Here is a 72089-nt window from a genome sequence, read left to right on the forward strand (position 1 = left end):
TAAAGATACCATCTCCAAGTAAGGTCACCCTCTGAGGTACTGGGGGTAGGACTTGGACGTATGAATTTGGGGTGGGATACAATACAACCCATAACATGTGTCTTCATCAGAACTGAAAAAGAATGAAATAGCATAAAACAGAATAGGAAACATTAGAGGTGATCATCTCCATACGCATGTGTGTGGGTCCTGGATTGCCATGTGAAATGTCACAGTTCAAATTTCTAAACTGAGAATTTGGACTTTGGGCTGAGGGAAAGTTCGGAGGAGGATTTCAGAGCTGTTTCCACTCCCACTCGGAAGTGGGGACGATGAGGCTGAGCGACTCTGCCTTGCTCCCTGCCGCTCGAGGGCCGTCAGCTCTGCGTACATAAGGTGGGCTCGGAGTTATCTTGCTAGTTCACGGCTGCAGGTCTGCTTCGGCTGTGTCTGTGCCTTCCTGATCCGTGCTGGGGGGGTTCGTATACCTCCTGCCTTTCTATTCCTGTGTGTCGTGCCCGCTCGCCCTTATTAGATTTCATTCCATTGGTGCAGGAATCTTCTTGTGGTGTGTGTGTGTGTGTGTGTGTGTGTGTACGTTGCTTTTACTCTTACTTAAAATTCCATTTGTGGAACTAATTTATTCTAAACCTAACATTAAACTGAGTTATATGATATGAACTATATCTTATCTTTGTTAAGGGAAAATATTGGTTATAAAAATCAGCTGTGTGGAAGCATACCATATTTCAAGCAACTGTGGCGTGAGTCATCTAAAAACATAAATCACATCACCCTCTTCCTGGCTTCTCTAGCAGGTGCTGCAGGTGAAATTTCCAGTGATAGCTCTCCGCTTACTGACGGAGGAGGTAGGGCTGGTCTTGGCCGTGTGCATTTTATGGCTGAATAATGTTTCACTTCACTCCGAATTTAATCCCATTTGTGACTTGGCATCTGTAGTCATCTGGGTGACTGTATTTTTTATGCATTTGAATCAATTGACAGGAAAATATGTCTTTTTATATAACTGGCAGTTTCTCCTAACTATAGAAAGGAGCACCCATTGTGGGTACTGCTTTGCTAACCAAGCTTTGGAAGCAAAGGTCAGGATGAAGTGATGTAAATAGATAGCTTCGAGTAGGTTGCTTCCATCATGCAGGATGGAGAAATCTCTTCCTCTGGGGTTAAAAAAAATATGCAATACGTCATGATCAGTGCAGTGTATAAACGTGGTACTTGGGGACGCTCTTCCGCAGGTGAACTCTTCGGGGCCTGAACGAGGTACATTATGTGATGCATCAATTAAGTATGGAGATTAAGGCAATGCAAATCTGTTATAGAGCTGTTATTTTATGTTTCATCTTCCTTCCTGTTAATTGAATCTTGATTGAGAGTCAAAAAGAATATTGGGAAAGTCTATCTTGAATCACCATTATAATAAGCTCTTTAGGAGAAACCAATAGGTATTTTCCCTGAGTAATAGGTTTAAATGGAACTCCTTTGTCAGCAAGTCTGAATCTAGGGCACAGCTTCACTTTTTAAACTATACAGATGTAATAAAAGTGAGAAACAGGAACAGCATTTTAACCGGTTGATGGAAGAGGTGGGCATTGCCAATAAGCTACTTAGAAAGTACCTCATATAAAGAGTGCGGATAAAGATGACCACATTTACTGGGCCACCTCTAGCGTCTGCAAAGTCTGAGATCTGGCCAGGCTGGTGTAGAGAAGGCCGTCCTCCTCTAGCCCACACCTCCACCCTAAACAGATAGGAACCCAGTACTGGGCCAATAAGAAAAAGAATTCAGAGTTCAAGCCCTTTGCTTTCACAGCACGGGTCACGTTGCCGGCTGCCCACGAGTCACTCCACACACAGTCCAGGTTCGAGTGCAGGATGAGTGGTGCTGGGGAAGCTGCTGCACTCACAGCCACCGAGCCCTGAAGCATTGGAGCGGTCACCGGGCAGCTCCACCCCGCCACTAAGTAAGCCTTTCACCTACCTCTTCTTGATCCATTCACATATTTATCATGGCAGCTGTCTTGAGCTCCCTCCCTTCTCATATGACCAACTCTTCCTCGAATCTTTCCATTAAATGGATGTTTCTGGCTTACCTGAAAGAAGTTTCCTTCTCTGTTTTCCTACCCTAAATGTCTGTTTTGCCTCCTTCAACCCCAGTCTTGCCTCCTTCAACCGCAAAGAAAGGCTTACCTTTCCATCTATTCTCATCCTCTTGGATATTGCTTAGCAATCATCTCCTCCTTCTTTAGAATCTTCAGTCTCTTCCATTGCATTTTCTTCCTTCTGGCTTTCTGTAAAAATGCACAGGAACATCTGGTCTAGGGGAAAATGCCCAAACACATACTCAAAAGTGAAGGGGCCCAGCTTCGGTTACGTTCTATCTTATCTGCAAGTTTCTCTCTTGAAGAGAGAGAACCAGAGGTCCTCTTCTCAGTGAACTCGCACCCATACTCCTAATTGACCGGCCACTGGCGTGGTACTTATCAGTTAGCCTCTGCCATGCATTGCTAGTTACCTTTTTATATAAAATGAACCAAGTTATCAGTAGGCTCCTGTAAGAAGTGCTATACCTCTCAGCATCTAGCTGATTTAAGATCAAAACTATATTCTATGTCCTTAAAGTCAAGGGGTAAATTGATGTTCTGGATTATCTAAACAAAAACTCTAAGTCATCTAAATAAGTCTTATTTATCTAAATAAAAAATTACTTGGAACTAGAAAGTATTATGCTGAGCGAAATAAGTCAGTCAGAGAAATACAAATACCTTATGATTTCATTCATACGTGGAATTTAAGAAACAGAACAAACTAGCATAGGGGAAGAAAAAGAGAGAGTGAGAGAGAGGCAAACCAAGAAAAAAACTGTTAACTATAAAGAACAAACAGATGGTTACCAGAGGGGAGGTGGGTGAGGGGCATGGGTGAAATAGGTGATGGGGATTAAGGAGGACACTTGTGGTGGCGAGCACTGGGTGATGTACGGAAGGGCTGAATCACTAAATTCTACATCTGAAACTAATATTACACCGTATGTTAACTTACTGGAGTTTAAATAAAAATTTAAGGGGTGCCAGCAATGTCCACAATAGCTAAATCGTGGAAGGAGCCGAGATGCCCTTCAACAGATGACTGGATTAAGAAGTTGTGGTCCATATATACAATGGAATATTACTCAGCAATCAGAAAGAACGAGTTCTCAACATTTGCTACAACATGGACGGCACTGGAGGAGATAATGTTAAGTGAAATAAGTCAAGCAGAGAAAGACAACTATCATATGATTTCTCTCATCTATGGAACATAAGAACTAGAATGATCAGTAGGGGAAGAAAGGGATAAAGAAAGGGGGGGTAATCAGAAGGGGGAATGAAACATGAGAGACTATGGACTATGAGAAACAAACTGAGGGCTACAGAGGGGAGGGGGGTGGGGGAATGGGATAGACCAGTGATGGGTAGTAAGGAGGGCACATATTGCGTGGTGCACTGGGTGTTATACACAACTAATGAATCATCGAGCCTTACATCGAAAACCGGGGATGTACTGTATGGTGACTAACATAATATAATAAAAAATCATTATAAAAAAAAAAATTTAAGGGGTGCCAGGCTGTCTCAGTCAGTAGAGCATGTGACTCTTGATCTCGGGGTCATGAATTCAAGCCCCACTTTGGGCATGGAGCCTCCTTAAAAAAATACTTCTTTAAAAAAACAAAAAAAAAATTACTCTTATTGAAAATATTAGGGTAATTCAAGCAGAAGTAGATTTGTGATGTAGTGTCCAAAAAACAATCCCAGGGACGCTCCCAGGGATCTTTTTAGGAAAGAGTCTCAGGGTCCCTTCTCAGACCAGGAAAATTCTTATTGCCCCTTTCCCATTACTGCAGACCCCAGAAACTAAGTTTACTTGTCTCTGTTCTTAGCAGCTGACACACCCATCCAATTTCTTCACATCAGAATCCATCAAAGGTTGATAGGGGCACAGTCTACTTCTGGTTGTTGAAGTTCTCAGTATACAAAAAAGGAAAATTACAGACCAATATCCCTGATGAACATGGATGCAAAAATTCTCACCAAAATACTAGCCAATAGGATCCAACAGTACATTAAAAGGATTATTCACCATGACCAAGTGGGATTTATTCCTGGGCTGCAAGGTTGGTTCAACATCCACAAATCAATCAATGTGATACACCACATTAATAAAAGAAAGGACAAGAACCATGTGATCCTCTCCATAGATGCAGAAAAAGCATTTGCCCAAGTACAGCATCCTTTCTTGATTAAAACTCTGCACAGTGTAGGGATCGAGGGAACATACCTCAATATCATAAAAGCCATCTATGAAAAGCCCACAGTGAATATCATTCTCAACAGGGAGAAACTGAGAGCTTTTCCGCTAAGGTCAGGAACACGGCAGGCATGTCCACTATCACCACTGCTGTTCAACATAGTACTAGAAGTCCTAGCCTCAGCAGTCAGGCAACAAAAAGAAATAAAAGGCATCTGAATTGGCAAAGAAGAAGTCAAAATCTCACTCTTTGCAGATGTGGAAAACCCGAAAGACTCCACCCCAAAATTGCTAGAACTCAGACAGGAATTCAGTGAAGTGGCAGGATATGAAGTTCTTGGTATAGTAATGGATAAATGAACTCCAAAATAGGATTATGAAAATTCTGGTCTATTTACCTTTAACAATTTAGCACTTTTAACATATGCATTTTTATTATTCACAAGGTAGTCATAAAATTTATTAAAAATATTGATGTAGATGCTACGAAGGCTACGTGGTTGGGTAACGGGACACAGGATCAAAATTGAAAGGTGATTATCTTTCTCTTTCCATTGGTCAGTGTATATGATTGTGATTGTGTACATTTTCTCCTTTGAAAGTAACTTACAAAGTCTAAACGTGAGGCGCTTTGTGTGTGCAAGCTGTAGGCCAAACAGCGTCCCTCCACCGCATGCCTGCTTTCTCCAGTGCACACACACAGACACAAGGACACACACACCAGGTAATAAGCTCTCCCCAAGACCTGCTCAAGAGTGGCAGGAAGTCTCCCAGGTATCATCCTTGCTTGCTGTCTCTAAATACAAGCACACAGAACCCCTGGGCTTTGAGGGGGGAAAAGAAAAACAAACGTGCTTAAGTTACTGACTTTGAGAAATTTTACAACAGTTTTTTTTTTAAGATTTTATGGATTTATTTGAGAGAGAGGGAGAAAGCATGAGCAGGGAGGAGAAGGGAGAGGGAGTTGCAGACTCCCCACGAGCCCAGAACCCAATGCAAGGTTCGGTCCCAGGACCCTGAGATCATGACCCCAGCACCCTGAGATCATGACCTGAGGTGATGTCATATGCTTAGCAACTGAGCCAGCCAGGTGCCCCTACAAAGGTTTTATATTCCTATTTCCTGTGCATATCTGCTGACTCCCTGGGCTGATGTGGCACCTGGGAGCTCTGTGATTACTTTCCCCATCTCCATGATTCTTAAGCCAAAGCTTATTGGAGCCAGTCCCTTAGTCTTATTCCATCTTTTATAAAGACCCCTTGCTGCAGCACACCCCTTTCCCCAGTCCTTAGATGTTCAATGTAGCCAAGGAGCACTACACCCTGTTCCCATCATTAAAGCTTACTCTTAGGTAAGGATCTGCTAAATTCATTGTAACCGGACTTAGATGTTTGCTAAGGCGTATTGCTCAGCCTTTCCAGGGACTTTCAATTTTCACCAAAGACAAAGCCGTACTTTTAAAGAGGAATAATTGATAAAACACTGTAGTGCTATATAGAGTATAAACTACTCCTGTTGACTCTTCAGAGATTTAAGGTTCTGACCTGATATTCTGCTATAAGGCATTTTCAGTTTTGATTTAGAGATTTACACATGACTGGCTAGTTGATAACCGGGGTCTCACTTCTTGCCCTGTGCCTTTAAAGTGTAGAAATAATGAAAGGGGGAAAATTCATCCACTTGCTCTGTAGACTAGCCTACAAGTTATATTTATCTATACAAGGATGAACATGGTATTCAAGCGTTCTTTTGCAGAATACCTAATCCTTCAGGGGGAAAAAATATACTGTATAACGTTCCTGCTCAGAATTTTAATGAAAAACTTTATGACAATTTAGTGTACTATTGGCTTACATTTTTGTAATTTTACAAGAAAATTTCCGTTTCCACATATCCATTAAATATCTGATTCATTTTCTTGGCTCAAGATAATGCCTTACACCTGTGTCACCAGCAAACCAGTGTCTGCATTGGACAAATATAAGACTAATTGTGATTAAGCAATTAAGCATTTTTAATTTCCTTTTACTATTCTTCGGATATAGCGTATTTCTGAAGAATCAGGAGCCGAATGGAGTACCTTGATAGTGCAGAACTTTAAAGCAAAGCATATGGACTTGGGTTATCCATCATTAACTGGCAGAGATTCTGTTGTACAGAGCCTTGTGACAACATCTCAATTTTCTTGCTCTAGTGAATGTCCTAATGAGCACATTTACAGTGTGAGTTATGGAGAAGAGTGAAAAACTTTAAATCTTTATAGCATTTTTATGTTCTGTCTTCCTTTTTTGTAATCAGATCTTGATTCAGAGGTGGAATTAACACCCAGTAGGACGTCAAAATTTCTTGGCTTGAATGCTCTGCATACCTTTTCTTTGTCTCTAGAGCAGTCAAGGACTGATTTATGGACTCTCTGATTCTGAAATAGTAGAAAGTATCTGAAATGCATATCTGTTGTTTCTACAAGCCAATCACATCTCGTTTACATATGAAACATAAGGCAAACCAGAAGGAAAAATAAGTAAATTGGTGCCTTTTTTTTCATGCTGTGGTACTACGTTTTACTTTATTCTTCCTTTTATAAGACAGTCATTCCTATGCCCTTGTCTTCAGGCATCTATTCCTTTAGCTACTGGCAGTTTGTCATTTCCCTCCCAGCAAATTTCCTCAGGTGAAGACTATAGTGACTTCTGTTACACAAACAGAGTGTTTTCCTCTGGGTACTTTCACAGAATCTCTCCGCTTTTTAAAACAATAGGTTTATTGAGGTATGTTTCATATGCCATAAAATTCATCCACATAAAGCATAAGTTCAGAGGTTTTCAGTATATTCACAGATCTGGGCAACCATTACAGCAATCTCATTAAGAGCAGTTTCAATATCCCGCAAAGAACCCCCATACCCACCAGCAGTCATTCCCCACTTCTGCTTCCCCACCCCATCCCAGCCCCAAGGAACCACTAATCTATTTTCTGTCTCTATGGATTTACCTGTTCTGCACATTTCACATCAATGGAATCCTGGAATATGCGGTCTTTTGTGACTGGCTTCTTCGCTGAGCATAGCGTTTTCAAGGTTCGTCCATGTCGTAGCACGTGCCAGTACTTCGTTCTGTTTTATTGCCCAATAATATTCCATCACATACACGTGCTACACTTTATTTATCCGTCAATTAGTTGATGAACATGTGGGTTGCTTATACTTTTTGGCCACCGTGAATAATGCTACTGTGCACATTAGCATAAAAATTTTTGAATAGACATATGTTTTAATCTGTTGGTTTTTTTTTTTTTTTGTTAAGGAAGACGAAAACCAGACCGCGTGCTAGAACCTAAGATTCCAATTTCTAATAAAACACTCTTTGTACCCACTATATTCTGGAAATTTTAGAAATACAAGTTATTTATAAAACTTCAATACCACACCTTGCTTCTACTTCTGGACTTGATTTGCATCCAAAATGTGGAAACATATTGTGAATCTTTTCTCAAAATATTTTAAACATCTTCGCGTGTGCTCATCATCACTTCATAGGTGATAGGTGGTGATGCCATCCTTCTAGTAAGTCTTCGAGGTCTGTTGCCTGTAATATAATTTTTTAAAATAATAAATCATTGTGAATTCTGTGGAGAGTTCTTACGGCATGAGCCACCCTGTCATGGGTCTTAGAATGCTGGGCAAGTAAATGCTGTGCAGACCAACGTGGCTGTAATACATCAGCGTAATGTAAACAGTGTTGGGTTAAAAGTGAGTGCCTAAATGAGCTGTGATCGCAAGTGTGCTGCACTGCTCCAAGTACAGAAATTGCAACCAGCCAGTGGGTAGCAGCCTCCCAGAAAGGCAGCCCTCTGGAAGCCAAACCACAGCAGCTGGTTAACAGTATTTTCATTTGCCTCCTTCTCTGGAGTCTGCTGGGGTTCCTCACTGGTTTCCTAGTCCCAGCCCTGCAGTCCGCTTCGTATCAGCCTTTAGATTGCTCTTTTGCAAACACCTGGCTGTTGGTTGATTATTCGACCCACAGAATATGAGCTTCGAAAGGCACCATAGAAATGACCTAAATCAACTCTCTCCTTTACCCTTTGATATTTTGAAGCTGAGAAAAAGTAGATCTGCCAAGATTAAATAACCCGTACTATTCTGGGACCCCTAAATCCTAATCCAGGCTAATCCTAACCAAAGAGAGGCCCCAAACCTGGGAATTGTGGCTGTGACTATAAGACATGACATTTGTTCCTAAGTGGTCTGAACAATTTTATTTGTCTTTGGCTTAGACTCCTGAAGTGGGATTCTCAAATGTGGCTTAGGAACCCTGAATGTCTCTGTTCTTATTCCTGTGAGGTTTAGCGTCCTAAACTACTGATTTTTCCATGTGCTTTAAATCTAACTCTTCCATGGGGTTGGGGGAGGTGCTTCTGGTTCCTTCCTTGGCCTGATCCTGTGTCATTTGCCTCCATTCTGGGTTTTGTTTCTTTTCCCAGCTGATTGAGGTCTGGGCAGTTAAGTCCTGCCAAAGCGGGTCCAAGGAATAGTAGGTAAATACTAATGGAAAGAATACAGATATTTGGCACAATTAGAGGGAAATTTGAGGAAAACTCATATTTTCAGGAAGAACCAAAAGTTTCCACCCCATGAAGCAATGCCCTTTCCTCACCTCTCCGTCTATGTCAAGGGCACCTAATAAATGCTAAAATGTATTTTCATATCATCTCCTCCCTTGCCAATATCACATTCGTTTCTTGATTTCTTGACTACATGCTTTCTTTCTACTTACAATGCTCCGCTCTAGAACCAGAATTTTCGTTCTCATTCTTTTTATGCAAATCTTGCTTTCATTTAAGACCCACTATAAGTGACTGGCCCTTTTTCACAAAGCTTTCTCTTCTAAGCACCACCCTTTAGGAACATTGTATACTTCTGTATTCCTCCAACATTTAGTTTACACTTTTAAATCACAAGCTCTACTAAATATTGCTTAATTATCTCCAGACATTTCATATATTGTATGTACTCAGTTTCGCCAAGGACAATGGACTGCCATGGGCAAGATCTATGCTTTCTGTATCTGTTAAATTTCCCCCATAGTATTGGGCACAGGGACAGGAGTTGGTAAATATTAAATATTTTCATTTAAACTAATTCATAAACTGGATTTCAAGACTAATTTTATTTATATCCACTTTATGTGGGAGCACGCATATTTTCATTATCAGTTACCTTGCAAGATGAGGATCAAAAAAAGAAATGCACGGAAGGCAGTATTGATTGGCGTTAGGCTCTGACTGTGTGCCAGGTACTGTGAGGGGTACTGGGCATGCAAAGAGGAATAAAGCATGGTTCTGCTCTCAAGAAATATAGAGTCCAGTAGGGAGACAACTATGTAAGCAAATAGGTTCAATAATGAAGTAATAGGACATTCTAGGCACAGGACAACATAAACCAAGGTGTGGAGAAAGAGCTGAGCATAATATGTTTGTGTCTACGTGGTTAAGATCGTTAGTAGCTTAAAGGAAAGAGTGGGCCATATGGCAGCAATTGAAAGTTTAACAATAGATTGAAATAACATACCAGTGCTGCCGAATAGAACTTTCAGCAATGGTGGAAATATTCTATAAATGAGTTGTCCAATATGGCAGCCACTAGTCACATGTGGTTACTGAGCCCTGAAATGTGGTTGTGTGACTGAGGAACTACATTTTAATTTTCATTTTATTTGTAATTAATTTAAATAGTCACATGTGGCTAGTGGTTACCATATTGCACAGCCCAGGTCTAGATAGCCAAGCTAGATGCAATGGAATTTTCTGGGTTATATGCAGAATTTTATCATTTATTCCATCTGTCTCTGTGCTCCAGACTGATGAGTCCAGGAGATGATAAAATGTGCTGCAGTAAATGGCTTTGAGTTTTCACATCTCCTTTCAAAGCTTCAATTTCTTCATCATTAAAAATGATAGTAATGATATACTTCTCATGGGTTTGGGGGAGGATTAAATGAAATATATGTGAGAACGCTTTGTAAACTTAATATGTATGAAAATACTTTCTAAACTATCTCAAGTTCTAGGGGTGCCTCAGTGGCTCAGTCAGTTAAGGGTCGGCCTTCAGCTCAAATCATGATCCCAGGGTCCTGGGATCAAGCCCCACATCTGGCTCCCTGCTCAGCAGAGCGCCTGCTTCTCCCTCTCCCTCTGCTGCTCCCCCTACTTGTGCTCTTTCTCCCTCTCTCTGTCAAATAAATAAATAAAATCTTTTTAAAAAATAATTAAAAAATAAACCGTCTCAAGTTCTAAAACAGTGATTTTCATTGGGGGCATTTGGCAAATCTGTGGGTGCTTTTCCTTTGCCAGATTGGTTAAGGGCAATGTGCTGTTAACAGGCAGGGCCCAGGGAGATGAGATGTCTTATAACACATGGAACATTCATGCAAAAGTAAAAACGTAAATTCTTCTAATGAACACTTATGTAGGTAAAAAATCTACTTCTTATTATCGGGCCCAGAATTTATTCTGTTTTATATATAAACAGGAAGCATTTCTATATGTTTTCAATAAACACTGATTTATCCAAGAAGGTAACTTCCACGTAAACTAAAAGAAAGACATACTTTGTATCATTCGAGAGTTAGTCACCATATCTGAAAATCAACATACAAATGTCAGTGCCACTAATAATATTTGAAACTCCTTAATCAGCCTGTATTTGCAATGATTGCACTTATTGTGATTCTATGTAGAGATATGTCTGATTATTTCATTGTCTTCAGTGTAGATAGTCCCTGTGAATTTACATATAGAATTATATATTATACCATTATAAATAGTTTTCCTTTTATTTCTCCTTTGTGTTATAGTTCAAGCTCTATACTGATTTTTTTTTGGAAATTATGTGGGTAGGTAGATTATATTATCTATTAATATGATTTCAGAGTAGTAAAAGAAGCATTACCAAATATTCATTCTATGGCACTGGTAGCACTAGTTTTAATAGGGTTGAGAGCCATTGTTTTAAACCAATGCGGTCCTTGTTCTCATTGTTTGCTATAATCTCTTAACTTGTCAGAGGACTTTACATTTCTATGAAAAACACAAATTGTCCCTTCTTTTTTTTTTTTTTTTTTTTAAAGATTTTTTTTTTTATTTATTTATTCGACAGAGATAGAGACAGCCAGTGAGAGAGGGAACACAAGCAGGGGGAGTGGGAGAGAAAGAAGCAGGCTCATAGCAGAAGAGCCTGATGTGGGGCTCGATCCCATAACGCCGGGATCACGCCCTGAGCCGAAGGCAGACGCTTAACCGCTGTGCCACCCAGGCGCCCCACAAATTGTCCCTTCTTAAAGTACACTAACGCTCTCCTTCCTAAGGTGGGGCAACATTCCTGAGCTGGAAGTACCTGGATAGCTGACCTAAATGGCTTAGGAGGGGCACAGATCTCTCTTGAATAGTCTGTCCAAATGTGGACAGTGGATTCGTACTTTCCAGGAGCAATTCTTAGACCATGCTAGAACATTTAAACAAAGGCTTACTAATAATCTAGAGAAAATTGAAGTGCAAATTTGAATATCATAAAACTAGATAAACTAGTTTATACAACACACTCATCGTTAATTTGGGGTTCCTCCTTCCTAGATCAAGTTTTGTTTCCAGGGACTGCTTATCTTTAACCTCTACCTTAAAAACACCTTGGAGAGTTGGAAATTCAAACCAAAACAAGGGACATTGAGTGAGGTAAACATTTCCTCTTTTCTAATTATCTAAGGCCTTCCTTAAGCATTTCCTTCCTTCCTTCTTCCTTCCTTCCTGCTCTTCCATCTATAATTAAGGTCAGGAACGTTCACTTCTGTTGAGGAAACTTCACCCCTACAGACACAAGGGCAACACTCACTGCAAGATCAGCTCTACAAGACAATCCTGGGGAAGATAATGCATTGGTTCCAGCATCTCTTCAAGAGTGCCAGTTTTTTATAAAAAGTAACAAACTTACCTCAGATCACGGGTAGGAGGGTGTAGGGCATGAACCAGAACTTGAGAGAGCTGCTGAATTCCAGGCTGATAAATAGTACATTCATTTTAATGGGCAGACTATCACTTCTGGTTGGTTGATAGCTATGCTGTGCTGATGTAAAATTAGTTTAGTACCACTTGGATTTGCTCATTACTCCATGATACCCAAGAGTCATGAAGTATCCCAAGTAATTGGAGATTTTCTTGGTGACCAAGGGGATAACCTACATCCTTGGCAATTTTGCAGGGTAAGATGGCCAGGATGACTGATTTGTTTTGAAGACTGCTTGGTCTTTGAATGGCTTTTTATTTTTATTTTTTTAAAGATTTTATTTATTTATTCAACAGAGATAGAGACAGCCAGCGAGAGAGGGAACACAAGCAGGGGGAGCGGGAGAGGAAGAAGCAGGCTCATAGTGGAAGAGCCTGATGTGGGGCTCGATCCCATAACGCCGGGATCACGCCCTGAGCTGAAGGCAGACGCTTAACCGCTGTGCCACCCAGGCGCCCCTGAATGGCTTTTTAAAGCTACAATCTACACCATCTGTGAAGTAGATCCATGATCAGGGAATGAAGATATGAAGCTGAGGTGTGTGTATGCTGAAAGAAATCAAAGTTAAAAAGTAACTAAAAGACTTAACACGTCTCTAAAAATAAAGTCTATTAATTTTTAAAATAACTAAAATAAAAATTATTTTGAAACTTAAATACTTGCCTTGTGTCTAAACCAAGACCTAATATTATTTTCAGGAATTAAATTTGTATTCGAATAATTTTTAAAAATTCAAGAAGCTTCCAAACTCTTTTTAATGTTTTTCTTATCTAAGATAATGTTAATTGTGGGGTTTTTTCTGTGATGAATATGACAATATTTGTTTATCAATTTACAATATTCAGACTGCTTTCATATGCATTTATTTTTACTTTTTTAAATGTTTCTTATGTTATGTTAGTCACCATACAGTACATCATTAGTTTTTGATGTAGTGTTCCATGATTCATTGTTTGCATATAACACCAAGTGTTCCATGCAACACATGTCCTCCTTAATACCCGTCACCGGGCTAGCTCATCCCCCCTCCCCCTACCCTCTGAAAACCTCATATGAAATTTTTTTCAGTTGAGGGACGCCTGGGTGGCTCAGTTGGTTAAGTGTCTGCCTTTGGCTCAGGTCATGATCCCAGGGTCCTGGGATCCAGTCCTGCATTGGGCTCTCAGCTCAGGGAGGAGCCTGCTTCTCCCTCTGCCTGCTGCTGCTCCCCCTGCTTGTTGTGCTCTCTTTCTCTCTCTCTTTCTGACAAATAAATAAAATCTTTAAAAAAATTTTTTCAGTTGTCAGAGGGACAGTTTAATGTAGTGGTTAAAAGTATAGATTTGAGGGGCGCCTGGGTGGCTCAGTTGTTAAGTGTCTGCCTTGGGCTCAGGGCGTGATCCCAGGGTTCCCCTCCTCCACTGGGAGCCTGCTTCTTCCTCTCCCACTCCCCCTGCTTGTGTTCCCTTTCTCACCGGCTGTCTCTCTCTCTCTCTCTCTGTCGAATGAATTAATAAAATCTTAAAAAAAAAAAAAGAAGTATAGATTTTAGAGCCAGACTACCTGGGGTTTAAACTCCATCTTCCCCAATTAGTAGCTGTGTGATCTTAAATGAGTTACTTAACTTTTCTTGCTTTAATTTTCATCATCTTTTCCCATCCTTATAATGGGGGCAACCATAATACCTAATTCAGAGATTCAGAGTTGCTGTTGAATTTATACTATAAAGTACGTAGAATTATAGACATGCAGTGTTAGCTACTGTTATTATTACCATGTCATAAAATTCTAAGAACTAGTGACAAAGTGTCTGAGGATCTGAAGGGGTTAATGGTGAGTGGAAAAGTCAAGCATTGGAGTGCATTGCCTCCATGCAAGATTACCTTTTTGTAGGACTCAGGCCTTCTAAGATTTGTTCAGGGCCCTTTTCACCTCACAGAAGACAAAGTCTGGGAGATTTCAGTGCTGAGCTTCACCTGCTTCAGTAAGTGAATAAAGCAGGTTATTACAATGGGCTTAACGGTACAATATTATACACTCAGTGTGATCTCAACCATTAAGACAAAGCATAGCATAAAACCTGGAGGAACGATAGCAAGCACAGATGCCAACTATCAGGAGCATTTGCCCCTGAACGTGGGATTATGGGCCACTCTTTGTGTTTCTATAATTGTCTTTCCTTACCAAGTGTTCTGTATTGAGCATAGCATTGTTTCGATAATCAGGGGGAAAAAAGTAGAAACGAAAATGATTCCAATCAAAATAGAAATTTGTTTTAGCACCCTAGAGTCAAATAAAGGAGCATCAAGAAGGGTAGGTGAGGAAGAAAGATTTAAAATCTAAAATATTCATTTTAGAGAGCTTTTGCTATTTGAGAAAGCAAGAACTGTCAGACCCACACTTCATTTTATGAACTGGGCATTTCAGATAAAATTAAATAAATGTGAATCCACGAACACTGCAGTGAAACAAAGGCAGCCGCCTCGTCGAGATAATAAATCCTGCGCGGCACTTGCACCACCCGGGAGGCTGGTCAGCCCGTGACCTAACGAAACGCTAAGAAGTTTTTTTTCCACAAGAGGGCGGTAACTGCTAAGGGTTTGTTCCAAAGGGCCTGCTGCAGGAGCCAGGCACTTGCAAACCAAGCAGCGACGCCAATGAAATAACTTTTTCTCAACGAAGAATAAGGAGCCGCACGTGTGAGGCCCCGGAAAGACCCATTCTGACACTCGCACGCATACCCGAGTCAGGAGCAACAACTCTAAGCAGGACATAAAGAGGAACTAATTTACAGACTCGTTTCAAATTCCTACATTATGTTCGGTGGACGTTATTTATACAGGTGTTAAGTTTTTCATGGCCGTTCACATCAGACACTGTATAATCTGGTGGATCGAAGCGAGCTAGCATTTTATTCCGTAAGGAAATTGTAATAACCCACAGACATTCCTTCGAGCACAGGATTTCCACGCTGGAGCCAGTTTTCCCGAATATACTCGCAAGCAAGCGGGTTCCCTGGAAGCAAATGGGTCTCCGCAGAAAATGCTGGAGGGGAGAGGATTATATATACGTCTACGTGCTTTGCTGAAGTTCAAGACCAGTTTTCTCTCCAGCAAGGTATTTAGTGTTTTCTTGCATTTACTCTCGTTCCTGAATTTGGGTTTTGATATTGCAGACATTTTTGGATGTTAGTGTTCTCCATCTTCGGGGACATTCAGAACCCTCCCTTCCGAGTGCACGTATCCCCCATGAGAGCTCAGTACCTATTCTGCCACTTGCAGCAGGAGGGCCATGCTGCCACGTGGACGATCCCTTAGGGATATCCCGGCTTGGGGTTGGAGATCTTTCCGATAGTGGATTCTACGTCGACACCAGTCCCTTCCCTTACATATTTTGTTGTCCTCGTTGGGAGAGCGTGGACCACAGGACCCAAGAGCGCTCTCGGTCACCGGGCATTTGCTGGCCCCTTTTCACTCCAACACTTCCCAAATCCGTCTCCTTAACTTGCTGGTCCCCAGAAGCAGCCAAGGGTCCAGTTCCCCTTCACGGCGTTTACAGGAGGCAGAGAGACGGACAGACAGAAAAGCAGCCCTTATTCCTCTGCTCTCCCTCTCCGAGACTGACGTGTTCTAAGCCCGTGGACATTCTTCTTTCTCCCTCGTGCCTGCTCTACCCCTCTTACAACACTAACATAAACCCAGCCGGCCTCGGGGGTCAGCCCATGCAGGCCCCACTCGCCGGTGACTCGGAGTCGTTAAAGGAGTCATCTAGGCAATTCAAACAAACACATTTCAGAGAGGTTTTTGGCCTGAAACACACACCTAATTCTCTTCATACCCGACACCCCCCGCCCGTGTCCCCCGTCTTTTGCGAGTGTAGAATAGGGTTCTCGTGACTACACTTGAGTATCCCAACATTTGACGTTAATATTTGGGGAAGAAGAGTTATCATTCATCCCTGACTGCTGAATTTAAGTACATTTAGCTGAGATTTTATTTGCATTCCTTCTGCGAGTTACCCCGAATTTAATGGCTGTTCCTTTAACTTAAAGCACAAGTATCAGAACGCGCCAGGCATTTCGGAGTCAAGGGTTAGATCAAGGGGCGTGTGGTCAAGGGGATCGCGCAGGCTGCGTTAACCGCAGAAGCAGGTTAACAACAGTAACTTGAAAACTGGTTCGTTTGTTCACGGGCTCAAAATGTCAAGAGAGGCGTGCGTCTTCTTCATCCCTATCGTTTTAGCTCTTTTTGCAACCTCAGAATTTGCCAACACTCATTTATTGTTAAATTAAAATGCAAATCTTTTGCTTCCAAACACAGCCCCCCCAATATATATATATATATACACACACACACACACATATATATATGTATATATTTGCAGAGATGCGAGGGGGTGTCGCGACCACGTGTTACACGTTCTACTCCTAGAGTCTACTTCTAGTCGGACTTAGAAATGTCCGACTTTATGTCGTGCGCAGAAGGGAGTGCGGGTCCTGGGGATTCCCTAAGGGAAAGTCCGGACTCACTAGGGCGCCTGTAAACCGCGTGTAGGACGGCCCCGACCAGAAACGGGCCTCCCTGGTCAGCATCGGGAGCTGTTCTTCCAAGACTCCGCCAGGAAGGTGGTAATAGTGATGCAGGGGCAGGGCCATCTCTCCTCGCGAGTGACAGGAGCAGCCCACCCCCCTCAGAAGACGCCCCCCGCTCTTCCCTCTCCCAGCTGGAGACAGACGGAGCAGATCGATGACAGCCAGCACCAGGCGGGCAGGACGCACCCGCCTTCCTTCGGCGCAGCGCAGTGTGTCTGGAATACAAGCTGCCCCACGCGGGATTCAGACACCAAGGGTTCGCCCCCAGGGATCGAGGTACACAGACCCCAGAATTGTTTTATTGACATGAGAAAAAATATTGCTATTTTAATTCCTCGATGTGAATGATAAATAAAAGCAAAGGATGGAGACACCTTGCACCTAGCTTTGCAACTATTTACCAATATCAGTTAAGCCAGAGTTGGTTGGATTGAGTTGAATATCTCGCTCATATTTCTCTGTCTTTTTACCTCACTTCTCCCCATATCAGATACTAAATTTACAAAAGGAGAATATCCAATTCTTTCCTTAGTCACAATATTTACATGAAATAAAGGGGGGATCGTTTTTTTGGAAATTGGAATCTTTGGGGCTCACTGGCCTCCTTCCCCCCTCCATTCCTACCTAGTTCTTGAGACCGCAGTGTACTGGGGGAATATGAGGAGGTCGCTGGTGGCCCAGGCGCGGGGTTCAGGAGGGGAATTGTGTGCCACTGTCAAGTGGGAGTCTGAGAGGTAAGGAAAAGTTTCGTTTGTAACGAAGCGAGAGGCAGAGGGACCCCGGCAACTCGCACCGGCCGGGCTCCCCGCCTCATCCTTTCGTCGCAGTCTTTTGGCCGAAATGGAAGGGCGCTGGGGTTTAGAGCCATAGCCCAGTGGAGCATCCTCTCTCCCAGGGAAATGCAGATGGTCCCCGAATGAACTCTTTTCTTGCTTGACTCAGCATAATTCACGTGGAGGAAGGAATTCACCTTCCTTTAGGTCAGAGTCTAAGGTCTGAGAAGTGATGGATTTAGCCCAGTCTCAAAGTTAATGCAGGAGGGTGGTGGGGGAAGAGGGGGACCAAATAAAAACAAAATTACTTTTATCTCAGAAATGAATAATAAAAGAGGCAAAGGGTAAACAAAAACATTAAAAATAAACAACTCAAGCTCCAGCTGCCACCTTGAAAAGACCAAAGCTTTAGAAATGAGGGCTATCAAAGCAGAATAAGCCCTCCTGGCTTTTGGTGCTTGGACCCATATGAGTGCTTTGGCACTCACAATCAAACTCCATCCATGGGTGGTGCTGCTCAGATTTTATTCTTGAGCTATTTATTTCTATTTTCTAAGAATTAAGTTTAGACTTAATCATCTCTCCAAATTGCTCTAGTGACTACCCCTCACTGCTGTGTTACTTCAACATCCTGAAATCTCAAAATTGTGCAAAGGTCTTCCTCCTCACTTGCACAGCTCAACCCTGCCAGCAATTTCAAGATCCTTTTACAAGGGGCCAGGGATGGAAGATAGAAAGGAGATAAAGGAAAGCACTCTCCAACTCCTAAATCTTAGACATCCCATCACCACAGCCCAGAAGCCTGGACACCTCCATCTCTCACAATAACCCTGAAGTTGAGGGAAAGGGGCCAGAGTTTTGGAGACAGTTTTCAAAAGCTTATAGTCCCCTGGGGAGGAGGGTACCCAGATACTTCTTTATATAGATGCCCCTTTTGGTGATTCTGCTTCCGTGTAAACTCAGAACAAATAACGACAATAATCAAAGGAAAGAGAAGTTAAAAAAAAAAGAAAAGAGTTCACTCCTCTCGAGTCTAAACATCACCTGAAAAATACTCCCATTCAGCTGATTCCGTTCTCTGAGTATTGAGTAATCCTATAAATGATGACATTGCGGAGAAACCTAGGAATGAAAAGAAAAGTAACGAAGAAAGAACAGAGAGGGAAAGAGGGAGGTGGCAAAAATGGAAGAGAACGATCCTTTGGCCTACTAGGGGATTAAGGACATCTATAGGCTTAAGGAGCAACAAATTAATTTACACAATTCTGGGAGAGCCCAGATGGCCTTTAATTAATCCCTTCAAAAGAAGGAGCTAGGCCAGGGCTGCGCCGGCTGCCCGCTCCATTAGCTCCATTTTACAAGGGACCAGACTGTTCGAGGTGAGGCGTCGCGAGCTCGTAGGGAAAGGGGGGCGGGTAGGGTGAGACGAGCAGGCAAGGGGGGAGGCGAGGGAAGAATATGAACTGCGTTTCCATAAAAGGGCTGGGTTTTCATTATTCTTCTCTTTAAAAGTAATACCCACTCCGTCTCTGCTCCCCCCTCCACTTTTCCATTTTATTTAACACAATTAATTGAGGCGTCCACTGGCCCCAAGGCGGAACTGCACCACTCGCCAGCCCCCACCCCCTGGCCCCACCCACAGAAGGGATGGAGGCGGGAGGAGGCGGGGACCAAGCGGGCGCGGCCCTACGGCTCGCCCTCCTCAGCCAATCAGAGGGCGCGGCGCTCCGGAGTGGGCGCGCCCCAGAGGCGACGCGAGGCCCGAGGCTGCGCGCAATTGGAGACGGTGGTTACGCCCCCGGCCTGCACCCCGCTCCTCGGCTCCGTCCCCCGGCCGCCTCCGAGTGACGTCCCTCAAAGTTCTCATTTTGGACCCCCATTTCCCCCTCCTTTTCGTCCCCCAGCTAAAGAGGGGTAGGGAGTGATGCAAATGTTTTATTACCTTTGAGAGCTTCATCTGAACTGTCAGGCCCGGAGGGAGAGAGGAGAGGAGAGGAGAGAGAGGGAGTGGAAGAGCCGGAGAGGGTCAGCTTGGCCAGAGGACAGGACTTAGAAGAACGAAGCCTGTAAAGCCGCGAAGAAAATGCGAGAGAGGAGAGGCAAAGGCGGAGAGTGAGAAGAAGAGAGGGTGCTGGGGGGCGGGGGTCGCCAGGCCGTTTACAGAAAAGGACAGACGAACACAGCCGTAACCGAAGCCGTCCGACTTTTCACACTTAGTCTTTGTTTTTCCTGTGTTTTCTCCCCCTTTTTTCTTTTCAATATTGCAAATCTAGTGCCCCGTGGCCCAGAGGGGAAGGCGGGTTGGCGCGCCGAATCCGGGAGCTGCGGGGATTGGTGGCACTGCCTTTTCTGGCGCACCAGCCTTGGGCAGAGCCTGCGGAGGAAGCCCGCCCAGAGGCGAGATCCTCCCGCGGGCTGGATGCGCTCTCTCCCCGCGAGCAGCGAGCGCCGAGTGAGAATCAGCCTCGCGGCGAAAGAACAGGGCAGTCAAGTAAGATTAGAGGAGCGCGGCCGGCGGAACCTGGAGTCCTTTGAACCTCCCCAAAGAAAGCGAGCCAGTCCCCACACTCCAACATCGAAGTGGAAATTCGGTGACTCTTAACTTTGTTGCAAACTCTGGGGCCGGCCTGGGTTTTGCTTTGCTTATTTCTCCGGGGGAGAAGATGAGAAGTAGCGCACATTGAGAGGCGAGGAAAAGTGAAGAAGAGAGAAGAGACCGAGACTGAATCCACGACTCTAGGAGCGAAAGGACAGCCAAAGCCGCCCGGACGCCCACTGATCTCGGCGAGCCACCGCCTCTCCAGTGGCGCGTTTGGACATTTCTGCTGCGCAGCTTCGAGAGCAACTCTCGGCCGCGGCGTTCTCGGCCCAGTTGGCAGGTCGCCTCCGGGAGCGCGGAGCTACTCCTCGCTCGCGCCCTCGGCACTCCTCGCTCCCCTGAGCCCCGCCGGGGCACCGGCCGGCGCCCTCGCTGAGTGGCTGCGGGCTCCGGCCTGGCCGTGGGATGTTAGCGGTGGGGGCGATGGAGGGCACCCGGCAGAGCGCGTTCCTGCTCAGCAGCCCGCCCCTGGCTGCCCTGCACAGCATGGCCGAAATGAAGACCCCGCTGTACCCCGCAGCGTACCCCCCATTGCCCGCCGGCCCCCCCTCCTCCTCGTCCTCCTCGTCCTCCTCGTCGTCGCCCTCCCCGCCTTTGGGCGCTCACAACCCAGGCAGCCTGAAGCCCCCGACCGCGGGGGGGCTCTCATCCCTGGGCAGCCCCCCACAGCAGCTCTCAGCCGCCACCCCCCACGGCATCAACGACATCCTGAGCCGGCCCTCCATGCCCGTGGCCTCGGGGGCCGCCCTGCCCTCCGCCTCGCCCTCGGGTTCCTCCTCCTCCTCTTCCTCGTCCACCTCCGCTTCCTCTGCTTCGGCAGCTGCCGCGGCTGCCGCGGCCGCTGCAGCCGCCGCCTCATCCCCGGCGGGGCTGCTGGCTGGCCTGCCCCGCTTCAGCAGCCTGAGTCCGCCGCCGCCGCCGCCTGGGCTCTACTTCAGCCCCAGCGCAGCTGCCGTGGCCGCCGTAGGTCGGTACCCCAAACCGCTGGCCGAGCTGCCCGGCCGGACGCCCATCTTCTGGCCAGGAGTTATGCAGAGCCCACCTTGGAGGGACGCCCGCCTGGCCTGCACCCCTCGTGAGTACGATCGCCTGAGTCCAGTTGTGCGTGTTCTGCCCACTCTCGGGTCATGGCCCCTGGTGTGCACGGGGATCCGTGCACCCTCTTGGCTCCCCAGTAGTTTGGCAGCGCCCGAATCACACGATTTGAGCTCTGCCAGGCATTGATTGAGGGACTCTGGCTTCCCTGAGCTTGCGTCCAAGGGCCCCCCACTCTTCAAGTCTTGGACACGCCTCGAGGAGCGGGTGTGCATGAGTCCGCGGTGCTAGGCGTGTGTCTCATCAGAGGCCCCGGCTACTCTGGAACAGCCTGATGGCAACCTCAGGCCCTGCCTGGGTTAACGAGGTGGGAAGGGCAGGAGAGGCCATTGCGCCCCCGCCTACACCCCTTCTTTCCTGGCTCCCGCCTGTCCGCCAGGGCCCCACTCCACCTACACCCGCCTAACTGGCCTCTCTGCGAACTGGTGGGGAACGACAAGCCCTCCACGACCCGGCCGGAGTGCGTGTATTTGCAAGTACCTCTCGGCCCAGGGTGTCCCTACTTAACCTCTTCGCCTTCGAGGAGCTCCCCCACCCCCCACCCCAGTACACTAGAAGACAGGCCCCGCGGCAGCCGCTTGGGCTAGCTCAGTCACTTCGGGCCACTCCCCTCCGCTGGTCTCTCACTTTCCCACCTGCCTGGCCCCCGGGAAGGGGGGGTGGGGGTGGCGAAGGGCCGGGACATCTTGAGCCTGGCAATATTGAGAAGCATCGTGGCCCTCAACATCCTAACATGAAAATGAACCGGAGGAAGAACGAGGTGGCAGCAGAAGGACTGGGGAATACGCACATCCCACCAAGACCTTGCTTGAAACCAAATGAGATGCCCTGCCATCAGTCCAATTTTCTGGGTGGTTGGCTACTGCCACGGGGGCTCCTAGTCTTCCAGGTGGAGTTCGAGGCCCAGCCAGGTCTTTTTTTTTTTTTTTTTTTTTGCTCCGTTCTTTGCTCTTGACCAAGTCTCCCAAGTTTCCATTAAGTCTCCAGATCTCCTTCGTGTGGCTGAGCAGCAGTAACTAAGGGAAGTTGCGGGAGCCAACTAGAGGCTCCCTTGGGAAGCCTCGGATGGTGGGCGGCCCGGGCTGGTGAGGGTGTAGGGGAGACGCTATTGTATTCGTTTTGATGGCCAAGTAGGGACCGCCAACAAAGGCGGCACCTCCTCCCCCTCCGCCGCAACGGCGTTAGTCCTGGGGGCGATTTAGCGCTCTTGTGTGCAAAAAACAAGGCGCCCTTTGTTGTGCGGACACAGGTTAGGAAAGCGTTCAAGGAAAAACAACAACAAAAACTAGCCATCCTCCTGCAAAGTCTCCGGGGCCATGCGAGCCCTGACTGGACTGGGAGGCGAGAGGGGCCTTTTTCCCGCATTCCTCAATTTACTGGGGCCTGGCGATTCGGCTCCGGCAAACTTCAGCAATGCGCTCCCTCACTGTTTGACGTCTGTGTTGGACAGAAGATTATTTACTGCTGCTTCAAACACACCTGGCTTTTTAAAACAGGTGGGCGTAAAAAGGCAAAGGGAGGCGCGCGTGGGACTGGAAGCGCCAGACACTTCTGATGCCTGCGGCGGAATAAGCTTTCCAAAAAACACTGTTTTTTGAGTTCGTTTCTTTTCAGTGGAGCCGCTTGTAACCGATTGTTTTTCCCCTTCCCTTGTTTATCTGTTCTCGCAGATCAAGGATCCATTTTGTTGGACAAAGACGGGAAGAGAAAACACACGAGACCCACGTTTTCTGGCCAGCAGATCTTCGCTCTGGAGAAGACTTTCGAACAAACGAAATACTTGGCGGGGCCCGAGAGGGCTCGCTTGGCCTATTCGCTGGGGATGACGGAGAGTCAGGTCAAGGTGAGTAGACCTTGCAAACCTCGAGGGACGGTCTCCCAATCCCTAGCGCGCGCGCGCGGAAACACAGACACACAGACACACACACACACACACACACACACACACGCAAGCAAGCAAGCAAGCGCGCACACACCTCTAACAAACAGCCGCTCGGGGGGTGCGGATCTGAGGAGCCTGGGGAGAAGATGAAATCAGCGAAGGGGGTGGGAGTGGGGGTTACAAAGGCCCTGGGGTCTCGAGGCGGGCAAACTGTTGATGAACAAAAGGAATCAAGCCCCCGCCTTTGAAATTAGGTTAATCTAGATAGCAGCATGTGCTGGGGGAACTCGCCATTATTGGAGAATAAAAGCATGACCAAAACATCAGCCCCTAGGATAGATCACGCCAGTTAGATAGCTTCTATTTATTCTATTTGTAGGGATATTCAAGCTTTTGTTTGTCAATTCAAGCTCCGCTGGTTATATAATTTCCTGATGTAGATCAGCCTTATAGTTCTACTATATTAACTTGCAGGTTAAAAAAAAAAATCCACAAGATCCAACCACTTTAGCAGGGATGAATCTGCTTTTAGTTTAGCTGAGGACCATAACTTTGGAATAGCAATTTTCCGAATGAATCGACAAGATTATTACCCTATTATGAAAGAATTCTGTCTAAGTTTATCAACAGAACTAGGATATTTTACTGTTTGTGACAACAACTTATAATTAAAATGTCACTTAGCTTATAATTGAGTTGTACAGTATATTTCCAGGGAATCAAATTTGAGAAATCTTTCCCTGAAAAATAAAAGGATTGAACCAGTGGGGAAATTAAATCTAGTGGTTTCCTGTATTTCCAGTATTCTCTTTTGCGTCTCTTCTTCGGTTTATTATATTCGGGTGTTTTGGAAGGGGAAGGAGTGTAAGTCTGTTTTCATTAGTAATCTTGTCGCTCCTTAAATTAAGTAGGAATAACTATTAGCCACGTCTGCTGGTTAGAGTGTATTTCCCCCAGGGCAAGGATCATAAAATGCATTTCAGGAGTGATTTTGTATGTGACCATTAGAATACCATCACAGTTAAAATTATTTTTGCAATGGTTGGTACAGAGCCTACCACGGTAATCTGGAAGTCTTCATTTGTCACCGTAAATATGTCTGTGTGGCTAGAAGTGAATTATTATAGCTGTATAAGGAAAAAAATCACTTTCTTAACAATTCTGATTCTCTAGATAAAATACATAACTGATGAGAAAATGGATGGGAAACATAAAAAGAGGATAATATCTTTGGGAAATTGGTTGCTTATTGCCAATGCTTTAGGTTAAATTATGTGTATCAAACAGGGTGTCAAACATCGTGAATAGCTTAAAATATTTGTTATATAAAATAAATGTCTTGGAGAAGAACAATATTAAAATAATATTTGAAAGACTAGGCATGCTAACAGTGGGAAATAATGTAACTGGTAAAATCTTACTTTAAAAAATAACTAATGGAAATTTCAGTTTGATTTTTGGTTTTATGAAAACATTAAACCATAGAGAGAGACTCACACACAAACTACTGTGATGATTTTAGCTAACCTAGTCAATATTTTCAAGCATTTATATTGATTATTATTAGTAATTTGAGGTTTCTGTTTTAGCAAATCTTTTTCTTTTTGTTAACTTTACATGGTGCATTACAAGTGGAAATGGGGAGGGGAGTGTTTACCTACCATGTTTGTGTGGATTCAGACTTGAGATACGTGAAACAGACAAATACCCAAAAACGAAAAGGAGAACAGAGGTAATTGCGGTAAATGCCTTGCTTTCTCCCACAAATCACACTAAAAAGCAAGTACACTTCAAGTTGTTTGTAAGTCTTAATCTAAGAAAGTAAACAACAAATAAAATCACAGTCGTTATGAGGCAAACCGAGGAAGGTGAGAAGTTTCCTACTTCAAACTACAAAGTAGGAAAGCGGACTCATTTGTAGGGAAACTTATTTTAAGTTTTCAAGTTTTTTCTCTTCTGAGAGATAGCTCACTGACAAGGTCTACACACTTGTGTTACTATTGCTATGGCAACGGCAGTCCGTTTTTTGGTGCCCGGTGCTGGGAGGAAGCTGGGGCGTAGGAGGCTGACGCTGACGGCCCGAACAAGGGAGGTCTCTGAGGGAGGGTGGCAGGGCGTCCGGGGCCCGCCCGCTGGAGCGACCAGGGGATCCGGGAGAGGCAGCCTTGCCTGGATCCGCTCGCCTTCAATTCCTGTTCCCCCTGTTTCCCTTCCCCTCCCCTTTCTTGGCCCTCAGGTCTGGTTCCAGAACCGCCGGACCAAGTGGAGGAAGAAGCACGCGGCGGAGATGGCCACGGCCAAGAAGAAGCAGGATTCGGAGACCGAGCGGCTCAAGGGGGCCTCGGAGAACGAGGAGGAGGACGACGACTACAACAAGCCTCTGGACCCCAACTCGGACGACGAGAAAATCACGCAGCTGCTGAAGAAGCACAAGTCCAGCAGCGGCGGCGGCGGCCTCCTGCTGCACGCGTCCGAGAACGAGAGCTCGTCCTGAGCGCCCGCCGCCCCCAGGCGCCTGCCGGGCCTCTGGCCTCGGGCCTCCGCCCCGGGCGCCGCGCGCGCCCCGCCTGCCCGCCCCTCGGGGCCCTGAGGACCCGGCCCCGCCCGCCGGGGCCCGTTGCTATTTTCTGAGATGTACATATCTATTTTTTTAACCTGGAAGTTGAGGGGGGCGGGGGAGAGAGAGAGAGAGAGACTCGGGGGTTGATCAGAAGGCAGAAAGGACCTCGACATGCACTGCGTAGATAAGGCAACCGAAACTCGCAGCTGGGCTACCGTCCCGGCCCCGCTCGGGCCCCTAGACCCGTCCACCCGGCGGGAGCTGCCGGGGTCGCCGCACCGCCCCTTCCCGCCTGAGCCCGCGGGCCGGCCGGGGCGGGGCGCGGAAAGGTGTCCTTGAAGGCTCCACACCCAGCGCGGGGACCTCAGAGCCCCGCGGGCGGGCGACCGCCACAGATGGGAGGAGAGAGGGAGGCTTCTCCCCCCACAAACTGCTGTGCCGACTAAAGCAACCTGTTGAAGGCTCTTTGTAAATAAATCGTGAGTCACACTGACTAGAAGTTACTTTATTGTGAATATTTAAAATGTAAAATGCTTTTTTGAATTTGGTATAAAAAGATGGCCCTCCTTCTTCCTTCACCCTGCTCCCTTTTAAGAGCTACTCAAACCACACGTTGCCCTTTTATTTTGAACTTAATTTGAGAAGCGAGACAAGAATGTTCTCCACCCCCCTCCTCTCCCGGGTTTGGATTTGTTCAATCTCACTTTTCCCTTTGTCCCTTGTTGCTCTTCCCTGACCACCCCCTGGCTCCGCGCCCCGCTCCCGCCTCCAGGACTTAAAGTAGACGTGGAACCAGGGAAGGCCTCAGACCTGCCTCTCCGTTCCTCTCTGAAATTGCACAGTCGTTTGTTGCTATTTATTAGTGATTTAAAGAAAGTATTGGGGAGGGAGGGGCTACAATAGCTTGTATTTAATTCCTTTCTGATAAAAATGCGTGTTAAAGTAGATGGTGGGAATTGTTGAAACTGCTCCGGGTCAGAAACATAAAAATCCATTTAGTTGCTGTAATTGAATTTGAAGTGTTTTGTATCATAAGAATACTATAGACTATGTATATTGTTTTCTTTTTTAAGCTAATAATGGTGATATATTAGCATCTTTAACCTTTATTAATTTATATAAGGAATTCAGTTTGTAAAGAGAAGAGAACCCCCTTTGCAAGACCAGTTAAATGTAATGCACTTTCTGTTTCAAAGGATAAATCAAATTAAAAAACAGTTTGAAGACGTCTGTTGCCTTGAATGGAAGGGTACAGATCATTTGATTTCACCAGAGATCTCAAAAGTCAAGACCACAAAATTATTATATTGGCTCCTTGGGTAAAATAGCTGCTATTTATTTATATATTTGTATATTTATTCAAGAGTGGGGTCACATCTCTCATTCTCTTGGATTAGGAAGATTAAAAGAAATGTAGCCCCACTCGTGGGGCTTCTCGAAGAGACTTGTCTAACAGGCTGCTTCTGATGTCTGTGTTGTCTAAGTTTTTCCTGATCGCTTTTTCCTTCTCCGAGAAGTCCTTGGAGGGTTTTGGGAAGGCCTCATTTCCATAGATCCAAGATAGCTCCTTAGTGGGGCTCTAGCTTGCTTGGCTGAGAGGAGGCAGAGGAGCTGCTGGTGGAGCAGTGCTGCTGTTTGATGCTAACACATACCCACCCCTGTAGCTTGTAAGAATGCAGAAGTTGTTGGAAAGACAGGAACCTTGATTTTGCTAACCACTACAATAAAAGATGAATTTAAAGAAAGCTTCTAACTGATGCGAAAGTCTTTATGGAATCAATGCCACAGCTTTTGCAGCTAAATTTGCAGGGGAAAAAGAAAAGGAATTCTACCTAGGGAGAGGGCTGTATCGCTATCTTGGGATCTTTTTGTTTTCAGACACTCTGTTATAGGCTCGGTGAAATATAGTTATCCCCTTAGTGTTTCAGGTTAATGAGCTTGTGTTCAAAGAGAGAAAAATCAATAGGATTCAGTAGATCCTTCAGGCTAGTGTTAGGTAAAGAAAGGGTGGGTCTGTTTTGTTCCCTTGAAAAACAACAACAACGACGACGACAACAACAACAACTGTGAAAACTGGCAATGAGATTGCCTGAAGGAAATGATTATAGAATATATTCCTCATGGCGTGGTGTAATGGAAAGAAAGGATATAGATCTGCCCTGTTTCTTTTCTCTAGTTTGTGAAGTTCCCAGTAAGTTTTAAACTTCTGAATTTCTGCATTCTTAGCAAGACTGAATTGTGTATCCTATAGAGAGGCAGCTATTTCAAAAGAGGTTTTGCTGTGCTGGGGTGAAGTAATTTGAGTCTTAGCTATAAATAATAAGAATTTCCTTCCTTCCCTCCCTCCCTCCTTCCCCCCTTCCTTTCATCCATCCATCCATCCATCCTTCCTTCCTCCCTCCTCCTTCCTTCCTTCCTCCTCCCCTCCTCCCTTCCTCCCTCCCTTCCTCCCTCCCTCCCTCCCTCCCTTCCTTCCTTCCTTCCTTCCTTCCTTCCTTCCTTCCTCCCTTCCTCCCTCCCTTCCTCCCTCCCTCCCTCCCTCTCTCTCTTCCTCCCTCTCTTTTTATGAGAGAACCTGGGGACCGTGCGTGTGTTGTGGAAAGTCTATTATCGTAAACTGCACTTTATTATTTGTTAATTTGCAACAAATGAAAGTGTCTTATCTACTTTATTACTACTTTTTAACCTTTTGTGTCTTGAAAAGCCAAGCAATTTTTTACTTTTTCCTTCTTCCTGAGAAAGCATTCACAAGATAATTAGAAATGCTGTTCTTTGAATATAATAATAACAACTCTTATTATTGTTGTTAGTAGTAGTAATAGTAATGCAGTAGTATCAATCATAGAAGCTTGGAACCAACACTGAAGCTCTCTCAAGAAGCAAATAGGGTTACAGTATTTATTCCAAGTTAGAAATGTGGGAAGTCCTCTTCCAATTCGTTTAGGAAGCATTCCCTTTGAGCTCTTCACCTTTCCATTGAGAGCATCTGAGAAATGGGAGTTGGTGGCCTGGCCTCTGCCCTACAGGGAATTTTAGGGAGGGCAGACAGGGTCTTCATGCTCGCACTAAAGTGCTCTGAGCTGTGCGGGCAGCAGCCGGAGTCGGGCTTTGGGGCCATGCTGCACTGGCATTCGTTCCTTTTTTCCAGTCGACTACAGCAGTGACTTACTTCCACCCAGGATTCCAGCTGGCCACCAGTTGCAACTGACCCCATAAAACTGAAAATGAGGGACAAATAAGTGGGTGGGGGGGCACTTTACTTAGGTGTTCCTTTATGCTGGTTGGGTTCATTTAGTTCTGTGTATGTGCAACAAGAATTTTTTTTTTTAAGAGTTAGCATGGTGGGGAAGCTGAGGAAACAGCTCGAGCAAGGCAGAGTAAGAATAATTTTCCATTTTGTCTCGAAATGTTTATGGCATTAACCAGCCATAAACATCTGATTAAGGCTGCCATCCAGTCATTACAGCTAAAGGAGTCATGATTTAAAAACAAAGTAACAGCAAGTGACCTGACGGACTACTTTTATTCTTAAAATGTTCCCACTTTTATTGAGATATAATTGGCATATAACACGGTATTCATTTAAGATACAATATAATGATTTGATATATGTATATATTGTGAAATGATAACCATAAGTCTAATTAACATCCATCACCTCACATAGTTATAGTTTTCTTCCTTGTGATGAAAAATTTAAAGATCTACCTTCTTCACAACTTTGAAATATATAATATTGTTAACTATAGTCACCATTACATCACCAGATGATTTCTACCTTTGACCACCATCACCATTCCCCCACCCCCACAGTCAACCTCTACTTTTAAAAAGGCTTGCAGGCAACAAAATGTCAACATGGAAACATGAGAAATCAGAAAAACAAGGATTTTTGTGTGTATAGTGAAAGGAAGGGTAAAATTGCTTTTTCATTTTTGTTTTATAGCCTGTGTGTCTGTTTCTTTTTCTGAAAAGAGAGTCAATGAGGTTGGGTGAGAGATTTAGAATGGAAGGGAAGGGCCCTACATGGGTCTCTCAGGTGTCCCAACAGCATTTACAATTCACAGCTTCTACAGAGTTATTTTCCTAGTCTCCAGAGTCCCAGCTGGGTTCTCCATTGGTGGCTAACCTCTTCGGTTCACATTCTGAGGATCTTGTAACTTAGAGCTCTATACCTTCTCTCCCAGAAGCTGTGACATGGTGAGTGGCTTTCCAAGTTTGTGAGAGCACTTTAATCCACTTTTCCTTTCACTCCTTGGGACACAGTGGGAAGGGGGGAACTGAAAACCACTCATTCCTTTCTGGAAAGATGTGCATTTCGTCATTGCTTAGTGTGCAGGCAGTTTGGACTGGAGGCCAGCTCTTCTTGGAAATAATGTGCTAGGCAACAGAGACTGAGCGTGCATTTGAAACCTTTTGGAGCTTAATGTCATGGACATGAGTATGTTATTAGACCAGCTTCAACTTGGCTAGATCCGCACTGTTTTGTCCTGTAAGCTGGTCATCAGTGGGCACACACACACACACACACACACACACACACACACTGGAGAGGTGAAATTCCACTTGGGAACTCCTAGCACTGAATAGCCTAAAGAGACAGTGGCTCCTTTGTTAATCGTTGACAATACGATCATGTAACAACAACAGAGGTAAGCAGTAGATTTCATCTATAAAGTCTATTTTAACCTAATTTGAACAGCTCTCTCTGCACTAAATTTCCTCGCTCTTACCACACACACAGATGCGTGCACAAATTCTCTTCTCCCCTCGTCAGTATGACTTCTTTTGAAAAAGCCAGCTCCTCAGTACACTTCCTTTCTTGACAGGAAAGTCTGTATTTTGTTCTGCAGTATTTAGACTGCAAGCTTCACAGAGAAATACATTCTTTCTAACATAGCCCTTTTTCAGGTCTGCAGAAAACACAGTAACACAACCCTCCCCACTGTTAATGTAAAGTCTGACCAGGGAGCAGAGCAATGGTGTGAGGGGATGACAAAGGGACAGGCTATTTTCCTGAGTTCTGGCCTTCAACATTCCATAGATTGACTTGGGGTTGCTCCGCAAACTGGGAAGTTTATCTGAGAGCCTCAGTTCACTCTCTACTCTTCCTCTTTCATCCAGCAGCTCATTCACCCCAAAGATGAAATGTGTAGTTATGCATCCTTTGTTTTTTGGCCCCAACAAAACGTGTTCATTGAATACCACACTGGAAGACTTGAAAAAGTCGATCATGATGTCTCCGTGGTGTTTAATATCTACTGGAGCCTGGCCAGGACTCCGAAGCAGAAACCTCATCCAGAGCTTCTGTTTTAGTGTATTTTGAATATTAAGGGCCAGTTTGAATGAAGATACATTCAAAGATAGATCCCTTCCTCATTCCAGGGAGAGAAAGAGTTTTTCTGCAGAATTGAAAATGGGCATTATTTTTATAGAGGAGCCCTACCACTTCTCTAATGTTATTGCCTCTATCTTGGTAAAGCCAAATGGAATGTTAAAATATAATTATCCCATATATTTGGTTATTACAAGGGAGACAGATATATCAAATTGAGAAAGAAAACCAGCACACCTCTATAATATAGGTTTATTTTTGGATATGCAAGAATTATGAAAAAAACCCTATTAATCACCAGTAAATTGTTTGGGAACAATCTGCTTGTATAGATCACAGAGAGGCAAGGCTGCTGAAAATCTGTTAACTTTATTGCCAGATGGTCTAACCACCTTCAAATAAAGTCATCCAAGTTTTCATGCCTCTCATCTGAGCCTTCTCTGTGGGTGCATGGCTTGTAGTAATTCCTCTGTCATCATGGGCAGCCTTGGTCCTTGTGCCTGAGGCTATGGCTCAGCTCTCTCTCTCTCTCTCTCTCTCTCTCTCTTTCTGTGTGTGTGTGTGTCTCAGCTCTTGAAAAGAATTTTGTAAATCCTTTCTCCCTGCCCCTCTTGCCCCCCTCAAACACTGGATTTTTTTTTCTTTCCTCTTTGAGGTCCTTACTTGGTTTGTAAGGATTTGCCTAATTTTCTCCCCAATCCAAATGGTCCCAAGTGAATGTGAGGCTCTGAGAAATGTTTTACCTTTGCCACAATCAGATTACACAGCGGTTGAGAGTAGGACTATGAAGCCAGATTATCTGATCTGAATTGTACTTCTATCACCGACTGTTTGCATGATCTTGGTCAAATGACTCTACCTTTCTATGCCTCAGTTTTCTCATCTGTAGGATGGAGATAACTGTATCTAATCCATAAGGTTGTTTGGGGAATTAAATGGATTTAAATATAGAAGCTCTTAGGACAGTGCCCAGCAAATAGTAAGACATGGAATTCTTAGCCATTATCAGCACTATCATCGTCATCATCATCATCATGAAAAGCCCAGTCTCAGGTTGCTCCTAGCTTGGGCCCTGCTGTCTTGTGCAGGATAACTATTCAACTGAGGAAAGATTATGAAAAGTGAAAGTGGGAAGAGAAGTAAGCAAGGGGTATTGTCTTTTTATGTGAAACTTAAAGACTAACTACTGGTAGTATTTTCAACTATTTCTAAAAATTGTTTGACATTCCTTCCTTTTAAAGGGGGAGCCTAATCCCACTCTTCTTGAGTGTGCCTGTATTTAGTGACTTTAATGAACACAGCACAGCAGAAGTGATGGTGTGTGATTCGGTCACAAAAGGCATTATGTCTCCCTCCTCTCTCTCTCTCTCAACCTTCACTCTGGGGGAAGTCAGCTGCCACATTGTGAGGACACTCAAGCAGCCCTATGGGGAGGTCTATTTGGTGAGGAACTGAGGCCTCTGCCAACAATCAGTCCTAATCTGCAGGGGTATAAACAAACTCTGGAAGCAGGTCCTCCAGCCCAGTCAAGCCTTCACAGGACCGCAGACCTGGACAACACCTTGACTGCAATCTTATGAGCCCCAAGGCAGAGTCACCCATCTAAGCTCTCCAGGATTCCTTACCCACTGTGTGAGATAATCAATGTTCATTGTTTTAAGCCATTACATTTGAGGATAAATTATTATGTAGCATAGATAACTAATACAGTATCTAACAGACCTACCTGTTCTCTGAATAAAGAGCAGGTGTATTGAAGACAGACTCTTGAGGAAGGCATCTTTCATGATTACTTAAAGTCATTTGAAAATGCCACCAGAATGACCCCATGTGGTATGAAAGAAGCCTTGGGTAACTTCATCAGGGTCAAAAAACTTGAGCCCTATTGCTGGTTTCTATTTCTTGATGGTAACTTGACCCCCCAAAAGTCGCTTAACTTGGATAAGCTTCCATTTCCTTATCTATAAAATCATCTTAATAATAATTACTATGCCACAAAGTTGCAAAAGCAAAAGGGCTTCATAAAGTGTAAAGTAGCACATAAATGTAAGAGGTGATGACTGTCCTGCAATATAGGTGTGTAATTTGATTAAACACGTACATACTGCTGTTTCCCAGAAAGGAATCTCAGACATGGAAAAACCCTGCATCTGGTTTTGCAAGGCCGTATTATTTCTCTCCACAGGGCACATGGCCCAGATACACTTCCAGCTTTACTCAGACTGGTTTGATGCTGGGAAACCTAAGGGGGGAAAGCTCAGGAAAAGAAAAAAAGGTGTAAAGGAGAGAAGGGACCCTGGATTTCAACTTAGGACTGAGGTTTTGGAGTTGTCCCTTTTACCTTTCTTTTGAGAACTAGGGACATGACTCTGTTTCTAAGACAGTCTAGGTGGCAAGAAGGCAGGAGACAGAGGGAATGAGTGATAGATGCTGAAGCTGCTACTGGGTACTTGGGATTAAGGCAGAGAGGCAGCAAGCCCCTAGAAAAACAAAGGAAACCTCCCCCACCACAGCTGGCCCCCAAATCAGGAAAGCTCTTGATTCAGAAGAAAGTTCCTGTAGACCTTGCTCCTTCCAGGGAGCTCGGACACTATTTGCCAACTGAAGTTGATGGGCAGAAAGTTCCTTCCCTGCCTGTCTACTTGACTCTTGCATACCCATTCCAACAGAGCAGCAGAGAGAAGTCAGTGCGCCAGGGTAACAATAAAAACTGAAAATACAGTTGAAGACTTGGGCTTCGTTGCCTCTGGTGTAAGAAGCCATCCCGGGGCCTGTCTAGGTATTCTGTTAAAAGCAATTACAGAGAAAAGGGACTGCAAAGGCAAATATGAAATCAGCACATTGTCATTAACTTCCATGAAACAGAGAGTAAGGCAGAAGTGGATGACTTCAAGGACCTTGCTTTCAGCACCCTTAAGATGACTGTATCAGCTAGGGACCCATGAGATCATGATGGCTTCCAGGTGGACAGTCTGCCCACCACCCTTCCTCCTTCCCCCCCTCTTACCTTCTCTCTCTCCTTTCCCTCTTCCTCACCTTCTTCCTCTTCCTCCTCCCCTCTCCCTTCTTCTCTCCCCCTTCTCCTTCTGTACAGCATAGTGCTGTGCCATCTCACCCAGGGGAAGAATGTGCCTCAGAGACACGTGAAAGACTAGAGTGGGTGACAGTTTGGAAGAGAGGTAACTATACTGCCTCTTGGAAAACTGAAACCCAGAATAGTCGGCCTGACTGCAAGGGCACAGGCCTATACAGTCCTTGATTACTGTTGTAGCCCCAGGACATTGGATAGTGCCTGACACGAAGAGGGTATTCAAGGAACATTTCTTGAGTGTCCACACTAGGGCCTGAGCACACACACAAACACCCACACAATGAAGCCCCAGGGAACTTTGCATTCTGTTGCAGGGGTTTTGTTTTGTTTTGTTTTTCTCTTGAAGATTTTAAAGAAAATGATAGACCTGTAATGTAACCCTTTCTCTTCTCCCAGCCTGGAAGCAGAGAAATGACCTTTCAGGAGTCTCTTCTAGTTGTGAGTATATATGTAAATATCGGACAAATTGCTGTAAAAATCAGCACGCACAGCTTAAGTAGCAAATAGGTGAGTTCAATGGGAAGATTTTCCTTGGGAAAAATGGAAGATCAAGTAAGGGTATTCATAATACATTCCTTGATCAGCTCACAACATCATTACTTTAAAATAAAATCTTCAGTACAATCATCATTTGTAGAAATGTATGTCACTTCCCAAGGCACATGGGCTAAAATAATGCATAGAGCAATAAATAAGAGGAGGACTTATTAGCCATTTAAAATACTATTTGTAGTTGAGATTCATGTCTCTTTCACTGATCCCATCAGAAAATCTGTAATACCAAACTTAGATTTCTAGCAATAGTTTTCCCGAGACAATTTCAGGATGATATAAATTAATACAACTAACTCCTACATATTTTGACTAGGCTTCCCTCTCTCTAAGACTCAGAAGCATTTCTCTTGACCACCCTCCATCTGTCTGTCTCATACCCGTTTCAGTACCCGAAAAGCCTGGATGCACTGTGGACACTTTTGTGTCTACAGAGCCCTCTTTGTGGTGGGCTGATTCTTAGAGGCTGTGTGAGGGCGAAGAAGCCCAAAGGAGAACTTGCTGCAGTTAGATGGTGGTGGGGCTGGAGTCAACTTTCTCTTAACCTGTTGGCCAAGGTTACAATTAAGGCTGTTTTCTTTAGCCCGCTCCCTTTCCTTTTCCCTAGAACAGGGAAATTTGGAGCTCCGGGTTTTTTGTTTACTCTTCCCAATTAGCCTCTGTATTGAAAGCCAACTGCCAGTGACCACTTTTGTTTCCAAGGGGAAGGTTTAAAAAAAATTTCTTGCCCCTGAGGGTAATGAACACATTTAGGATCCAAGGAGGAGGAGAAATGAATAAGTCCAGATCTCAGGTCTTTTAAATAAGACTATAAAACGAGCAATACCTGCCACTTCATAGTTCCTTATCCCCACCCCCTCCCCAAAGGGGTTCGCATTCTTCCACTTGTAAGGGCTTCATCCTACAACTCCCTTTCTTCAGTACTTTTTCTGTGTAGCTGGATTAGAGCAACAGCCCCCTCACTGTCCCCTGGAGGCCCGGGCAGCCTAGAAAAGACCTTTGTGCGGTACCTTCACTCCCTGGAAATCTGGGCGTCCTTTACCCCGGGGAGTGGTAGCCTGGTTCACGGGTCTCAGTTCTACAGCTGAAGTCTGGGCTCTCTTACTTCACCTGAATCTATTCAGCTGGGCGGAAGACTTGCTTCCCTTTCAAGGCGCTATTTCCCCGGTCCCACCTCTCACCTGATACCGGCACAAATGAGGCTCTCTTTAAAGGGCTGGGTCTGTATGCGGGCAGAGAATGAGGACATTTGGCTTCCCCAGGGCGAAAAGGGCCTTATCTGGCGAGGAAAGACTTCCTGGACTAGGACATCTTTTCCTAAGGGAAAAGTCTACAATGTGCTCAGCGGTCCCATCTATGGGCTGGGGCTGAAGTAATCTCCCCGAATGTCTGGCCCGGGCCTCCTACCACTTTCCGTCCAGGTGAGGGGAGAGGGAAGGCCCCGCAGGGCCTAAAGGCCTTACCTCCCAGGGGTCCTTCCGGTTCAAAAAGGACCTGGAAAGAAAAGATGCAGAGTTTGAGGGGCCGAGGCTCCCTTTGAATCACAGGCAGAGGTCAGAAAGAGACAAATCAGAATTCGTCTTAATTAAATGGGAAGACAATTTAAAAAACACTCTTTGCCTGTGTCATGCCATTTGCCCTGAAAGCGACTCACCACAAGGGACTCCTATACACAGGCTCAAGCTGGGTCCTCTCCAGTCTTTCTAATCTGCACACTCTGGGTTCCTGAGTCCACAATTGGAAAGGGAGGCAAGAGGACAAGAGCGTGTTTGAAGGGTGGGGTTTAATGGTAGTACTTGCTACGTGGGTGATGCCGGGACATTGGCAATTAGGGCCCCGCTGAATGGGTTTGCTTCTCTGGTTTGCTTATTGACACTTCTAAGGCCAGAGGGTGGTGCCTCTGAGGACATTTGCATTGCACATCCCACTTGCCAGGAAGTGCATGCCTACACGCAGAGGAACGGGTGCTGCAGGTTCTGGATCCTTCCAGAAGATCCCCCTAGAGCCAGAAAGGGCACCAGTGGCCGTTGCCTTCCGCTATCGAACTGCCCCTTATTTTATACACCCGCTCGTCTCGTGTTCTCTTCTCTGCGGTTTGGATTGAGCTAAAATCCAGTCACTGGACAGCGGGTCTCAGGGAACTCACTCCACACAGCTCCAGACACTTCCTACCACATTTTCTCTTTTGAGGATCGCAAGGCCCAGGAAATTCGAGAGAATTCGGGAGTGGCAGGAACTGTATTTCCCTTTCTGGTCCCGGTTCTGCCTTTGGCAAATTCCTTATTGAGCTCAGCTGGACGAAGTCCTTTTTTGATTCAGGACCCAGATCACCACGCCTGGCCGCAGTTCACTTATAACTGGGGCAGGGTTGACCTCGAACCCCTCAGCCCTGGTCGCTGGGCACATGCCTGCGGTGGCCTCTGTGCTCCACTTGCCCTCGCCGGGTGTGCTCGATCAGTTGGGGACCCTCCCCTAGGACGGTCTCCCGCTGAAAAGAAAGGGTTTGAGCAGCTTCCCTGGGGAGTCCCTAAAAGTATCTGGTACTATCTCCCCTTGATACTGCCTTCCCCAGGAGGGACCCCATTCCTGCCAAGGCACTTGACAGGGCGGCTTCATAGAGGAACAAAACCAGGGTGTCCAGGGAGGAGCCAATCATAGGCAGAGCCCTCGTTCGTCCCCACCTCGGGTTTTTAGCCGGAGCTTGGAGAAGGGCGCTGAGCCTCGGAAGCCTAACCTTGGAACCCCGCGTGTTGGCCCACCGAACCCGGGGCGCGCCCCCTGCAGGCTGGGCTGTTTGTTCCGGCGCTTCGGATCCTGGCCCACGCTGTCCCCACAGAGGCCGAGCGCGCCCCCTGCAGGCCGGGGGGGCCTCAGACGCCGGCAAGCGCCCCCGGGTTGAGCCCCCAGCGCGGGTCTGCACCTTTCCTGGCCCCCACCTTGGGGAATGGTCGGCTTTTTTGGGCCTCCTGGGGTCACTGAACGGTTGCCGGGTCCTGCAATTTATACACAAGCGTGGGCCCTCTTCCCCGAGCTCCTTGGCACCGTGACGCCCTGCTCTCGCTTCCGCGGAGTAGTTTTCTGTTTTTTCTCTCCCTTGCTTGGCTTTACGATGAAACCATAAAGGCCACCACAGCTCTGCTGGACCTCACCATTTTAAAAAAAGCTATTAAACGATATATTTAGAGAAGTGTGTGCACACCTGTGTACATCTATTTTCACACATACATACATACATACATACACACACACACACACACACACACACACACACCCGATTCTTCCCCTCATTCCTGCCTCTACCTCCCTCCCCTCACAGCTCCCACCAGGTATGTTCTAGAACCGACACAGGTTGCCTGCGCCGTCTACCAGCTGTCCCGAACATCCGTTACAAATCTCCGCGAGGGACGAAAACATCTGTTCGGGCAGAGGCTGGAAGCCGTGGCGGCGGGCGCCGCGCTGCGGGACGCACCCCACCCCAGCGCGGCGCCAGGGGAGAGGGCCCCTGCCGGTCGCAAGTGATTTTCGTGCCCCAAGCCGGAGGGCACGGCGACACGGCCCGAAATGCGCGAGGTCGGGGTGTTCCGCGGTTTCCCAGGTCCTATCTACCCACCTTGGCCCTTTGTTCTTATTCCACCACCCACTAGGCTCCGGGTGGGGGCCTCTCCTCCTCCACTGTCCTCGTCCGCTCGAGGTGAAGGTTTGCACCCGCGCCTACAGTCGCGAGCGCGCCGACCGGGTGCTGATGGAAGGACGCGGCGCAGTGGCGGGGCACTGCCGGCGCAGAGCTGGGGCGCTGCCCCGGTGCCCCGCTCGGAAACCCCGCGAGCGAGCCCTGTTCGAGCAGTCTCTTCAAAGACAAGGAGGAAAGAAAGGCAGGGCCACCTACAGTCACAAATAAGTTTTATACTGTTTGCTTATATTTTACTGGATAGTACACGCACATGATGAAAACAAATTTAAACAGGACAAAAGGACGCACAAGCAACCACGTATTTGAATATATTCTCTTGGGTGCCTTATTTAAAGAGTGTCTGAGCTCCTGGATCTCTGGGCTCAGAAGGAGTCTCATGGGTCCATGTGCCTACAGACCCGGGAGGATCATTTCCTGAATCATCCACATCCGCCGACAATTTCTCACTTGGCGTTTTCTCATCGCCTCTACTCAGCCGCAGTTCGCCTTGCGGTTCCCGGGAGAGCCGCCACTTTTCCCGCAGTGTTATAGTTGAGCGTAGCCAGCCCTCTGTAAGTTCCGAAGTGAGTGCTCCAGGTATCAAACGCTCATTATTGACTACCCTGATCGCTAATGTGGGTGAGGGGCATATGGGGAAAGGGGCGGCTTCATTTTTCTTTTCTCATTTCCCTCGATTCCATTCACATTGAACATTACGAATGGTTAATAAAATGTAGTTTGCGACTGTAATATGGGAACGAATTGGTCCCAATAAATGTCACAAGATATGACAAAAAAGTACCCTGCAACTGTATGCCGGACTGTATTGCTCTCAGTTTTGGCTACGGATGCACTAAAATAACCTGTTAACACACACCAAAGTGCATCCCTATAATAACCTCCTCAATCATTTATTAAAAGTCGTGTCAAGCAGGCCCGTATAATTCATTTCTATGCAAATACATCAATGTCAGGCCATTAGTGTATTGCTCAGGTTTTTATTAAAGTGCATTCTTTTTAATTCAGCCCCGTAAAATACGAGCCCCATTGCTCAAGAATTATAGCAACTATTAGAGTAACATATGGGCAACATGCACTCAGAAAATAAAAACCAACAGATAAAGTGGCAGGGTCACATCGCAGGAGCAAACACTTAACAAAATGGCAGTGGGGTAATAGATTTTTTCTCCCAGGGCTTTTGGCGAAAGGGTGTCATGGGCACCCATACCTCGGAAAAGGCAAAAGGCTCGAGGTTACTTTGCCCTGTCTCAAACCCCAAACCAGCCCCGCATAGATAACCTCAGGGTTAGGAGAGGGAAAGCTTCCAGAGCTCCTCCGTACCTGGTCTCCATCTTTTGGCACAAGGATTTCAACATTCACCGGAAAGAAATGTCAATGTAGGGTTTATGGCTGAAACCATTCTCTCCCTCCCTAAATCTCTCTCGCGTTCTCGTTCTTTCTCCCTCTCTCGCTCTCTCCATTGCCCCCAGCAAGGTTACTTCTCCGTGCACACTAACCGCACCGGGAGCCCCACCCCACCGCGAGTACTTTCTGAGATGCTCCTTCCTCCCTGTCATAAGATTGAGAAGGAGCGAAGGAGGCCCAAGAAGGCCCGGGGACTTACTGGCAAATTTCCGGGGAAACACTTTCTATTGAAATCAGTTCCTGGCTAAATTATAAGAACATCTTTCAGTTTCGACTCAGAAGAAACGTAGGTGCCCTCTGCCGGCTCCACCCCCTTTCTCTCCCCCCCCCTCCCCAGGGCCACGCGTTTCCCGGTCTGAACGCTTTGCTATAAATTTTGCTAAACCAGGGAAAGCGCTAGGCTGATCCCGGAGGGACTTTGCTATTTTACGGACAGAGGACAGAGTGGGGGCGGTAGCGGTGCCCCGCATCCCTTCATCCAGCGCCCAGGTCTGAGGTGGAGAAAGGGCAAGGTGGGAGGACATGGGTCTGAAACAGCAGCTGACAAACCCACTGGAGAAGTCAGCAGCATCAAATTCAGTTTTTTTAAAAATTTTTAATTGCCATTGGAACAATCAATTTCCAGAGGCCTAAAAATAAACCTCAAATCCAAAACACAACACAGCCCTCACAGAAAAATAGAGAGAAAAGGGGAAAAAACTAAGAACAATCTCCCAGATTTAATGAGAGAGTTGCCCACATCCTCATCACCCCAGCATGGTAATTGAGCAGATCTATTAACTTGTTACACTAGATTTGTTTAAAGAGACTATTACACAGTCATTTAATCAATTTGTTACACTGGAGGTCCTGACTTATGAGACACTTGCCTTATGATTCCTTAATGACTGAATTAATTTGTTTTAATAAAACCAACATTGTGTACAAGTACATTTCTAGAAATGTAATTTTGGAGACAGAACAGTCCAATGCTTCATCTGATTAGGTCCTTTCTATGGTTTATCAAAGTCTGTAGTTTCTGACATAGCTGCTTGTATGGAGTATTTTTCTTTTTTATAGCGCCATTAATTTAATATGGATCATTAGTTCTTTATACACATGCATGTTCTGACAAATGTACCCAATGAATAATGCAGCTAATGTGCTTAGGCCCAAATGCATCACATCATAAACAGAGACCTCTGCAAAATAACAACAATGAAATAAAACACCACCTCTGGTCTCCGTGGTCATCATTAGAGTAACATTTTGAGTTATACTTAAGTCTTGTTTTGCAGAGCAAGACATGTTTGGCCCCAAGATTGTAACAACATAGCCAACTGGGTCTAGCTATGTAGTGAACACAAATAGATTTATGGTGAATTAAGGTTGTCTTGAGAGCAGATGCAGGACAAGAAAATCGGTTTTGCTCTTGATGGAAACTGACGTGTGTAGAATAAAATGTAAATAAACAGAAAGTCCCCAAGAAAAGGGACTTGATGTTATTGATTATGTAAAATAATTAGAACATTACAAATGATAATGCACTACAAATAGTTGGCATTCATGTCTAGATTTTTTGCAGGAAGAAACGATTTAGGCTCTGAAACACCACTTGAAAAATGGGGCATGATCTGAGGGGTAATAAAAAAAATTAATAATGGAGGGATTGGAATGATCAGTTTGTAACCAATAACTGATATAAATGATAACTGAACGAGCCTGCTCCAGAGGTAAACATTCGAGCTTAGAGGAATACAAGGCGAGTGATGGCCCTACATGACCACTGGAGGCATAAAGTGCTTCTGCATAATGTGAGTAACAATGCACAGAGGCCAGATAGTGACTAAATAGCTTAACAATTATTACAGGGAAGAGGGAGAAGCTGGGTGTATTTCCAATAAGGTGATGCTTGCTTTACAAATCTTTCTTAACAGTGCTGGACAGGCAGGCATTTGAACTTGATTTCATTTTGAAAAAGTCTGGAGACTGCACACAAATTAACAGTGTATTTGAATGCTTTCATGTCCTCCTTTGGGTGTCCTTTTGAAATGTAAATGCACATTAAGGTGATGAATGGAATTTGTAAATAAAAAGATATGGGTACTTGTGAAGAGTAATTATGATTATCACTTAGGATGAAACTCAACTCAGAGTTTTAGGAGTAGAAAGAAGCCTACTCTACCAATAGTGTGGGGAAAAAACCCCCACCAAGATTTCAATAAGAGGTACAAAAATCAGATGTGGTTGTATTTACTGGCTTTGGTTAAACAATGTATGTAATATTATTCATGGTTGGGATTCTCTTTTGAAACTAATTTTCCCAACGTGGTTCTGTTGATCAAAGAGGCTATTTTTGAGTCATTCACCCTAAAGCTCGTGGATAACATGGACGATGCCACTAGAGTTTTGGTTTTTGAAGCATAAACATTTGTAAAACAAGAAAGAGTTTTAGAAATCATATAGTTCTACAGTTCTGACATTTTCACAAGCTACATTTATCTTTTCCCTTTCATCATAGTTCAGTGATTTCTCTGCCTGAGACAGGAATGTTTATGATGATAAATCAGTGTTGTTTAATTAGATGCATCTTTACTTCATTTTAATGTTAGCTGGAAATGTATTTCTTTAGTTTATAAAGATGAATAATTTAATCACTTCCTGGTATAAAATAAGTGGCATGAGACCAAAAATCAATGTTGGATCCTTTTTGGAATTTTTTGATTTATTCTAAATTCCTTATATAATATCTTACTTGCTTTGACAAATGAATTTTATGCATTTCTTCCTATTTGTGAACAGCTAATGCAAAATATATTTGCTATTTATTACAAAGTAAATGAATATGACCTTTTGCCCATTTCACCAGATGCTATTTCTGACCATCCCAAAAAGCCTGTTTAAAGTCAACAACATGAAGCATTCGAGGTCACGAGACCAACTCAAGGTCATTTTAATACTGGCAAAAGGTTAATTAGATCACTGCATTAAAACAGGAATAGACTTTTACTCAACTTCATCTAAATAAGCATAGACAAGCTGCCTTACCTTTTAAGGTTTCCTTAGAGATTCTAGCTTATTTCTTTGATAAAAATAACTTTTTGTAAATATAATTTCTAAGTTTTCTTTTCCCAAATTTTAGCAATATTTGTCATTTATTGGGTGCTCACTACATACCAGGCACTAAGTAACATACTGTACACATTTTCGCAATCTTTACATCATCTCATGTAATCCTGTCGATAACCTTATGGAGTAGGTATTATTATTATTATGACCCCATTTTACAGATGAGGATACCGAGGCTCAGAGAGGTTACTTATTTTGACCGAGATCAACAGAGGTATTAATGTGAAATCAAATTCATACTCTAAAGCAGTTAAAATGCTTTCTGCTGCCTTCACGACACACATTACACATCATTTAGAACACTCCCATTTGCAAACTCTTTCTCATCATTTTAGACTCTTTCTTACCTTAATTTGCAGCTGTTGGCTTTCATATAGCTTAACACGATAGAAGGAGAAGGCCTAAGAATGTATACAGCTACTTTGGTTCTAAGAAAAATAAGCTTTTATATTTCACTCAGACAACGCTTTAATAAATAAGTGTTGAGTAGGACGATAAATCAATGTAGTTATTTAAAACTATCCCATAGTGTTGGGGCACCTGGATGGCTCAGTCCGTTGAGCCTCGGACTCTTGGTTTCAGCTCAGGTCATGATGTCATGGATGGTGAGATTGAACCCCGCTCCTCATGGGGCTCTGCATTCAGTGGGGAGTCTGTCTGATGATTCTCTCCTTCTTCGCCTCCCCCAATTTGCACCCGAGGCTTCTCTTTCAAATAAGTAAATAAATCTTTAAAAAACCAAACAAAACTGTTCCGTAGTGTGTATGACAGTCAATACCACTACATGTAAATGGCCTACCTGATCTTTGCAGTTAGGAAGTTCTTTGAGGCAACTTAGTGAGATGTGAGAGTGGATCACAGGAAGCCCATTACTGCCACGGTAAAGTAATTTGCTAAACGATTCCTTGTGGCTCCTGAAGAAAAAAGATTTGTACTTTCCAAGGGACAGCTTCTCATGGGACTCTGTCACTCTTAGAAACTTCTTCCGTAGTAAATTTGAATGGCAAACTGTTAATTATATCATATTGGTTCACATGGGTGCCCCCAAAACAAAAAAAAGTTAAGGTAACTTCCAGTGTGACTTAGAAAGTTTCAGATAAGCATCCTACTTCAGAGTTCCTTTTCCTGGTGATTGGGACCAGACTCTATACCTAGCACTGTATTGTTTTCTGTTTGTCTCATCTGGTTATTAGCCTGCTTTCCCCCTGGAGGTCGGACCAAATCTTTTGAAAGGAAAAATACTCATTTGTTCTAGTCTTTCTTCATCCAGACTGTTTTTCTACCTGGCCTCTAAAATGCAACTTTCTGCGACACTTGTAGGTCACAGATTGCAGGGACAATATGCTCATAAGCTTATATTTAGAATTAATTAGGAATATATTTGGAAATAGTTAGAAAATAGGAATATTTCTGTTTCCAAATGCCCAATATTCATTATACACTGTGGAAGATTTTTCAGTGGGATGAATTTGGGCTTAGAGCAATGGAAGTTTCCAGTTCTGCCTTCCAAACAGCCTTGCCCTTCTTTTAATGCCTCTGAAGTTGGACACTCTCTGGGACAGTTTAAAAGTAAAGAAAACTTAAGAGGAGACAAGGAAGGTCAATTAGACACATAACTTAGTTTCAGGGCCCACCATAGAGTTTTCTTTTTTCCTTTATGAATGACAAAATTAAGGTAATGCAATGAATATATGCATCACTCAGAATCGGAAATTATCCTGATTTCTAACCCAGAACTTAATACTCATATGTTAAATAAGACAAAATCTAAAATCCGTCCTCAGGGTTGCCATATAAAATTTATGGTCTCCCATTTGCTATTGACAGCTAAATATTTCATCTCCAACATGACGGACCACAGAGGCAGCAATTTCTATTTCCAAATTCCATGTGTGCAGATTCTATTTAAGTGGCTCTTGGTTAGTCCTTTTCAGCTCTTGGTCACTACTGGCAGACTGGTTGCCCTTGGTTTAAGTGAGCTCTAAGACAAGATGCTCCATCTGTGAGATCTGGCCATAAGAGTACAAGGCGGAACTTGTACCTAAGAGAGGATCTGGATTCTCTTCTTAGGTTTTCTCCTGGTTCTACTTTGAGAACTGGGTCTACTCTTTTGCCTTTCTTTTGGGGCTTTTATGAGACATCATGTCCCAACTTGCAATTTTTAGACTGAGGCTCTAGATTGCATATGAAAATGTATCATCTTCTTGTTTTATGACTAATGGCATAACTAAATTAAGTGAGATAATAGGTGATGTGCCTACAGTAGTGCTTGGTACAAAGTAAGGTTGCAAAAATTAGTAGCTGTTATTATTATTTTTAAAGATTTTGTTTATTTATTTGCCAGAGAGAGAGAGAGCACAAGCAGGGGGAACGGCAGGCAGAAGAAGAGGGAGAAGCAGACTCTCCACTGAGCAGGGAGCCCGATGTGGGGCTTGATCCCAGGACCTTGGGAGCATGACCTGAACCGAAGGCAGACACTTAACTGACTGAGCCACCCAGGAGCTCTGGTAGCTGTTATTATTTTTGATACTGTTACTATGACTATCACTGTGACTATTTTTTTCTCCACCTTTATTGAGATACAATTGACACATAACATTGTATAAGTTAAAGGTTACAGTGTGATGATTTCATACACATATAACAATGAGATTAATTCGTACATCTTTCATCTCACATATTACCATTTTTTGTTGCTGTTATGGTGAGAAAATTTAAGATTTACTGTCTTAGCAACTCTCAAGTATATAATGCAGTATTGTTAACTAGGGTCACTATGCTGTACATTAGATTCCCAGAACTTATTCATCCTACAACTGAAAGTTTGTACAATTCAATAAATATCTCTCCATTTCCCCACCACCTAGCCCTTGGCAACCAACAATCTACTCTTTGTTTCTATGAATTTGGCTTTTTTAGATTCCACTTATAAGTGAGATCATATAGTATTTGTCTTTCTCTATCTAACTTATTTTACTTAAGATAATGCCTTCCAGGTCCATCTATGTTTTTGCAAATGGCAGGATTTCCTTCTTTTTATGGCTGAATAATATTCCATTATAAAGTAAAAATATTTCACATTCATATATCTATAAATATGTATTTATAGATACAATATATGACACTATATAACTTTTCTTTATTCATTCATCCATTGATGGACACTTACTTTGTTTCCATGTTTTGGCTATTGTGAATAACGCTGCAGTAAACACGGGAGTATAGGTATTGTTTGAGATCTTGCTTTAATTTCCTATGAATGTATATCTAGAAGTGAAATTGATGAATCATATGGTAGCTCTATTTTTAATTTTTTAAGGTACCTCTACACTGTTTTCCATAGTGGTTGCACCAATTTACATTCTGACCGACTGTGCACAAGTGTTCCCTTTTCTTGGCATCTTTGCCAACACTCGTTATCTCTTGCCTCTTTGATGATAGCCATTCTAATAGGTATGAGGTGGTATCTCATGTTGATTTTGATTTGCATTTCCCTGATGACTAGTGTTCATATGCCTGTTGGCCTTCTGTACGTCTTATTTGGAAAAATGTCTATTCAGATCCAGTGTCCATTTTTTAATTGGATTATTTATATTCTTAGTATTGAGTTGTATGAGTTTGCTGTTATTGTTAATAAGGCCAGGTTATAATAAGAACAACTGTGGTTATTAGGATTCTAATCAACTTTGACTCTTGGGAGTGACTTCTGAATTCTGAAGCGCCTTCCTCTGAGGATAGTGCAATGGCTGACGCTTTATTTTTGGTACTCCGCAGAAGCAAGAGTCAGTTTGAAGATGGGTCTCCCCCCACCCCCATTTTATAGGATAGCAATAAACATGGCTGTATCTCATTAAATTTAATGAGTCTTCATAAAATAACCATTACATTCTGAAGGTAATGAAAGAATAGCTTTGATGGCGAGTAAATAAACTACCAAAGGCAGTTTCATCACACTCTAGGGCTGCACAGGATACAGGCAACATCAGGAAGGGGCTGTGGCGTTTTTGTGGTAAGACCAAGCCAGGCTATGCCTGGTTTCACTGTATGAAAGCCCATGGAGCAATCTTCATTTCAGCCAGGGTGTTTCTAGCTATGCCTTTGTTGTGAGATGTGATTAAATTGATCGGTTTAAAAATCTGCTAAAGGATTTTAGGTATATCATGTCACTGATATTGAATTTGAATACTATTGTAGTAGGTTAGACTAAATAATTTATCTTATAAACATAGAAGTAGAGCAGATTGAATAGAGTACGCAAATTTATGTAAATAACCCTACAAATTCAGACTCTTCTGATCCAAGAGCCCTGGTACTTTATAAACAGGGCTGTAACATTGTAAATCAGGAGTTATTAACCTGTGGTCCATGGCCCAGTAGGGTCCTGAATTTATATGCAAAATTGCGTGCCTGTGTGTTTTTCTAGAGAGTGGGTCCATAGCTTTCATTATATTCTCAACGGGGTTCAGCACCCAAAGAGTCTAAGAACTATAACATAGTATAAATATTCTAGCTGGTTTTATTAAATCAAATCACATTCACACTCTCTGCTTTTCAGAAAGTGTTACTTCATTAGAATAAATATCTGCTACTTATTTATGATCCAGCTAGAACTAAAAATTCTTGACTTTTTAAAGAAATCCTTTAGTTTCCTTTGTAAACATATAAATTTAAGAAATCCTACTGATTTATATACTTGCATTTTTCTGCATTGCTTTCTACCCCACATGACTCTTTCACCTTAGTTTCATAGTTTTAATTTTCAATCTTTATTTCTTGAAGTCATTTTTGATACCAAGCCACGGAGGGTTTTGGTAAAATGAAATGAAATGAGTTTGAAACTAAACAGTAACAAAGAAAAATGAATCTCTATATAAAAGATCCTTTCTCGTGCTCTGTGTTTTTTTCTTTTTAATGTTGTTTTATCCACATTATAAGCGTCCTAAATTAATCTAATAATTACCTAAATATTTCAGATCGACAAATGTGGCAGAAACACTTACGTCCCTGGATTATCCCTGTAAGATAAAGCACATATAAAATAGGTTTACAGTCATGCCAAATGAGATCCAAGGAAATGGAGAGGTGTGTTTAGGACCATAGGGGCCAGGTCTCCATAGGCACAGCAAATCAGAGAATCAGAATATCACAGTTGGAAAAGATCTTTGATATTACTGAGTCATTCTTCACCAAATTGGAAGACTTTGAGCTACAACTGGATTCTGCTAAACCCCAACCTAGAGCTTACTCATGACACTGTATCACCAAAGGCAATTAGTTGGGTGTTTGGAATCAAAGTAATACAGACCTCACTATGCATTCCAACTCAAAGATAATTTTCTGTTTGGCTGTTTCTTTTTCCTCCTATGATTGTGTGTGTGTGCACACATATCCGTCCATACATATACAAATATAAGTATGTAAAAGCTCAAATGTGTACGGTGCTGTTTATGTACAGTCAGAGTGAATTATTTCCATTTCTTGTATCCCAACAAACTTCTCTGTAAGCAAAGTCATCTTCTTTATTTAATAGCACTTAATTGCCCTCAAAATGAAGGCATTCTGGGTCAGGGATATTCTGAAAGTGTCACTGGAGATAGTCACAACTTTTTTTATTGTTTTAAAAATAATAAACTGAATGGCCACACCAGAAGGACAGAGGGTGTGTATGAGCAGCCTTGCAATTTCATCACTTTGGGATATTTAACATCATAAATAGTGGATGCCTCACCTCGGATTGATGGATGGATGGCATTATTTGAGAAAACGTGTATGAAAGTATTTAGCAGCCGCATGTCTCTTAAACATAGGTCGTTACTCACTAATATGAAAAAAAATTTTCTCTCTCGATTAAACAAATGTAAAAGAAACCCTAGTATCTTTTCTTTTACAAAGTGCCCATGAAACGTGGTGAGAAAATCAGCAGCAGCCCCTCAGTTTATAGAACCAGCAACATCCTCATCTCTCGGGCATCAGAGAGGATTCCAAATCCTGGAGCTTATGGGTTTTTATTCCCATCTTTTCTCTTACTTCTTGTAGCTCCTAATGAGAACATCTACTGGAAAGTTGAAGGCTGAGCATAATTTCTGATATTGCAAGGGGTCAGCTCAGATGAATGATCCTATTATAAGGCACTCTGAATGGCATGTAGAGAAAATGCTTAGATGCCTCCTTGTGGCTTGGGTTGCCTAATGAAGCTGTTTTCATTTAATTTTTAATCTTTTTGTCTCTATATAGTCCTCTACCTGTTGAATAGGTCACTATCTTAGAACAGTGCATTCATAAACTGTTAAGTAGGCTTGAATTGTGGGACAGAATCCAGGATATAGTTTGACTATTATGTAAGAAATTGGTATATAAAGGTAAGAATAGTTTTTTCTTAGTCCTTCTCCTCTTAGAACCCCGATTAATGATAAAAAAAAAAAAAGGTGCTAAATGCTTATAAAGAGGAGAGTCCTGCCTTGCCAATAAAATTTTTTCTACCAGTATTTCCATTCTTTATCTCTTTTCTATCTTTGGAAGAAGGCATAGAAATGTGAACCCATTCACAAATATAGACTCACATTAACACCAGGAGGCAGAAACATGAAAAGCAGTGAATGACTTTAATAGTAACTAGTGTGTGTGTGTGTGTGTGTGTGTGTGTGCTACAAACTATTACTTTTATGTAAACCAATTATCATTATTTTATTGTAGCATGGTTATAATTTTTGTTGCATTATAAATATCACAGATCCAATTTTTTTTTCTACTACCACAGCAGTTTCTGAAGACATGTAAACCCATAGTGTTATTACTCTCTAATCTAGTTGAGGTGATGAAATAGTGCCAAAACTCTCATTGCAATTTCATTAGCATATTCATGAGTCGCACTTTTGCAGTGTTGCAGAAACAACACAAATTGGTTTGTGGATTGTGAACTCCCCCTTCTTCTCCTCTCCAGAAGCACAGACTGTGGATTAGCAAATCAAGTTGGCCCACAAACTTCTGAGCACTAAATTGCATAAGTTTTCTGCTCTGCCCTTTATTTCCATATTTTATGATTCTTGTGTTCTTGAATGCCATATGAATGGACATACCGCCCAATAGAAGAACAAACATGGGGGCTCAAATGGCTTGGAAAAATGGAAGTTCTGGAAAAGCCAGACACTAAAATGCCCTGCTAGAAGAAAACATTTCTTTCTTTCTTTTTATTGTTCTTGATGTTTGTTTTCTTTCTTTTTTCTTGTGAATGGGGGTTAAGAGAGCATTTGTAATTTGGCTGAAATTGGTTTGCAGTCTAGCAAGCCAGTTTTCTTCCCTCTTCAGCACACAGATAGATCACATTTTCCAGCCTCCCTTGCATTTAGATATGACCATAGTACTGAGTTCAGGCTATGGAATGTGGGCGGAAATGATGCATATCACCTCTAGGACTGACCCAGAAACACTTTCTCTGTGATGTTCCACCCTCCCTTTGCTCCAGCTACTGGCTAGATGTTTATCCTTGGGGCAGCACTGACAGCTGATAGTGGGAGATGACAACCTTCATCAGCCCTGGTCCCTGAACAACTCCGTGGAGTTTCTGCGCTCCCTTCCTCCCTGAACCTTAGATGAGAAAGAAATATCCTTTGTTATAAGCCATTGAGATTTCAGATATTAAATGTTAGGTCAGTTAGCGTTATCTTGACTGATTGAATGGTATCTTTATTAGCCAGATTTTGTGCTGTTTGAAAAACTCAGTTGCTGTTATTTAAATATTTATTTGACATGAGAAATGGAACTTTGAGGATTAAAACGTACGGTTCATTTCTGCTGTTTGCTGTGTTTTCTTGCTATGGTTATGTCTTTTGGTTCCTTTGTAACCCATTTTTACTAACTACATGCCCTAAAGGGACATTATACAATTAAATAAACCCAGTGCCTCTCTCTCTCATACTGAATTAAGCATCGAGGGAAGTATTTGTGAATACGTTCAGGTACTAGATAGAACACAGGAGTCCACCTAATACTTAACTAGAGAACTCAAAAAGCCAATTTAGCTCAGCACCCAATATATTTCAGAAGTTAAACACTTGGAATGTTGATAACTTAAAAAATTCATGTAGCACTTTTGGCTCTTCAAATCACTTCCACATAATAATGTATAGAATAATGTATGTTTGCTCAGTTCTTTGAAAGATTTGGATAAGAAGATTTTTCTGAAGATGAATCATGCATTTTTAAATGAAAAATCTCTCTCATAGTAACAGCAATCACACACTGCTAACACGTTGAAAAATGGATCTTACTCCTAACCTTATTAGGCAGCTAGGGAAAGTTACTCAAGGTGACCAGCTCTTCTTTGCTAACACGTTGCTTTTGATTTATATGTTATGTTTTTGTGGTACTTTCAAAAAATGCAAAGCCATCTAGGCCTTGTGTGGGTAAAGATGGGAGATACCAAGGCACAATGAGAAATGTATTATCGAAACTACAAGAGTAGATAATCAGGGTAGGGGTTGGTACCGACAAAAGATCACTGCTTCTGGACTTTTTCTAGCTTATTTGAGAAGGCTGTGTAGAAATCCGATGAAGTTCAGTATCTCTCAACCCAGCCAAGAATCTGTTATATTTAGAATTTAGAGGTTTTCTTGAACAGACGACAGGCAATGTATGAGATAGCCCAACCATGTTTATATACATTTGAATTATAAATATGCTTTATTTAATTTTTCCATGGAAAGATTGCTGCGGACACACATTGTTCACATGATATAATGCAACATAACTGATTTAATTAAAGCCTGTTTTCTTGGCCTGCAGTCTCTCTATATTGGAGGGATTGCTTTTTCCATGGGAAAAAACTATCAGTGGGTAACACGATTTAAGAGACAACTGCAGAATACATTCTCTTTGCTTTTTTTCAGGCTTCAATCCATTGCTCAATTTAAGTATGGAAATACTGCTTGTCAAATACTTCTTGACACATGAATTTTACAACAAAATATCAGCGCACCTACTGCTTGGATTTCTAACTCATTTATTGTACAATATACGGCTAATCCAATCTACTGCTGCGAACACGGTATGTGCAGTTAGGCTCGGCTACAGCACGACGGCTTTCTTTAAACTGGAGGGTTTTCTGAGGTTTTATTTTCCTTCCTTGGGCGAGAAAACATAGATGAGACCTAGCTTACTTGATAAAAATGATGGTGTTGAGTCCATAGTGTGGGAGAGTGGGGTTTGCAGAGCCGAGAAGCTCTTGTTGCCGTTGGGACCATGAAGACAGAGCCTTCTAAACCTTAAGTGAGAATCTAGGCAAGTGTGGAGCAAGAACTCAGAGATGATTCATAAGGAAATATCTGTAAAACTCTGGGAGAAAGATACTGTAAAGGAGAAGAAATTATTTTACTTGATCTGCGGCATGATTGGTGAGCTGAGTTTGCATTGAAAACTAGAATTTGCGTTGAAAAAAGATAAAAGATGTAAAGGGAAAGGGTCAGTTTCTATCTACTCTTTTTATTATTTTTCATTGTAAGGATAGTGTATGTTTATTGTGAGAAACTTATTTTCACTCCTCAGGGATAACCACTGTGAACTGTTCAGTGCGTAGCCTTTCAGACCCTCTTCTTGCATAGTTGAACACATTAATTAGAACACAAAGGATCACCCTAGACATATGTTCTCTCACCTGTTTTTAAAACATTCACCAATATATTTATGACAGTCTATGTTTGCACAATATAGTGTATGTGGTAGGCAGAATTCTAATAATCATCTACACTGATCCTGGCCTTTTCGTAAACGCCTCCCCTTCAAGTGTAGGTGGAATTTCTGATTATGATCAGATATCACTCCTTTGAGTAGGTCACATTCTGTAGCAAAAGGGAGATTATCTGGGTTTTCCTTTAAAATTGGAGTATTTAGCCGATGAGCAGTAGAAGTCAGAGAGAATCGAAACATGGGGGATTCACAGCGAGGAGGAGCCTGCTGCTGGCCATGAAGGGCTCTGCTGAGGCGATATTGTGAACTGGTTATGGAGGGGCCACATGAGGAGGAATATAGGCAGCCTCCAGGAGTTGAGAGGAGCCAGACGACGACCAGCAAGGACATGGGAACCTTAGTTCTACAATCATATAGAACTGAAAACTGTCACAGTCCTAATGGGCTTGGAAGACTTCCTTAGTGGAGTCTCCAGAGAAAAATACATCCTGGCTGATGTAAATCCCATGAGCCCCTGAGCAGAGGACCCAGGACGTGGGGCCAGACTTCTGCCTTACAGAGCCATGAGCACACAAATGGGTGTTGTTTGTGATAATCTGTTACATAGCAACAGAAAACCAACGCAGTCTATGTGACTACTCCCAGGCCTTCAGATTCCTCATCTGTACTGATTTCAGAGAGATAAAAGGCCAAACAAAATGACCTTTAGGATTATAGAAACGTGATCCTCATTTATTCATTCAATTATTTTTAATGACCACTGCTATGTGCCCATCACTGTCGTAAGTACTGGGATACATCTGTGAACAAAAGCAGACAGAAATATAGGCAGCCGACCTCTTTGGAAGGGCGCACAGGAATCATTACCATAGCAAGAACCCACATGTGTTTAGCACTTTCTATATTACAAAGCATTTTTTCATACATCTTCTTATTCTGTTTTCTACTAGAATTTTCACTGAATGAGGTATTACTATTATTATTGTCTTTTTACAGATATGCAAACTGATGCTCTTGTCTTAGAGATGAAGGGACTTTACAAACTCAGCTAGCTATTAATGGAATAGCGGGGACTCTTTGCTCTTTATATTACATGGATCTGTTAGTAATAGCCTGTATTTTAAGGAGTGTTTGCCATGTGCAGGTATGGTGTTGAGTTCTTTACATGGATTATCTGATTTCATCTTTACAGCCACTCTGTAAGGTTGACTCAATATCTATCCTCATTTTACAGATGAGGAAATTGAGAATCATGAAGGCTTAACAACTTTCCATGCTGAAGCTAAGACCCGAACCCTGGTGGGCTGACTGCATGATCCATTTTCTTCATCACTAAGCTAACTGCCTTCCCAGGCCCACATTACTGTGTTGGCCCTCCAGGGAGCCTGGCTGTCTGTACACACTTATGCTCTTAGGGCCTAGGTATGTCCTCAGTTTTTATGACTGTTTGTGTTTTTGCTGATGTCTCCTATTTTCTTGTAGGTTATTTTTTCAACTCATAAAATGTAGACTCATAGGTGAACAGAAAATCATAGATTATTTTCTTGATAATTTTCATAAAGAATGTGTGACATGAGGAACATTATCATAGGGTCAAGCATTGTCTGCCTCTCAGATTTTCATCTCTAACAATGCCATCAAAAAAGTTCAGGAGGTTAGATTTATCCCCCCACATAACTCTCTTCTCTTAGCAGCCTACTCTGAACTGTTAATCCATGAAGGTACACTTCTTTCAGACAGATTATAAATCTTGAAGAGAAGGTCCATGTTTTAAACATTTCTGTCATATCTAGTATTGTTCTGGACACAATAACGGGTACATCTTCACTAAATTAAATCTCAACTTATCTCAAATTGCATTGAAATTACACACACACATGCACGCATACACACGCACACACACACATTTCCTCCAGCCTGTCTCATTTCTTGAGAGTAAGAATTTCCATGTTAGCTATCTTCCTTCCTTTGCTCTATAAAAACCTCTTTCCAATTTCAGTTGGTACTCTGGTGTTCTAGGGTTTGATTAATGAGTTTGTGTTTAAGCTGTCCATTCCATTTAAAATGATAATAACTTTGATTGTATCCCCTTCACCCTTTGTCACTAAACCTAAACAGTCTTACTTTTAAAAAGTTTAACCTCAAAGACTATGGCTTCAGCCATCCCGTTCATTATTATTGAAATCGTCTTTCTCCAAGGCTTGTTTTTCAGTGCTACGGGGACCAGAATTTTGTGCATAATGTATAATTTTGCATGAAAGTAAGATATTGCTTCTTAATTTTATTTACCCTGCCTCTTGGGTTGATGTTTAATATTTTTGTACTCTTGACTGCAGCAGAATACTGAAAAGGCTCAAAATGACTCGTAGGTCCATTAACTGGGTAGTGACACTCTGCCCCGTATCTTTTGTGTATATTTGGAAATTTTCTTAACATATTATTGTGATCCTATTATTTTATATCTGTTTAAAAACTACATTAAATTTTATATATAAGTGCTATTTGAAAGTACTTTTTTTTTTCTAGAAGAGGTACAGCTCTTTTAGTGAACAATTTCCAGTGTAAACTGATACTTTTGGAAATCCCAATCAGATTTTGCCTCAGATTACAATTTTATAGAATTTGACTGAATGATAGCATCTCAGAGATAGTTCAATTCAAATTCCTCCTTTAATAGATGAAACAGACCTAGAAAAGGCAAGTGACAGGACACAGGTGGGCCAGTTTATTGAGCAGTGAAAACTGGGTAAGGAAACTTAAATCCATTAAATGAAAGAAGAGAAAATTGGGTTAAATATAGGGACTTATATTACACTGCTATGATTTTTTAAATTTTTCTTTCTTTTCTTTATAAAGTAGGAGAACTAAGAGTCAAAGGACCACCATTTTAATTATCTTTAAAAGTCAAGTGTATGGGGTGCCTGGGTGGTTCAGTCAGTTAAGTGTCTGACTCTTGATTTCGGCTCAGGTCATGATCTCAGGGTCGTAGGACTGAGCCCCATGTTGGGCTCCACATCAGTGGTGAGTCTGCTTGAGATTCTCCCTCTCCTTCTCGCTTTGCCCCTCTGCCCCTCCCCCCACTCATGCACACTCTCTCTCTTTCTCTCAAATAAATAAATAAATAAATGTTCAAAAAAAGTCAAGCATAAATAACTGTTTTTTATTTTTTTTGAAAAGGAAAAAAATGAGATTCAAAGAAAAAGTCACAAACATTTGTTATCAGAGTAGGTTGACGTTTTAGAGCTCATGGATTTGGCCCTGGAAAGGCCTTGATTCCCAGATGATGACCTGAAATTAGAAAGGAATGGTCTTCTCAATTCATGCATAAAACCAGGTAGTTGAATACAGTTACGAATTAATGTGTAAGTGCTAAATTGTATTTAGATATTTAATTTATCTAAATTTTAGGTATTATATATAGCTTTCAAAATTTTCTTTAATATCGTTATATCAACATTTTGATAAATAGTTACTTTTCCATTTCAAGGAGACAAAAAATGTGATAATGTTGCTCTGGGTAGTTGGTAATTGAAAGCTTGACTTCCATGCACAAAATTGCTGCTACTCTTCTAGACGGGTTTACTCTAACTGCACACAGAGTATTTAAGGAAAATAAGCAGCCTGTTGCATGTTCACTTTCTACACCTAAACATGTGAAGCGATGATAACAAATGTCTCACCATAGAGAAGCTTATCTTCTACTCTCACACTTTTGATTCATGCACCGATGATATCTTTCTAAACTTTCTACACTTTCCACAGTTATTTATTTTACTATCTTATAATGCATAGTGCCTCAACAACTTGGGTATCTCATCTTGTAGGAGCTTTCCTCCATTAACGTTTTTCTAACTATTCAACTAAAGGCATATTGACTTAACCCTACCCAATTTTTCCTTTTTCTTCTAAGTTTTTTATCCTTCTCCATTAATCTCATAGAGACTCAATTTTAACAACAATTTTCATGGGAATGTTATAAAAGACTTTTGGAAATTTAATGTCAGGATAACTCTTACGAACATTCTTTCCCCACAAAATGTATCAGCTTCTTGTTATAGATGTCTTGTTAATTTACATCGTGGTCTCAACCTCCATTGAACGTTCTCTACGATGCATTGGTTTTGCTCCTAATTGTTGATGTTGTCTGGAATGTTTGACTTCAGGAGTGGAAGAGCTGGTTAGTAGGTTAAATCCCACTATTCTTTAGAGTATTTTGAAATTTTGAATTAATTTCCAAAATTCATATGTTGGGGGATTTCATACAAAATATTTACATTTCTGAAATTTTTATCTTCTCTTGTACAATTAGAGAGCTGAAAACATTTGCTTTGCACCCCACATGTCAGTAGTCTGTTGGAACTCTTCAGATGGGCCATGTGTTACACAGTTTGCCTCAGTCCCCACCTTGCCCCTTCAGCCTTCTAGGTTACCTGCCTGACCTAGGGGAAAGTGAATATTAGAGGGTTAAATCCATATGAAGTAATTCTGAAATTCCCATCTCCTTATGTGTATATGCCTTTAAACATCAATTTTAGTCCCCTCAGTCCCTGTTATTCAATAAAATGGACACAGAAAGCTAATCAGTAACTAAGAAAGGCAATTAAAGTTCAGAGTTTTTGAATCTCCGGGTAAGGAGAGCCAATAACTTTCCTTTGCAATCGAGAGAGGATACTGTTACAAAAATTGCCTTGACCTGCTTTTTTGCACTCATGATTGTGATAGGAAAGCCATATTTGATCTATTGTAAGGAGCTTATACAGATCTTTGTATTTAAATGCTTCTTTCTTTTATGCACATATTTATCTAAAGATGTATTAAGATCTTTAGATAGATGTAAACATCTAAAAATGTTTAATTTAAACATATTAAACATTTTGGAAAAGATATGCCAGTCAATGAAAGGACCTATTTATTCAAATTTAATAGAGCAAAAGCTTTTATACATGTTCCCTGGTCATGATAGGACTTGCCATGGTATGGAACTTGCCCTCCCACCATAAACAACTAAAAAATTGCAGAATTGAGACAACAGGCAATCCAGGATGGCGATCCTTTAGAAAAATATGAGCCCTATAAATGTTCTGCCTCTAGAGGTAATTTTTAAACAGTGGAAGAGGGAGGAGGAACCTAAGCATAGTACATTACACTTATTGATTTAAGGAGATAGAGATTGAGGGGCTGAAGCAGCTTGAATTTGAAAACGGAGTACCGGAGAAGAAAAAGCTATGCAGAACAGGAGAGCTTAATGAACTTGCAGAGTGGGCTCCTAAAGTCTTTGAATGAATAGCTATCAGTGTATTTATTTATGAAGCTAAGAAAAGAACACGTGTCGTGAGAGGGATATAAAATAAAAAAAATCAACAGCTCACACAGGGTAGAGAGATGACCAAATTCCATCTAGCCAGATTAGAGAGATCTCATGGAACACTTCGGGCAATTAGTAGAAACCCCAGAAGGGTCATGCCTCAATAACAAGGCTAAATTAGTCTGAGAATGAAGTTCCTAAACCTGCCCTAAGAAAGTTTAAACAAAAAATCTTAAAAGGAGTAAGCGATAATTTATCTGATGTTTAAGACAGATTTCAAAAACAAAATCATCCAGCGTTAGTGTAATGTCCACAATGTCCAGCACCAAAATTACTAGATATGTGAAAAAACATGTGTGACCGTAACCATGACTAGAAGATCGGTCAACAGAAGCAGAGCCAGAAATGACAGAGATAATGGAACTAGCAGAGAAAGACTTTAACACAGCAAGTGTAAATATTTTTAAGAATTTAATAAAAACATGAACACAATGAGGACAGATATAAAAAACAAAATGGAACTTTTATACATTAAAAATATGTCAGCCCTTAAAAAACAAGGTTTTGAACTGCATGGATCCATGTATATGTGGATTTTTTTCAACAAATTCAGCAGAGTACTGAAAATGTGTTTTCTCTTCCTTATGATATTCTCAATAACATTTTCTTTTCTCTAGCCACTTTATTGTAAGAACACAGCATATAATACATATGACACACGAAACGTGTTACTCGACTGTGTTATTGGTAAGGCTTCTGGTCAACAGTAGGCTATTATCGTTAAGTTTTTTGGGAGTCAAAAGTTACATGTGGATTTTCAACTGTGTAGGAGATTGGTACTCTTTAATTCCTGCATTGTTCAACGGTCACCTGTAGATTTAAAATAAAAAATCTGCAGGATAGGTTTAATTAGGAACTTAGGTACTGCATATGAAAAATTAGTGACCTTGGGAACCTAGAAATAGAAAATATTCAAGTTGAAAAGCAGAGAGAAGAAAATATGAAAAAAAATACTGAATAGAGTTTCAGTGAGCTATAGAACAATATTAAGAAATCTAACATGCATGTAATTGGAGTCCAAGAAGAGAATGGGGCAGAAGAAAAATTTGGAGAAATAATGATAAAGAACTTTTCAAATTTAAGAAAATGTACAGAACCAGAGATATAACATAGACAACAAATGGTAAGTAAAATAAACATTAAGAAAACAATATCAAGGCATATTATAATCAATATGCTGAAAACCAGGGCACCTGGGTGGCACAGTTGGTTCATTGTCTGACTCTTGGTCTCAGCCCAGGTCGTGATCTCAGGGTTGTGAGATGGAGCCCCATCTCAGACTCCATGCTCAGCCCAGTCTGCTTGAGATTCTCTCTCCCTCTGCCCCTCCTGCTTGTGCTCTCTCTCTCAAAGATAAAATAAAATAAAATAAAATAAAATAAAATAAAATAAAATATTGAAAACCAGTGTCAAAAAGCAAACTTCAAGAGCAGCTAGAGAAATAGAACACATTATATATAGCAAAACAAAGATAAAAAAAGACCACAGATATACAGCATAACCAAGTGGGATCAATCCCAGGTATACAAGGCTGATTCAACATTCAAAGCCAATTATTGTAATCTATCACATCAAGAGACTAAAAAAGAAAAACTGCGTGATCACATCAATGGATACAGAAAAAGCATTTGACAAAATATAACACTCATTCATGATAAAAACTCTCAGCAACCTAGGAAGAGAGAGGAACTTTCTCAGCTTGATAAAGATTATCTATAAAAAAATCTATAGCTCACAGCATACTTAGCAGCGAGAAAATAGAAGTTTTCTCACTAAGATCAGGTACAAAGAAAGGATGTTTCCTCCCAGCACTCCTTTTCTTTTTTCTTTTTTTAAAAGATTTTATCTATTAAGTTGAGAGAGAGAGAGAGGGGCACACGTGCATGAGCGGGGTGAGAGGCAGAGGGAGAAGCAGACTCCCTGCTGAGCAGGGAGGCTGAGACTTCGGGCTCTTTCCCAGAACAATGAGATAGTGACCTGAGCCAAAGGCAGCCGCTTAACTGACTGAGCCACCTAGACGCACCCCCACCCCCACCACTGGTTCTAGCTAATGCAATAAGACAAGCAAAGGAAATAAAAGATACACAGATTGGGAAGGAAGAAATAAAACTATCTTCATAGATGACATGATCATCTGTTTAGACAATTTGAAAGAATTGACAAAAAATGGGAATAAGTGGTTATAGCAAGGTTGTAGAACACAAGGTTAATATGCAAAAGTCAATCGCTTCCCATATACTAGCAATGAACAAATGGAATTTGAAATTAAAAGCATAATGCCATTTACTTTAATACCCAAAGAATGAAATACTTTAATATAAATCTAACAAAATATGTATAAGATTTATATGTAATTACAAAACTCTGACAAACAAAATCAGAGAACTAAATAAATGAAGATACATTTTCATGTTCGTGGATAGTAAGACTGAATATTGTGATGGTATCAGTTTTACCCAACTTGATCTGTAGATTTGATGCAACTCCAGTCAGATTCTCAGCAAGTTATTTTGTGGATATTGACAGACCGATTCTAACATTTATATGGAGAAGCAAAAAACCCAGATAGCTGACACAACAATGAAGGAGAAGAAGAAAGTCAAAGGACTGACACTACCTAACTTCAAAACTTACTAGAACTCTTCCAACTGTGCTTGGCAGCAGGCTACCACCATGAGCCACATAATTTTGGTGTAGAGAAAGGGTGTCAGTTCAGCATTCTACACCCACATGAAGGACTGCCTGTCTGTGCACTGTGGACTTCGCAGAGTGGTCAAGCTATGTCAAGGGCATCGTGAAGAACATCACCCATGACCCAGCCTGGGGTGTGCTGCTCACTGAGTAGACTTCTGGGACCCTTACTGGCTTAAGAAGTGGAGGGAGCTGTTCATCGCTGCCAAGGGCATCCACACTGGCCAGTTGTGTACTGTGCAAGGAGAACCAGCTCAACATAGGCAATGAGCTCCCGGTGGGCAGTATGCCGGAGGGCGTCATTGTGTGTTGCTGGAGGAGAAGCCTGGTGACTGGGACAAGTTGGCCTGAGCCTTTGGAAACTACACCGCTATCATTTCCCACAACCCTGAGACCAGGAAGACCCAAGTGAAGCTGCCCTTTTGGTTCAAAGAAGGTCTTTTCTTCAGCCAACAGAGCTATGGTAGGTGTGGCGGCTGGAGGTGGCCACACTGACAAGCCCATTCTGCAGTCTGGCTGAGAGGAATTGCTGGCCACGCATGTGGGCTGTGGCTATGAATCCTGTGGAGCATCCTTTCAGAGGGAGCAACCACCAGCACATTGGTAAACCCTCTGCTATCCACAGAGATGCCCCTGCCGGCCACAAAGTGGGTCTTATTGCTGTCCACCAGAACAGGGGTCTCTGGGGAACCAAGACTGTGCAGGAGAAAGAAAACTAGGGTTGAGGGGCTCAATAAAGTCTGTCCTTCTGCTACTAAACAAAAACAAGGACAAAACAAACAACAAGAACAACAACAACAACAACAAAACCAACTTACCAGAAAGCCTATAGTAATCAAGACAGTATGGTATTGATAAAAGAAGAGACAAATAGATCCATAGAACAAAATACAGAAAAATACAAAATATATAAAAATAGTCAACTGGTCTTTGACAAAAGAGCAAAGACTATACAATGGAGCAAAGACAGTCTTTTCAACAAATGGTGTTAGAACAGCTGGACACCCTGAAAAAAAAAAGAAGAATCCAGACACAGACCTTACACCCTTCATAAAAATTAACTCAGAATGGATCATAGGCCTAAATGTAAAATGAAAAACTATAAAACTTCTAGAAGATAGCATTGGAAAAAACCTGGATGACTTTAGGTATGATGATGACTTTTTACATGCAACACCAAGGGCATGATCCATGAAAGAAATAACTGATAAGGTGGACTCCATTAAAATTAAAAATTTCTGCTCTGTGAAAGACAATGTCAAGAGATTGAGAAGATAAGTCATAGACTGGGAGAAAATACTTGCAAAGAATCCATCTGATAAAAGACTGCTATCAAAAATATACAAAGAATTCCTAAAACTCAGTAATGAGAAAACAAACGACTCGATTAAAAATGGGGCGAAAACCTTAACAGACACTCACTAAAGATATACAGATGGTAAAGAAGGGTATGAAAAGTCGCTCCAAATGCCAACAAATATGTGGCAATAGGAACTCTTCGTTCATTGTTGGTGGGAACACAAAATGGTACAGCCACTTTGGAAGACAGTTTGACAGTTTCTTACAAAATTAAATGTACTCTTGCCATAAGATCCAGTAATTGCACTTTTTGGTATTTGTCCAAAGGAGTTGAAAACATATGTTTTCACACAAAAACCTGCACATGATGTTCATAGCAGCTTTATTCATTATCACCAAAACATGGAAGCAACCAAGATGTCTTTAATTTTATTTATTTATTTATTTATTTATTTATTTATTTATAACTTAAAAAAATATTTTATTTATTTATTTGAGAGAGAGAGAGAGAGCACAAGCAGGGTGAAGAGCAGAGGGAGAAGCAGACACCCCACTGAGCAGGGAGCCCGAGATGGGACTTGATCCAGGGACTCTGGGATCATGACCTGAGCTGAAGGCAGATGCTTAACCAACTGAACCACCCAGGCAACCTGAGGTGTCTTTTAGTAGGTGAAAGTATAAATGAATTATGGTATATTCAGATAATGGAATATTTATTCGGTGCCAAAAAAATGAGCTATCAAGTCACGAAAAGACACGGAGGGGACTTGAGTGCATATTACTAAGTGAAAGAAGCCAATCTGAAAAGGCTACATACTGTTCGGTTGTAATTATGAAATTCTGGACAAAAAAAAACTGGAGACAGTAGAAAGATGAGTGGTTTCTAGTAGTGGGGACAGAGGGAAGGAGGAATAGAGCACGGGGGTTTTCTAGGGCATTGAAAACATTCTGTATAATACTACATAATAATAGATACATGTCATTATGCAGTTGTCTAAATGCATAGAATGTACAACACCAGGAATGAGCTGTAATACAAATTATGGATGTTGGGTAATTAGAATGTGTAGATTCATCAATTGTAACAAATATACTACTCTTGATAACAAAGGAGGCTATGTATGTGTGTGGGCAGGGGACATATGGGAAATCTCTGTACCTCCCTCTCAATTTTGCTATGAACCTAAAACTACTCTTAAAAACAAAAGTCATATTGGGTGTCTGGGTGGCTCAGTCAGTTAATCCTCTGCCTTTGGCTCAGGTCATGATCCCAGGGTCTTGGGATGGAGCCCTCCATTGGGCTCCCTGCTCAGTGGGGAGCCTGGTTCTCCCTCTCCTCCCTGCTCGCGCTCTCTCTCGCTATCTCTGTCTCTCTCAAATAAGAAAGAAGTCTTAAAAAGAGAATTAGAGTGGACATCTGTGATACAGTGATTTAAAATAATAAATAATGTATTTGGCCTTCTACCTTTTCAGGTACAGAACTCCTAAAACCTTTGGAATTTCCTAAGTGTGGAGAGTGATAAGGTGTCTTTTGTTATGTTAATAAAATGACTTTTGGAAAGCACCTAAGAATGGGGGTTGGCTGAGAGTGGGGAGGGGAGAGGGGCTGGAGATTGAATAACCAATGGCCAATCAGTAAGTAAGTAAGCGTCTATTAACATTCAAAAGAGGGGAGCCCGAAGAGCTTCAATGAACACAAGGAGGTGCTGGGAGAGCTGTGTGCTTGCAAAGGGCTTAGAAGCTCCCCACCCCCACCCACACCTTGCCCTATGCACCTCTTCCATCTGCTGTTCCTGAGTTACAACCTTTTGTAACTGATCAGTGATCTAGCAAGTAAATTGTTTCTCTGAGTTCGGTGAAATGCTTTAGCAAATTAGTTGAACACAAGGAAGAGGTCAAGGGAACCTTTGATTTATAGCCAGTGGGTCAGAAGTACAGATAACAACCTGGGCTTGCAACTGGCATCTAAAGTTGGGTGGGGCGGTGGGCAGTCTTGTTAGGACTGAACTCTTAATCTGTGGAATCTGAGGCTATCTCCAGGTAGATAGTATCAGAATTGAGTTAAATTGTAGGACACCCAGCTGGTATCTGAGAATTGCTTGGTGTGGCATCCACCCCTCCTCCCATATTGAAGTTGGTACCAGAACTGGATTTAACATGGTTCAGAACAGCTGTGTTAGGCATCAATAAAAGATGAATTAATATATTATATCCCCAACTTGTTTCACAATATATAGAGATATGGTTGTACTGTGAAAAAGTGGTTCCTAGGCAAAAATTTTGAGAAATGGTTCATATGTGATCCCTATGGGGAAATCCTCACTGCATGCTTGGCTCTACTAAGTTCTGCAGAAAAGAGCTTAACTTCATTTCAACCAGCGTGTTTCAAGTTTAAATAACCATGGAATTCACCACCCACACCAAGTCAACATACCCTGAGAGTGCTTTACAGAAGCCACTTTGCAAAACCTGCACTGAAATGTTGTTGAACTCTATAAAGGGCCTATCGAAGGTAGGCAAGGTGGGTATATGATAGACTCTGTCAGTGTCATTTTCTTATATTCTGGTAATACTCTGCCATCAAGGAGTCAGAGATGAGGAACACGGGGGTGGTCCAGTGTAAGCAATTCCCAAAGTAGGAATGGTCTACTGTAAAATCAAAGTGTCACTATCCCTTAGTGTCCATGGGATTGAAACAGGGTAGAGAGACAAAAGAAGCTAGGTAGTAATGGGAAGCAGGAAAACAGGGAGGCTGGTGGCCTTTATGAAGATGGAGAGCAGGTTTGGTAGAAAGGAGGGAGTGGAAAAGGTAGAAGGACATGGACAGAGAGGGAATTTTGAGAGTTTGAGATCAGAAAGTAGTGACACCCTAAGTCCCATTCTCTAGAGTCTATTGGGATTTTTTAAAGCATAGAAGTTGTTTATTTTAATACGCTATCAAAAATCATTTCTCTTGTCGTTTTTATAGGGATGACTAGAAGTTTGCTGCAGAGACAGATTAGGTGGTTTTCAATGTGTGTTCGTTTTTGCTGTATCTTTAGCAAAGACCAAATGACACCTAGTCTGAGGAGGCTGACAGCCAACCTTAAATTATTTTGCAATGTAGGATCTGCGTATCTATAGACTGAGGACAATTGCTCATTACTCATATTGATTTATATCAGGCAGTGCAGTGAACATACAATTAATAGTTGACTTCATTGGCAGCCAGCTGTTAGTGCCATAATTTACTATGAGAATGGTTCGGTCCAGGGATGAACAAGAATTATACTGGGAACTGTATTTTTTAGCATTTTAAAGGTCAAACTCAACTCTTATTAATTTAGTCAGAGGTTTAGGTTGATTAAAAAAAAAAGATTTTTGCTGATGCAGGTTCTCTCACATGCTAATGTGAGACTAAGCTTAGGAAAAGTCTCTTTTATTCTTTGATTTAAAGTTGCCTTTGATTTTAATGGCTAATGAAAGTCAGATTTGGACTAGTGGCAAAATATCTGAAAATACTCATGTAGAAGCTTTCTGGGTCTCAGAAATTCTGTAGTCAGAGCATAGCAATCATCGGGCAGCGATAAATATTTTTTGTTTCTTTTAAGAAACAAAGCTACATCAAAGAGATGGTCATAGCACAGATGTGGCTAAAGTTAAAAATCACAAGCAGAGATTTTCTGTGACTGTCTTAGTATTTTTTGTTCAAAACATATTTATTGTATGCCTACTATGTGCCAAGTTGCTAAGCCAAGTGCTCTACCTGCATGAACCCTTTCAATTCTTAAAAACAGTTCTGTGAAGTGTTCTTATTACTACTTCTGTTTTAGATGGAAAGAAATTGAAACTCATGGAAGGCAAAATCATACTGCTCCTGAATGGAAGAACATGAATTAGAATCTAGGCAGCTTTACTCTAGTATCTCTGCTCTCAAGTACTAAACTAGGCTGATCTTCTGCATGCAGAAGGAGGTTTGAGGAAGTAGGAATTTGGGTGTTTATCAAGTATGGTTTCTGTCCACTCTTCAAGAATCTAAGACCTAAGCATGACTCAGAGGAATCTGAGAATCTCTGGAAGCAGAAGACCTGGGTTCGAACTCCAGTTTTTCCACTTCTCCGGTGTTAAACCTCTGTAAGGCTGAGTTTCCCCAGTTGTAAAATAGGCATTATAAAAATAATATCCATTTTATGGGTTTATTTTTTAAAGATTAAATGAGGTAGCACATGGACAGTGCTTAGCAATATGCCCAGAACACAGTAAATTCTTAAAAAAATTTAGCCTATGATTTATTATTAATTTTGTGAATGCACATCAATGACATATATAAGAAAGAATGCCAGATATTCAGTCCACGCAATAAGTTCTTTCAAAGCTGGGATTGGACAGGGCATTTAATGAGGGCTCACTCACTATACCATTTTGGGGGATTTATTATTGTATAAAAGTACTATATGGCTCCTGCTGAGACAATCTGAGCATTTCAATGATCATAATGATTTTTTACCCCTTGAATAAAACAGGTATTCATGAGACCACACTGATATAAACAAATGGGAAAAAGGAAAAACTTCATTAGAGTAGAATGCCAAGTGATATGTATAGAAGGAGTGATGGAATTAGAAAATCACCATTTGGTAAATGTCATTGGTATATATATATATATATATATATATATATATATATATATATATATATATAGAAGGAGTGATGGAATTAGAAAATCACCATTTGGCAAATGGTGTATATATTGTGTGTGTGTGTGTGTGTATATATATATATATATATATATATATATAGAGAGAGAGAGAGAGAGAGAGAGAGATGGAATTAGAAAATCACCATTTGGCAAATGTCATGGTAATATATATACATATATATATATAGTATATTGTATATATGTATATATTGTATATATGTATATATACTGTGTGTATATATATTAAATACATATATATTTAATAATAATTTTTTATTATGTTATGTTAGTCGCCATATAGTACATCCTTAGTTTTTGATGTAGTGTTCCACGTGTCATGGTAATATTGATTCCTGCAAGAATCATCAATAAATGTTACAACTAGTTGGTAAAAGTTTGATGAAGAACAGGATATTTATGAAGTCTCATAGTATCTTTCTACAAAACACTCACTAACCTCAAAGGAAAAATAGCAAATTAACAGTGGAGAAACCAAGCGATGAAAGTTAATGTCACAGTAATGGTGCAGACAAACAGCCGCTGCTTAATATGATGCACTGAACTGAACACAACACTACTTTGGTGTTAATACTGCCCCATAAGACAGCTTTAATCTAATCATGAGGAATTCTCAGATAAAACCAAATTGAGAGGTCTTCTTCAAATTAACTTGCCAGCTTCATTAAAAATGATGAAGGTAAAGAAAAAAATAGACTGAGAAACTATTTCAGATTAATGAGACTAAAGAGACATGGCAGCTAAATGCGTGATACCTGATCAGAGATTGTTTTCCCTATAAAAATCATTATTGGGATAATTGGTAAAATATGAATAACTTCTGCAGACTACATAGTAGCATTGAATCAATATTATTTTCTGGGTTTTGATGATTGGTTATGCTAGAGAATGTCTTTGTTCTTAGGAAATGCAAACCAAAGTAATTATTTGAAAAGGACAATAAGTTACATTTAAGACCTGTGTCTAAGTTACAATGTTCCATGGGAATTGGATAAGTAGATCTTGAACTTAGTAGGAAGTTTCAACATAGAATGTGGAGTCATTGAGATATAGGTGATTTGAAACCATAAAAATGGATGAGATTTCCTGGGTAGCAAGAATAGTGGGTAAAGAAAGTAAAATTGGGACTTTCATTGCCCCAAAGTTTTGCTAACTAGATACATTTTGTGCTTCTATCCTTCCTTTTCTCCATTTTAGGCTCTGAGAATTATTTAACAGGAGAAACGGGTTGTGGGACTGGAGGAAGCCCAGCCTCCCAAACTGGAGTTGTGTGTCTGCTCTGATTTGGTTTTAGAAACAGTAGTGGTTACTATGAAGAAAACCAGAATGTTATTCTGTTTTTTGCTTTCTGATTGGAGGATGCCACGATCAGGCAAGAGAAGATCAAAAGCTTTTAAAATTTTACTCCATTGAGAAGAGACAAGTTATTTTTATTGAGTAAGTGGAAGAATAACACGAGAAAACAGAACATCTATACAGTAGTGTAAAAATCGCTGTAACCAAGAGCCTAACAACAGTCTGGCTCAGCAAGAACAGAACGGGGCCAAGACAAATACCACCATCCCTCTGCCTTCTCTTCCAAGTGCAGGGGGACTCAGGAAAAGAAGGTGAATATATGCAGAAAGGAAAACTCTGTTTTTACTTATCCAGAAATAGTTATGATACCAGGCAACAGTAAGATATTTAAAACTCCATCGGTTTAAAATTCCAAATCCCTTCATTGTTCGACTGAGACTGCCTTTCCGTTACACTGCCTCTCAGGCACTTTTGATACCTGGCTAAAGGAAAGTTGTATTGGGAAATCATTTAGTTTGAGTCTAATGGGATACACACTGAGATTCAGAGTAACTTCCACACATAGTTCAGTTATTCCTAGCAGTCTTGGGGTAGGAGAGGATTCCAGGGATACTCCTACAGCCAATTACATGGATCTATACTTGGTGACGGGAAGGTGCAAGGCCAGAGATCATATGTCAGTATGAACACATCCTACAGAGCCTGCCTCTGGTTCTCATCAATGCCCAATCAAAGGGGAAGTTCTTCCTTGTCAGAACTGTATTCAATAATAATACAGTGCTTAAAATTATAAACACACCATGATATATTTTCTTTTTGATGGGAATTCTGAAAAATAGTTTTTCACAGAATTCTTGTGTTACTCAGACATAAACTGTAGCAGCACTACAGGCAGCAGGTACCTATGTGTGTGAAGTAGCATGTTTTATGCACCTGCCATTGATTGGATCATGTCTTAGCATATGTCACGCATCTCGTTCTGACAAAGTCTGTTGGTTCCAGATTAAATGGCACAAAAATAGCTACCAGTAAAATAGCTTGATGCTTTTAAAATATTGTTTCAATAAAAATATACAGTTTTCACAAAAAGAGGTCCAGCAGTTTTTATTAGTGTGATTCCTAGATATTTTATACTTTGGGTTACTGCGTATGTGTTGGTTTGTAAACTGGCGCCCCTATACAGAAGGCAAGGAGAGACGGAGGCAAGAGGCAGACCACTCCAGTTTGGTAGGCAGCAGGTTTACTGTGCAATGGAACTTACTTACGAGGCTTGTTTTGGGTGGCTGCAAGACGAATAGATCTCTGGACCCGCCTGCCAGAATCGTAAATGTTTATACAGAGGCCTGAACCAGGGGTTCGATCACGTATACCGTACAGATGGTCTGAGCAACACATTACTCTCTCAAGGCTGCATCCTTGGAAACGATCCCCACTGTGGGAATGGTGGGCAGAATATACATTCCAAGGACAGGGGATGGGGTGAGGAGACTCTGATTGCCCAGGTTCAGCTTGAGGGTCAACCGGCGGTTACGTCTTCTCCATGACCTTCCCAATCAGTACAATCGATGTTTTTTTTTTTCCCACTAGACAGTAGTCTCCCCTTAGGCATGGTTTCAGCTTTGCCTTCCGCAGTTTCGGTTACCCGCTGTCAACCGCGGCAGGAAGCAGATGATTCTGACGAATCGGCTGAAAGCCAATAGTAGCCTAACTCTGCGTCAGGATGCTACGTCATTCCCCTCGCTTCGTCTCAACACGTAGGTGTTTATCGTCTCACGTCGGCCCGAGAAGGGTGAGTGACACAAAATATTTTGAGAGAACACGTTCATATAACTTTAATTACAGTATATTGTCATAATCATTCTATTTTATTATTAGTTGTTAACCTCTTCCTATCATAGGTACCCCGTGCAGGAAGAAACAGTGTATCTGTATGTTCGGCGCTCTGTGGTTTCAGGCATCCACTGGGGATCTTGGAAAGCATTTCCTGTGGATAAGGGGGACTGCTGTATTTGCCAGCTGTTTATTGTTAGTATATTAGGCAATACTAATTTTTTAAAATATCTAGCTACTTTACCAAACTCTCATACTGATGTATCATTCTTTTCAATTGATTTTCTTAGGTTTTGTAAATATTCACACTATTGTTAAATTTGTAAATAGTAGTAATTTTGCTTTTCACTCCTGGCTTTCAAGTAGTTACAGTATTTAGTTCTCCTGCACACACAACTCAGTTATTGGTGGTGACAAGGGATAGACTTATTTGGCTAAATGAAAGATAATTAAAATTTAAAACTAATTTCAGCCTAATTTATAAAGTTTTCTACCAAAATCTTTTATAACGAACAAACAAGCAATTGATTATTTTGTCTTGAACCTCTTTTTTTTTTTTTTTTTTTGTCTCAGCCTAAGATAAGGTTTTTTGTCTTTAGAGTTTTGGACAGAAGAGATAGAGAGTTGGGATCAAATTCATTTGCAGAGACAGAATCAGCAGGGCAATGGTACTCTGCTTTTGTTTCATAGCGCATATATTTTCTTTGTTGTATTGGAGTTATTCATGAATATGTCTTTCTTTTCTTACCAGACTGTGAAATTTTCAAAGACTTGGGCTGTATCACGTTTATCTCCTATTTCCTGCCATGTCCTGCAAAACGTTTTGCACAAATAATGGGTTTATTGAATGGACTTTGTTTTCTTCCAACTACTGCCATTCACCATGTTTTTCCTTCCTTGTCCCTTGCCATCTTGGGTAGATTGCATAGCTTTTTAAAAAATGTTTCCAATTTTGAATTTTAATTAATTAATTACTTTTAGTATTGTTCAATTATAAGAATACTGATTTTTGGAAAGCCTAGTCTAGTACACACTAGAACTTTCATGTCATAGCCAATCGAAAACTTGCTCATTTCTTCTTGCTCAGGCCTGGTTTGTGGCATAGGCACCTGAGTGAGGAAGGGAGACTAGCATACTATTTCACTGTTCGTCCTGGCCCTGTCACTCCATCTCTAATCCTGGTGCTGCTACTGCTGCTTCTGGGGTGGGATGGGGAGAAGGGAAGAAGGATAAAAGGAGCAGGCATGGGTAAGGGTTTGGTGGTATAATTTTGTCATGGTGTCCTGGAGTGCCTGGCACCCACATGCTGGGTCTCTCCAGGGATGCATTATGGGCTCTTTGGAAGCCTTCTGTGGGGGTATCTACCCATTTCTCTGATGGGAACTAAGTACTTCCAGGCATATTTCATGTGGCCTTCCCTTCAGTCCCTTTTCCCATGTTCAACTCCTTTAGGAGCCTCTTCTGGAATCTGCTCATCCAAAAAGGCCCAGTGTCCTTTGATGGCATCCACTTGGCTTATAGGAAATATAACACTTTTGTCACGTAAAATCCTAGGAGTGTAGTTTGTCCAATTGTTGCTTCCCTTCATTTCCTTGCTGTAGTTGGCATGTGTTGATTACTTTCTCCCTTCCAAATACACCAGGTAAGAAACAGATACCAGTCTAAACTTGCAATTCCTTAAACATGCTGATTTCTTCTTAGACCTTGTGGGCTTTCTTGTACCCGTGTGTCACTGCTGAGGCTAAAAATTTTGTACCTCTCTCTGAGTGAGAGTAGGTTGTTCTAGTGATAGGGGTTGATAGTACTGGCTGATGGCAGCCTTTTAGAAGGCTTGCCTTGATATGATTGTTTCCTCTTTTGGATTATGAGGGTACTTATTGCCTATTCTTTTTAACTTTGGGGCTTCAGTTAAATTTCATGACTACAGAGATTAATCTCTTGAATGTTCTCCTATATACAATATTCACTAAATCAATATTTGTTATTTAATTATTGGTTGATTGTGAATCAAAAGATAAAATCTGTTTGTAGACAAATTGTGGTAGTATCTAAATTAAAACTGAAGTTATGCTATGGAATTTGATTTTTCTTGAGTAATAAGTCCATGTCTTTTGTACTTCTTATTTTTATTAGAAAACTTTAAGTGACTTCTTAGGGGACTTCAGTTTTATACTGAGGATACTAAAAGGTAAATCGAGGCATATTAACTTTTTTTTTTTGAATTTATTTGA

General features: G+C 42.1%; 1 protein-coding gene and 1 pseudogene across 1 annotated transcript; both read left to right on the top strand.

Annotated features, from left to right (window-relative positions):
- Nucleotides 1-19640: 19640 nt before the first annotated feature.
- On the top strand, nt 19641-27145 carry NKX6-1 (NK6 homeobox 1). The gene is made up of 3 exons (XM_045793175.2): nt 19641-21357; nt 23048-23220; nt 25496-27145. The coding sequence occupies exons 1-3, from the start codon at nt 20688-20690 to the stop codon at nt 25751-25753; spliced, it is 1101 nt and encodes a 366-aa protein (XP_045649131.1). The 5' UTR covers nt 19641-20687; the 3' UTR covers nt 25754-27145.
- Nucleotides 27146-53817: 26672 nt separating this feature from the next.
- LOC123789556 (large ribosomal subunit protein uL2 pseudogene) lies at nt 53818-61456 on the top strand (annotated as a pseudogene).
- The last annotated feature ends 10633 nt before the right edge of the window (nt 61457-72089 follow it).

Source organism: Ursus americanus, chromosome 8 (assembly GCF_024610735.1).
Source record: "Ursus americanus isolate L20-20 chromosome 8, mUrsAme1.1.p, whole genome shotgun sequence".
Lineage (NCBI taxonomy): Eukaryota > Metazoa > Chordata > Mammalia > Carnivora > Ursidae > Ursus > Ursus americanus.

Coding starts and splice junctions, on each gene's coding strand:
- NKX6-1 (XM_045793175.2), top strand. CDS start 20,688: ATGTTAGCGGTGGGGGCGATGGAGGGCACCCGGCAGAGCGCGTTCCTG. Junction 21,358..23,047: donor CCGCCTGGCCTGCACCCCTC/GTGAGTACGATC, acceptor CTGTTCTCGCAG/ATCAAGGATCCATTTTGTTG. Junction 23,221..25,495: donor TGACGGAGAGTCAGGTCAAG/GTGAGTAGACCT, acceptor CTTGGCCCTCAG/GTCTGGTTCCAGAACCGCCG.